We start from the raw sequence: 72089 nt of genomic DNA, 5'->3' as shown, positions 1-72089 counted from the left end.
GCAATATAACAATCAAAGGTAATTACTAAACCCTTATTTCAGTTCTTATATGATAAATCTAGGGTTTATAGCTTTGGATATCCAATTGCATGTTCATTAGACAAACTAGATCCAAAAGCTATTAGGGTTTGCATGTAGACCACAAGATTGATGTTTTGCTCTAATCCCATCAGATTTTTCGTTCAAGCATTCTCTGATGCTGATCTTGGAGGATGCGGTTTGGACCGAAAGAGCATTACAGGTGGATGTCAATTCCTCGATGGTAAACTCGTCAGCTGGCAGTCTAAGAAACAAACATATGTTTCACTCTCTACAGCCGAAGTTGAATATATTGCTGCAACATCTTGCACTTCCTAGGTCATTTGGATCCAAAGCCAATTAAGAGATTATGGCCTGAATATGAAGAAGATTTCTCTTTATTGCGATTCTTAAAGCGCCATCAGGATTTGTCATAATCCAGTGCAGAATTCCAAGACAAAACACATAGCACTCATATATCACTTCATCAAGGATTACGTAGAAGATGGGAATGTTGAAATTCACTTCGTTCGGTCCTCTGATCAATTGGCTGACATCTTTGCTAAAGGCTTACCTGAAGCATTGTTTAATAAAATACTACAAGGCTTAGGAATGATGGAAGCTGAGTCAGTTCCAAAACCACACTCATTTCGTTAAGTATAACTTTCGCTTTTGCTTTCTTAAAAATTTCTAACAACCGAAATGACCCGAATGCTCGGTCTATTTCGGCTCCTGTTTTTTCGGGTACCGAAATGAACCGTAGGCTCGGTCTATTTCGCCTCTTATAATTTTTCAGAGCGAGCGATTATTTTATCTTATGGTTTGGAACTTACATATCGTTTGTATACTGTGTATATCTTTTGCTTACTCTACTTTATGTCTTCAATTAATTTCCAAAATCCAAAAATATTTTTCTTTTCTGTTTTTCTTTTTTTAGAATTACTAAAATCAACAAAAATATTTTCTTTTTACTTCGTTTTTTTTTTAATTTTCTCGAATAATTCGAAAATTCCAAAATATTATACTTCAGTATCATAGATGCACTTACGAGATGGAGCTGGGGCAGGTATAACACTATTTATCTATGTGCTAGCTAAGTGTCCCTAGAAGCATGCTGCTGCATGTCGACCGAAGCCTCCAAGACTTTGAGTGAAGCCTTACTGATTCAATATATACAAATCGTTTCTTCCTAATTTGGTTGATAAAATCACTCAAGTCACGAGCTACTTTACTCTTCTCACATTGAGTTAAGAGTTATCTGCTTGGTCCTTCTTTAATAGCAGAGGTACTTTTGGTTCTTTAACCATATATTCTTATTTCCCCATCTCATTTCGATTCATCATCGTAACCCTTAAGACTTTCAACATTTACCACTGAGGTTTATGGTTACACAACATCTGTGTTGATGATCTTAGTTTCATTTCACCACGTGCTAAGTGAGATCCAAAATCTAATGCCTTAAACGAATTGACGGTGAACACTCCAAAGTTCTAGTTTTTCACCCATGAATTAACGAAACCACTTTGATGGTTTGTACCTTTAATCTTTTTATTCTTGTGTGATCTTTATGAATTTGTCTAACACCAATACTTTTCTTCCCAAAAGATCCAATTTTTTTTCCAACATATATATCACCAAGTCACTGAATATATTATGGAACCTACTTGTTTAAAAGGCTACACTGGTCTCACAAGTACTTCATCCAACTTTCGGTCTTATGTCAAGTACTGAAGTTCGGTTGAAGCTAAGCCACTCCTTATAGCTTACATTTGAAAAGATGTCTTTCAATGTTTCTTAATAAATATTTGATCGTATTTTAACAGGAAACCACACATACACTTCTAATTCTCTCTTGACTTTAAAGGAAGCGATTCGTGCCCGGGATCCATAGTTTCATGTCTAAACAGACATCACTTAAATCCCAAAAATACTTTGCTTTATTTCTTTTCTATTGGCACACTCTTGCACGAAGATCTTTATGATTTTCCCAATTCTTGTTCGTGGTATTAATGGCAATTTTTCAGATTTGAAGCTTCGGTTGTAAAGGCTATGGTGGTACAATATGTTAAGGCACGAACATTGCCATCCTTATATGAAGCGAAAGGGTTTGTCACAGTTTGAAAAGGAATTTAAAACGTTTTCGAAGTTGGAAAGGAGGTAACAAGATAAGATTTCAAACTGAGTCATTGGATAAGATTTGCAACGGGCGCGTGAATTTGAAACGGTTCCTAACATCACGCCTGATGACGTCTTCCTAGGGAAACACAACTGTCAAATCGTGCTTTTTCAGGCGCCGATTCAGAAGATCGTAGCATCATTACTACATATTCTTTCTCTCTCCTGGGAATGGTATATAAGGTCTTCTCACACTCCTTGCACCACTTTACCACTTCCAAACTATCTCAAGAACACACCAGCGCACTTCTACTATTCATCTTCTTCTTCACACCTGCAACAATGGTTGGATCTTCATCCGTTCATGAACAAACTGCCTCCTCCTCTCTGTTGACCATCAAGCCCAACCAGAACCTGATTATCGATCTGGATCCTTTTCTTTATGATTCATATATGCTCCAAGTGGTTGAATGCCTCAAATATTCACCACTCGTGATCGCTATGACCCAGGTGGAATCAGTTATGATGTCTTTTCTCTCTCAAGTCTATACAATGGCCTCTTATGACAAAAGTAAGGAACGCATTTTCTTTGAGATTTTCAGTCACAAAACTTCCGTCTCCAGAGTACGATTTTGCTCCCTGTTAAAGCTAGCTTCTGATGATTCCTTGGTTAATCCTGACTCTATCTCTACTACTCAGCTTTTCACAACGTTTTATGATATGGGGTATATTGATCTTCTTACAAAGGTGACCAAGTTCAAGAAATCTTGCCTCCCATCACATTGGAACGAATTATTTACCCTTCTTTTCAAGGCATTTGCTGAAAGGGTTGTTGGGTTAGATGGAGCTACTAGGGCGTTCATGACCTTACTCTATGGTCTTTATCACGGCATCAACTTGGACTATGGATCCATTTTATGGTCCCAACTAGTATAAAGCCTCAATTCCTCTTCAGGACACACTGAAATCTCCTGTGGCAGGTTTTGGACACTTGTCACTCATCGGGCCATTGAGAAGTTTAATGTTCCTATCACGGCTGATGCACTGTGATCGTCAATTGGCACCTTCCAAACCACCAAGATCATTGTATCAGATCCAACCAAGTTCTTGTTTGTTGGTTCTATTCCTGAATCAATGTATCGGTGTGTCTTTTCCGAAAGCAAGATCATCAGGGAATACAAAAAGCTTCCTTTTTTAGGACCGAGACAACTTACTTCCGAAATGCAGAAATCCCTTGATGAAGCTGACAGGCCAGCAAAACGTGGGAGGAAGCCTGATCACAAGAAGCAGGAGAAGGAAGGTCAATCCTCCAAAGCCTCTACACCCAAAAAGTGTAAGACCAAACAAGCAGCTCCTTCTGCACCAAAGAAGTGAAAGGTGAAGAAGATGGCAAGGAAACCTAAGGAAGCTTCGCCTAGTGATTCGGATCAGGTTCCTTCCGATCACGATCAAGAAAAATCAGCCGAAGGTGAAGATGATCACATTGAAGGATCACCGAGAGGAGATACGCCTCCTCGTTTTCGGTTCTTGAGGTAGGTGCCCCCGTATCAGATATGTTGACATGAACCAGAGGTCCGGATGTTTTGGTTGTTGTTGAAGTTGCTTGAGTGAAGATGATCACATTGAAGGATCACTTAATGACTCAATTCAAACACCTCCTCTTTCTCCATCTCATACTACAATACCTATTTCTATTGCACCACTTCCATCACCTACTTCTTCTCAACCTACCTCCACTGCACCTCTCCCTCCACCAATCTTCACTCAAGCAACTTCAACAACAACCAAAACATCCGGACCTCTGGTTCGTGTCAACATATCTGATACGGGGGCACCTACCTCAGGAACCGAAACCCCTGTCACTTCCTAACCCATTTCCCCATCTCCATCCACAAACTCTTTCCCAGTTCTTGGTGGAGAAGAACTTGAATATGAATCTTATTACTACAACCCTTATAGAGTCCAAAGTGAGGATGATGATGATGCTCCCCTTACAAAGCGACACTTAAAAGATCTAAATAAAAAACTTGACAAGCTGCTCGCTTCATCTTCCCCTTCCTCCACATCAGCTTAGTCGGATACTGTTGTTCGAGCCCTAATTGAAACATCCCTCAAACAGCATGATGATTCTATCCAGAAGGCAACCAAGGCTATGGATGCCTCCACTTTCTCATGTAAGAAAGCATCAGAAGACATAGCCACATTAATTTCCGATGCCAAGCTTCTTCTGGATTCTCTTAAAGAAGCTGTAGAGACCAACGCCAACAAGGTTAACACTGCCATTGAATCACTTTCCAAATCTATTCAGGCTGAGAAAGACAATTTTGATTTGGTGTGAACTAGTCTTCAAGCTGATCAAATCACTCTTCTGGCCTCTATCACCACTTGCCTTGACAAACTTCAATCCGACCTTGCCATGGAGAACAAAATTATGGATGAAGTTGCTCGCAAAACTACTTTGCTTGAGGTCCAGTCCGTTCAGCTAACTCAGGCGAATAAGGAGATTGATTTACTATAGATGGAGCGAGTTGTCATCAAAAGTTGTGTTTCTGATGTCTTCTCTATTCTTTCCAATCTGGGCAATGCCCATGATTCGGTTCTAACTCTCTTATTTTGAAACCACTTAACCGAGAAGTTACTTCCTGCTCTCAAAATTTTGAGCCGAATTAAGGGTGTTACGGAGCCGATTGTTACTCCGCAATAAAGGGGAGAAGATCCGCAAAACCCTCCCAAACAACCTTCTACAATTATGAAAGTCACCACTAAACCGAAGGATAATGAAGCTTCAGGTTCTAGTGTGAAGGACAAAGCAAAGGGTATTATGGGTCAGAGTACTCAAGAAGAGGAAACTGAAGAAGAAAGGGTGAAAAGAGAGAAATATGCTCATGAAACCTTGGTTTGTAGACCAACTCTCTTTCCACTGTAGTTATTGGAGAAATTGATCAAGGAAGTGATTGAGTCCCCTAGCACTCATTGGCTTGAACCAGTCATTTCTTTTGACTTTGAGAATACAAAGGATTCTTAATTTGACATGCCTATCACCCGAAAAGCCTTTGTATTTCACTGTGTCGATTCAACTGTTAACGTTCCTTCTCCTGATTCGAAGGCTGATCGAGATCTAATCAATTTATATCTTGAATTCTCTCAACCACAATACCTGACATGGAGTGCTAAAAAGATTACATCAGTTAAGGTATTAAAACTGACTCCTACAGGTTCGTTTATAAATGTCAAATTCAAAGTGACCCGAGGTTCAAACAGTTCGGTCCATATGATCTCATTGGCCGATCTACCGAATCTGAATCCACTTGATTGGATCCTTCTCAACAACATTTTGCTGACTGATCAAAAGTAGTATCAGCCGATTATTGATCACATTAGGAGAATGTTAGTCTCTTACATCATTGAGGTTGCAAAGATGGATCAGGAGATCGCAAGCGTTTTAAGGAAGAAGCCAACTATCAAACCGATTTGGAAGACTGCCAATGTGAACAGTATGCGGATGGGCAAAATTGATTCAAAATATCACACTATCATGTTCACTAGAGGCAAAGGTCAAAAGTTTGTGTTCACTCTTGACGATAAACACCTGTTCTCCACTACATGTTTGGAGCACATTCTTGACATTATACACAGGTGTAAACAGAATAGTCAGAATGATAAGAAGAAATTTACGGATATGCTTCGGTGGTACATTTCTTTTCACCAAACTCTTCTTGCCATCATACCGATATTATTCAAGACGGTGAAGAAAACCACTCTTTCTAAACCAACTTGATCTATCGCCCCAATTGACGCAAAGGGGGAGATTGTTGAATCTAAGAGGGTGCGTCTTTGGGCTTAGCTCTTTAGTCCCTTTGTATACTCGGTTTGGGCCTGTCCAACTGTGTTTTTTTAGGGTTTAGTATATATATAGTGCATGCATGCATTATATTATTCATGCTTCTTGATTATTATTTTACAGATCTTGTGTTGTAACCCTAGTATACCTCTACAATAGCAATTCTCATTGAATTCTTCTGATGTGAAGCATATTAATCATTCGACATTTGTTTGACTCATTGTGGTGTTTGTCGTTTTTTATTACTTGTTATTATCTTATTGATATGTGTTTGAATCTATCGATCTTAGAGAATATTATTCTCATCAGAAGATAAACTTGATCATGGGGAATATGAAGGTTTCACCTGTCACCAAGATTGGACTTTACTCTTTATTGCTTAGTAGTGGGTTAGAAATAGGTTTGAATAATTGTTTCTACTCGTCTGATATGGCAAGAAATATTATTTGCTTTCATGGTTTGTACAAACAAGGTTTCACATTTTCGTTTGATAATGAAATTGGTGCAATAAATGTTTATTATAATGGTGTTTTATATTTTAGAGCATTACTTTGTAATGGTGTATATGAAACTGTGATGGTTGTAGAAAACTTAGGAAATAATGTATTGCATATCGATTCTTCTAATGATTTGGATAAGGCATCCTTGTGGCATTGTCGTCTTGGACATGTCAACAAGAAGCACATAGGCCAGCTCTAGTAGGATGGAGTTTTGGAGTCATTCGACTTAAGGTTAGATGACACTTGCGAGTCTTGTTTGCTTGGAAAAATGACTAAGTCACCCTTCACTGGTTCTTGTGAAAGGGGTGAGGGTTGTTGGATCTCATACACACCGATGTGTGTGGGCCCTTCAGAACCGCCACAAGGGATGCTAACCGCTTCTATGTGACTTTTACTGATGATTACAACAGATATGGCTATATCTACTTAATCAATCATAAATCAGAAAACTTTGAGAAATTCAAAGAGTTTAAACAGGAAGTGGAGAATCAGCTGGGCAGGAAGATAAAGATGCTCCGATCCGATCGGAGTGGAGAGTATCTTAGTATCGAATTCCTGGACTATCTTAAGGAGTGTGACAACCTGTTGAATGACAACCTGTTGGGCAGTGACCTTTCATTTTCCTCTACTCTTCCCATATTGATTCTTCTTCATATGACTTGACCAATTAGTAGCACTGTAAGGGGACTTTGGAATGTTCTTCCCAACAATCTTGATATTCAGACATAACTCTAAGATGGACTTCTTCTATCCTTGTATATTATAGTTCATAATGAATTGGTTATATGATTTTGATAGAGAATTCATGATAATCATTTCTTCTAAGCTTTTGCCTATGGGAAAACCATACCTCTCAATTTGGCCAATGCAATTCTTCATCCTTAATATGTGAGTGTCAACCGATTTACCTTTCTGAATTTCTCATGGTTAAAGAACATTGAAGTCCCTAAAAGACTCCTACTTGGGCTACTATTGAACATATTGTTTAGATTCTCAAGAATTTCTTATACTTAAAAATTTCTTGAAGTCCTTATGGATATCACTGATCATAGTTGTAAGCATAAGGCATGCAACTTCACCATACTCGTCAATTTTTTAATATTAGACGTTACGAGTGAAATTAGTCGAGTCTATGGGAGGTGTTTCTCGAAAAGGGAATTCAAGAATCTGCTACTTTTTTCGTGCTTAAAGACAATCATAAGTTAGAGTACAGTCGATGAAGTTTATGCTATTCATTTTGTGCTTATCCAATAGAGAATAAAGTGACATGTTGTTTACATATGTGGTAGAATTCTACAAATTAAAATACAAAAAGTTTATTTTAGTATTTTTCAGTATCAATCCTTTTTAAATTAAGGGATATATACACTAAAGTTCCAGTATTTTCAATGATTTGACAAGAAAGTCCTAAGCTTTTTTACAGTAAATTCCTAATTACCGACAATTTATGACATGCTTACTCTTTTTTGTATAACAATAGTTACTACGCCAACATAGACCGACCTCCATTCAAGATGCCCTACGAAAGGAAGTTTAGGACCCCAATATGTTGGGGTGAGGTCGGTCAGAGTGTCATGGAGAGTACTGAGGTAGTACTCAAGACCACTGAGCGGATCCAGCAGGTCCGGAGCAGGCTCCAGACTGCTCAGATTCAGTAGAAAAACTATGCCGACAAGCGCCGTTCAGACTTAGAGTTTCAAGCTGGGCCCCAGGTACATCGATCCTTTCAGGGTTATCGCCCGGGTGGGCAAGGTGGCGTATCGATTGGATCTTCCAGCAAAGCTCATCCATATCCATAGCACTTTTCATGTTTCCCAGCTGCGGAAGTGCCTAGTGGATGGCTCTGCAATTGTGCCTCTATAGGATATACAAGTTGATGACAGCCTGAACTACATCGAGAGACCAGTAGCTATTCTCGACAAGAAGAAGAAGAAGTTGAGGAATAAGAGGGTTGAGCTGGTGAAGGTGCAGTGGCAGCACTGTAGGGGCTCAAATTGGAATTGGGAGTCAGAGGAGGAGATGAGGGAGCACTACCCCAAGTTATTCGAGGTAGCAGACTTCAAGGACGAAGTCTAAGACAAGCAGGGGAGAATTGTAACACCGGGTTCTGAGTTTGTTTTGAAATTATAATTTTATTCATTGTTAGTTAGGAACTCGACAAGTTGGAGGCCCAAACTCGTCGAGTAGGAAATGGATTTGGACGTGAGTTTTGAAGTCTACTCGACGAGTTTGTAGTGACAAAGAACATGGTTTGGCATGCGGAATTAAAGCTTGCACAATTGAACATGGTGATTTGGGTGTTTAAGAGATATATTGAATGTATATGATGTTATACAAAAAGGATCTAGATCTAGACTACATAAATAACACACACTTACACACTCACTTTTACATCTCTCAAGCACACCTCTACAAGTGGACAAACCCACCTTATATAGAGGTGTTTACATGTCTCTCTCTCACTCTCTAACAAATGGGTCTAAAGGCTAAAGCACCACATGCAAGTGGGTTTTACAAAAGTCAAACATTTACAAAGTCATGAATGAATAACTTTGCACCCCAACATTCTCCCCCTCAAAGTTAGGAATGAATGACCCACTTCAAATCTTCCAAAATCAAGCACTACTCGGTTCGAGCCTCAAAGGTGACACATGTCGAAACGAACTTCAATCTTCAATTCTTCCATGACTCTTCAATTTGGGCTCTAGGATGTGAGACCATACAATCCGAGCAGCAACGAATGATCAAGAGTATTCCAAACTCCAAATAATCACCCAAAAATTGCGCATAAAAACACACCCCAAAAATCTTCAATAATTCCAAACCCATTTCGAATACATCACTTCCGAACTTCCAATTGCATCATCTCGTAATCTTCAAAACTTCAAGATCACTTCGGTCTTCAAATCCACGTAATATGAAAAATTCAAGTTCGAATTTCCATATTAAACTTCTCCCTCTTTTTATAATTGAAATTTGATTATAAAACTCCAAAGGAAAAAGAACGTGGTCTATTCAGAATTTTTCGTATCAAAACTCCCCCTTAACATGTGGCATAAACATTGTGCTTCAATCCGGAAAATCCAAAAAATATTGAATTTTTAGCTTCGTTCACGAATCGCCTTTGACAAAATATCTCAAAAATGGGTAGAAATTGTCAATTTCATAATTTTGCAGTGACCCGTTGTGCCAAAAACAACTTAATATGCGAAACTCTAGCCCATTTGCGAAACCGGGCATAAAGCATAAATTCGCACAAACTGCAGGGACCTGTTTTGAAAATTCTGCAATTTCGTCATTTTATGACCCCATTTGCGAAGTTGGACCAATTGTGTCATTTCGTGAAAAGATCAGGGACCAATTTTGAAACTATTTTTTTTCTTCTTCCCCAATTCACTGATCAGTGAAAAGCTTCGCATCTTAATACTTCGCATGTGACTGAAACAAGAATGCGAACCAAGTATAAGAAAACTTCGCATCTTTATCCCAAGTAACCAAATGCGAACCTTTTTGCTTTTATATGCGAAAATCTTTTGAACCCCAGATGCGAACTCCATATCAAATCTTTATATGTGAACCCAGTTTTGATTCACACAAATGTGAATCCAGTTTGACCATCAACCACAAAATTGTATCACAAAATGCGAACTGAATATCACCATTAATCACCTTCACATTCTCCTTCAATTTCCAAAATCAAATTTTCGTTCTTTTGCGAACATTGATTTCCCAGTTCGTTCTTTAGCTTTATACATCATAAATCAACAATCAAACTTGCGAACTCACACAACCAACCAAATCATCAACAGCTAACAACATTATCAACATCGATTCACAAATCTTTGAAGAAATCGACCCATCTAATCTTCTAAAGCCAAACCCAGGGACCCTTCGATTCCAAATCAATACCCTTCGAAATCAAATACAGGCTTCAAATCACTCTTCCCATTCTTTATCAAGCTTTAAAGGCTTTCGATAGTTAATCAAAAAATCGATACTCCAATACATGAACTTATATCGAAATCACAATGAAATTCTTAACCTTCGAAATCAATTTCATCAAATAAACTTGTCTTTAAGAAGAAACCGAATTTTGACTTTCAAATCTCAATTTTGACTTTTGATCGACTACTAGTGCTTTAGTCGACAAACAACAAATCGACTACTTTCAAATCAATCCTTAAGATTTCCATTCTTCATCAATTAACGAAATCATCAATAGAAAAACTTGTAATGGAATCAAATCAATATCCGTATTTTGACCAATAAATTGAATCAATTTGTAAAAAATTGAGATTCAAACAGATAAGGAAATATGATGATAAAAAAAATCGAGATCAATCAGCAATTGTGATCAACGATATAAGCGAGACGTAATAAGATGAAAAAAAATCGTGAGCCAGAGATAATAGAGAAAAGGAAACATCAATGTCATATTCTCGATCCCAACTTTCAGATCAAAAAATCTGATGAAAAGAGACTATAGAAGATAACAGAGCGGTGATAATCCAAATATGAATTAGGTAATGAACAGTGATTGATCCAATTTGGATTTGGACTAAAAGCATAGGAACAGTAAACCGATTTATTATTTGCCTCAAGATTTTGGATCGAATAAAAAAAACATTTGAAATGTTGAGCTTCCAAACATGGACCAGATAAACAAAGAATGAAAATGATTTTGGGCTTCAAATCGGATTAATGAACAGTAAATAGATAACGAAAAAAAAAAATTGAGAGTTTGATTTTTGTTTGATCAAAAAAATTTTGTTGAATCACCAATGGGGTAAAAACGGATTAGATTCAACGAAACAAATTGATCAAAATTCAAAAACGCAACGCACGATTTCAATGAAATTAAGAGAGATCATAGAGAGAGACTCACCAAAATTGATCAAATTGCGACAAAAATTGCCAAACCGAGAATCGTTATTCAAATATCACCTTGATCTTGAAGACCCGCTCTGATACCAATTGTAGTGACAAAGAACATGGTTTGGCATGCGGAATTAAAGCTTGCACAATTGAACATGGTGATTTGGGTGTTTAAGAGATATATTGAATGTATATGGTGTTACACAAAAAGGATCTAGATCTAGACTACATAAATAACACACACTTACACACTCACTTTTACATCTCTCAAGCACACCTCTACAAGTGGACAAACCCACCTTATATAGAGGTGTTTACATGTCTCTCTCTCACTCTCCAACGAATGGGTATAAAGGCTAAAGCACAACATGCAAGTGGGTTTTACAAAAGTCAAACATTTACAAAGTCATGAATGAATAACTTTGCACCCCAACAGAGTTGGAAGCCCCAACTCGACGAGTAGGACTGCCAGAGTGAAACCCTAATTTCGGGGTTTCGCACCCTATTTAAGCATCTTAATCCCTTTATGCTAGCCTCATTTACAGCCTCTAACTCCCAAAACCCTAGAGCCTTGTGTGAGCTTGTGAGCAATTTTTGAGTGAAACCTTGTGTGTTTTGAAGCTTGTGAAGAAAAGGGAAGCTTGAGGACTCAAGAAGGAGATACTAGATCCAACAACTTCGTTTCTTCCTCATCATTTTCTGGTAAACAAGTCTCAAACTTTCTTAATAGCTTCTTAGATCTCTTTATCATCTTTTTATTGAGTTTTTGGTCCAAGAAGCTTGATCTTTGGGATATGGACATCCTAAGTGAGTGAGCCATTAGATCTGGAATCGTTAAGGGCTTTCATGGCATAAAGGTGCAAGCTTTATGGCCATTGAAGCCCATGCGAGCCATAGGATGTTAATTTTGGCATTTTAAGCTCCAAAAGGCCATACATGGAGTGAAAGGTTGAAGCTTTGCGTGTTCACGAAATGTTTAAGGCCTAGATCTCTGTTTGTATGCTATAGTCTGGTGTAAGGATGACTTGTTGACCAAAATCTAAGTCCTAAAGAGTTAGGGTTTCAAGCAGCTTAGATATGAAGTGTAGGGGCTTAATCCGTTAAGATAGCCCAAACAGACAAAGGAGTCTGAGGATGACTCGACGAGTTGACTCGTCTAATTACGACTATGAGTAGCCAGGGAACTCGGCGAGTCAGGAGGGTGACTAGATGAGTTGGATCGCGATTTCAAGGTTTTTGATTTATGGAACTCGATGAGTAGATGGGTCGACTCAGCGAGTTGAGTCAATCGAGAATGTTGACTTTGACCAGACTGTTGACTTTGACCACGAGTAAAATGGTCATTTTACCCTAAGAAGGATTATTGAATTTTGACTAAGTGTTATTGTGATAATGATAGTCGAGGAGTCGTTAGAGCAACAATTAGAGATTCCTCACTGCGAGATTTCACAGTCAGCTTTGCGAGGTGAGTTTTTCTCCAGTAGGAACGGGTCAAAGGCACCAATGTCGGCTCGTTTATGTATGTTAGTATATGCAGGACTTAGGTATGATGTCGGGGTTAGCCCGATGTAGGTTATATGTTTCCGGACTTCGGTCCGACGCCCGGGGAAAACCCGAGGAACGTTTTTATGCTTGATGTCTTCGTGATTCTTGCATGTGTTTGTTTATATGTTCCGGGCTCCGGCCCGATGCCGGGGCAAGCCCGATGAATGTTTAGCTTATATGTTTTGGGCTTCGGTCCGATGCTAGGGCAAGCCTAAGGAATGTTTATATGCTTAAGTTAAGTGTTTATGTTATATGCTTTGTTGATATGTTATATGTATACCAGACTTTGGTCCGATGCCGGGCGGGGCCCGATGTAGCAGGCAAGGCCCAATGTATGTTATTATGTGATTATGTGTATGGTATGTGGTAGTTTGAGGAGACTCACTAAGATTCGTGCTTACAGTTTTCAGTTTTGGTTTCAGATACTTCCAATGGAAAGGGGAAGGGCTCGAGATGATTGTAGTGCACACACCATATGTTTAGCCTGAGATTTTTATACTTTAATATTGTTGACAGATGTTATGATGTTTTGAGATATACTACTTATGTTTTATGAGAAGATTTGGATGATTATGGTTTTATTTATAATTTAAAAAATAAAATTTTTGGACTCTATTTTTGAGATGTTTAAGAAATCACAATTAAAAGTTCTTGGGTTACGAATTGGGTCTCACGAGACTGATAAAATTATTTTTTCTAGGGAAGACTATACACTAAAGTCCCAATATTTTCAACGATTTGACAAGAAAATACTAAAGTTTTTTTTTTTTTTTTTTTTTTTACAGTAAAGTCCTAATTACCAGCTAACTGGAAAATAAGGATAAGTGTGTCAAAAAATGCCGGTAGTTAAGAGTTTACTGTAAAAAAAAATAAAGTTTATGACATTCTTGTCAAATCGTTGAAAATATTGAGACTTTAATGTATATATCCCATAAATTAATCACTGTTGTGTTTATAAAAAATGAATTTATTAAAGCTTAGGATCCTCATTAAAGCTTGTTATCATGTAAAGTTATTATACATACAATAATATCGTAATTAATAGATAGCGGTACCAATTACATAAGCGGAAATAGACTTATTAAGGTAAATAAAGTTTGTTTACATCTGTGTAACTATCTTTTTTTGTACATATTTAGGTAACGAACTTTTTGGAAATGTTCACATATGACCATTATGACCGGCTGTAGCAGATTACATCCGGTCATAACCAATCATAATGGTCATATGTGAACACTTCAAAAAAGTCCGTTGCCTAGGTGTGTAGTAAAAAAGATAGTTACCCATATGTGAACAAACCGAAAAGGTAAGAGTAAATTACACGAATGGTCCTTATGGTTTGGGTATTTTGTGCGTTTGCTTCCTAACTTATTTTTTAACCAGGACGATCCATACTGTTTATTTTTGTCGTGTGTTTGGTCCATGTCTTACCTCAAAAGACTATTGTGTCATTTTTAATTTATTTTCTTATTTATGTATTCATTTTTTTATATATTAAAAAAAAATAGACCTCATATATTTGTATCTCTTCACTCTAAATCTAAAACCATATTTAAGAAATTTAAACTGGGTCCCACTAGTCACCATCCCATCTCTCATCCTCCTCAACTTCAATTTCCTTTCCATCTTTAGGAGATACATATATGTGAGATCTATTAACTTTTTTTTTTTTAATTTATAAAAAATAAATACATAAATAAGAAAATTAATTAAAAATTAAATTAAAAAGGGCACAATAGTCTTTTGTGGTAAGACGGGGACCAAACACACAACAAAAACATACAATAAGGATCATTCGAGTTAAAACATAAGTCAGGGACCAGACGCATAAATTACCCAAGCCACTGGACCATTCTTGTAATTTACTCTTACGTTGTCAGTTTGTTCACATCTGGGTAACTATTTTTTTTTTTGTTACACATCTAGGTAACAAATTTTTTGAAAGTATTCATATATGATCATTATGACCGGATGTAACATGCTACAGTCGGTCATAATGATCATATGTCAACACTTCCAAAAAAATTTGTTACTTAGATGTATACAAAAAAAATATAATTACCCAGATCTAAACAAACTAAAAAGTTAATTACCTTAATAAGTCTATTTTCCATTGCATAAGTGTCTGCCCTTTTTTTACCCCTTTGGGCTTTGGTAATCTCTCTACCTAGTTTTTATTAATAGTCTATGTTTTTTTTTTATTTGTTTCAAAATAATAGTTTATTTCTAAAAGTAAATTTCACTTTTACTAAAATACTATTCATTATTAGTTTCACTTACCATGAAATTAAATACAAAAAGGGGTAAAATTGGCAATTCATTTAATAAAATTAATGGTAATTTTTTTATAATCTGTATGCTTATAGTCTATGAATAATAATTTTTTGATGGAAAAATTATCTTAAAAACCAACGCCATGTGGACCCATCATCCACTCTTCTACTAAGACCTATATATAGAGTGCATTCTTGCAACACCTTAAATTTTTTAGGTCTTATAAAGCCAAACCTAAATCCTAAAGATTTTTTTTTACTCCTTGCAACCAAAATGATGAGTGTTGCTTTTCTGATAAAAAAAATCAAAATTTTCAAAGCAAAACAAAAGGGGTCTGTTCAAACTTGTTAAAACAATTGCTAGGAACCCATTTTATAATTTGGTTTTGCTAAATAGACGCACAGACGACTTGGAAGCTGTTCCCTAGCTCGCAAACAAAACGTCCTTTGCATATTAATTAAGTTAAGCACCGAATTTAGCTCCGATATTTATTTTGATCTTACAAAAGAGATCATATTTCATGCAATGGTTTAATCTGCTAACTGTAAAGTAGTTGAACTAATTAAGTCTTTTACATAACTATGGATTGACAAAAGATAACATACTTTTAAATAACGGCCAACCCTTATTACCATACTAAATAGTAAATACTAAATACAAACTTTTTCTTGGGTAAAGCGTTAGATATCCATTGGTAAACCGTCTGAATATATATGTAGAGATTTAGCGACATCCATCGCCATATCCTTTCGTTTGACTCAACTTTCTAGTAGCCTAATCAATACTTTATTCGACTTTAAAAAGTTACTTGGAAACATTTTTGTTGCAATTTCAAACAAGTATGGAGCATGTACACAGAGAAAACCAAAAGTTCCGTTAATTAGCACAGTGGTATAATTTTAAGGTGGACTGTTAACAAAAACTAATCAAATCTTTTGTTATACTTATGTCCAAAGACATGGTAGATGACGAATTAGAAGTTCCAAGCAAGAAAACTCCAAAATTTACAAGCCCTATAATTGTAGGAGGATATTTAATTTCTCTAGTATAAGTATTGCAAGTTCTATCATATATACACGAATTGAAGCTGGCTATTCAAGCTGGTGTCATCAAAGTCACTTAATAACTTGTTGCTAAAGATGGAAAGTGATGCAACACCACTCCCTAACCCCACGCCCAGTATATATGTATATATGCACCAATAATTAAACCATACCTAAGTGCAGATGAATCTTGTGGGAAATGACCAAAAGTACACAGTGGGAATATAAAAAAAAATGGTAAACCACAGTGGGAATAATCAGTGAGTTACATCGTAGATGGCATTTGAAAGAATGAAGAGTTATAATTAAGCAATAGAGGAGGAGCATCAAATTCTTTTGGCACTACAGTACAAATCAAAGGGCATGCTAAAGTAAAAATTGAAATGAAAGCACTTAATAATTAGGATTGTATGATCAATGGTCTTATTGTCATCTCCACCCTTGAATTGAATGGCATAGTACACATTCGTAAGGAGCTGGAGCCTCCATGTAGTCATACTTATCTCAATCGTTGAAAGCAACCCTAGAACCAATCCCATGTGGTCCTGGTAATGGTCATCATGCCAGTCTAAAAGGAAACGACAACGTAAATTAGGGCTTTTTTTTTCTTTCTTTCTTTCTTTGAAGAGAGAGAAAGCAAGGACAAATAAATAGAGGCATACAGATTTAGGCGGCATGTAAATATGGAAAGTATATATGGTCTATACTACAATTTTCAATAAAATGTACTAGTGATGCAAAAGAGAATTAGTACACGGCAATTCTTTCACTATACGTATTTCTTTTGACATATTTCACCAAAAAGATAACAAATTAATGTAAAAGGATTTGGTTGTTGATATATATCCAAGATTTATCCACAAAGAGAACTCATTCTCACCCATAAAGAACAGATTTTTCAAAAGATTAATCTTGGAGATGATTAATTAAAGATTTAGTTCTTGGTGGGCCAAATTCAAGAGAGTAACCTTTAGTCTGTAATTTTATTTCAAAAAATTGCGGACCAATCATGTTTGCCATTGAAGGCAACATAGAACAATTTTATGAATTATATGGAAATTATTTTTTGCACAAGCATCAAGTACTCACATGTAAAGTAGCATCATTAAAGTATACAATCTTACGTGAAAGAATATGTCGTAAGAGCTCTATGTACAATTTGATAGATATTGGAAAAAAAAAAAATCGCAACAGTATCTATGCACCGTTCACCATTTCTGTATACCAGTTTGGCACAAACTACGGTACGCCGTAGGGTTTCTACGGAAAAAAAAAAAAGTTGATTTCAAAATCACATTTTAAAAAAAAAAGTTTGAGTTTTATTAATATCAAATAAGTTGATCATATTTTACATATCTTGACTTCAAAATTAACGTAAAATATGTTATCTTTTGGTCTACCTTATGACCTAGTTATTAAATCAAACTTGGCTTTTCAGTAAAAAAACAAAATAGAACATGTACTACAGGAAAACAAATAAGCTACAAATGCACATACATACACGTCTGACACTAACATTTTGAAAGCCTTATACTCACGGCGATTATATATAGTACTAGCTGAATGCCCGTGCGTTGCGCAGAAGCATCTATATAGCTGAAATCTTTATAATTATATGTTTTTTTTTTTTTTTTTTTAAATATAACTATAATGTTGTTAAATTTGATATAATAATTCGTATACTAAGTTGATATAATATATTGATTATTTTGAATTATATGATAATATATATACATCTACTAAAACTACATAATCTTAATTTTTTGAATGACCTCTACTTGCGAGTTACTCATGAATAAAATTAAATATAATATATGGTTTAATGTTATTTATAGTTGTTCTTATTGTTAATTAATTTTTTAAAATTTATTTTCTTAACGTTTTAATTTCTATCATTGTAATTATTTAAAACATCATTTTTTTTATTTTAAAGGTAACAATATAATCATTTATATAGAGTTATTTTTAATTGTTGTTATTGTAAGTTATTTTAAGTTACTTATTTGAAAACGTTTAACGATTATAAAAATAACTTTAGAAATATTTTAGTTAAATTTATATTACAATTTAGTTTTTACATTTAACACAATAATTTATCACTTTTAATTATTTACAAAATATTCTTTAGGTTTTTTAAGTGGTACATAAATTTATATTGAAGTTGACCTTGTAGTGTTATATGTAAATTAACAATTGAAGTATTTTGTCCAAACTATTCAAAAGTTGTAGTTTTAAACTAATAATGGTTTAGATACAACAACATATTAAATCTAATAAATTAAGTATAATATGTTAAAAGTTAAAGATATAAATTTAAAAATAGAAGTAAAAATATTATTTTAATATTGAAATTTCGTTTATTTATGATTACACTTTATGTTTGATATTTATTTAACCTTATTAACCAACTTATAATCATTATTAGAAAGACACTACAACTTATCACTTTTAACTATTTACAAAATATTCTTTGGGTTGTTTAAGTTGAACTAAAATTTATATTTAAGTTGATCTAGTAAAGTTATATTTAAATTAACAACTTAAGTATTTTATATAAATTTTTCAAAAGTTGTAGCTTTAAAATGATAATGGTTTACATACAACAACATATAGACCTAATAAATTAAGTATAATATGTTAAGAGTTAAAACATAACTTTATAAGTTGAAGAAAATATAATCTTTAATATTGAAATTTAGTTTATATATGATTACACTTTAGGTTTGATATTTATTTAACCTTATTAACCAACTTATTAGAAATAAATTGAAAAGTCATGAGAGTTTCAAATGAATGTGGTGAAAGGAAAAATAAATGTGAGTTTCAAATGAATGTGGTGAAAGAAAAAATGCTTCCTTTATAAGTATATAATGATAATGATATTGAGACTCTATAAAAAAATATTTTAAAATATTATTAAGCAAATTCGTTACTATTCAATTTAAAACTAAAATTCATAACAACCACATAAGCATAAAATAAAAATTAACGGGTTACATTTAAATTATAGGAAAAATGACACAAATGCCCTACAAAGTTTCTAGGGTTGGTCGATTCAGTCCCCTAAAGTTTTTATTGGACTTTATGGGTCCATAAACTAAGATACGACATGCTCTTTTAGTCCCTATCAACCTGTAATAGTCGGTTCACCATGCGACAATGACCATTTAGACCAAAAAAACTTACCGTGTCCCAATAAAGCCAAAAGAATAAGTTCAGTGATCAAATACAATTTCACCTTCATCTCCACCCAATAACAACCTTATTCCACCTTCCTCACATAAACAATACACCATCCATCCCTATGTCACAGCTTCCCGATACTCCATCATCACCGACCCAACCATCATCATCGTCTTCCATGTCGAACAATATTTCCATGTCCGCTTCATCAATTCCATCGATCCCATGGTCATCATCATCGTCATCCCTGCAGATATCATCACCGATCTCACCCCTTTTGCGGTGAAATCTGCTTCTCTACTTCTTCAATTCATGTCGCCCAAAGTTGCATTGTGTTAGAGCTTGGTGATGGTTGTAGGTTTGCTCTCCTTTTTCTATTACACACATAAATCATACATCACACATCGATTCCACGATTCCATTGTCTACTAAATTCTCTGTAAAATTTTAGCTTGTTTTAGTCAATAGTTGCAGACTTTGATATTCTTTTGGAGGCTCGAAACTTGCAGTTTTTTTTTTGCTTACTTTGGTTAATACACTATGAATCATATCGATCATAATAATGACATGAACTTTGGTTCATTGTGGTTATTACTCGGCTAATACTTGTATCTCGTGATAGGATGAAACATCTGATGTTCCATTACACTATTCATAGTTGTGTGAATACTTGATTTATGCATGATCATTATGCCATTAGAAAATGGAATGAGGAAAGAAAAACAATGGTACTTTATGGAAGACGCATCATTGGAATTGGCGAGATAATTGTGGTTGTAAAAGAAAAACTACATTAGTTTCAATATGGTATTTGTTGATGCAATTGGCAAGATAATCCCCGAACTTATTTTTTTTTATTTTTTTTGCTTTATTGGGGCACAATGTGAGTTTTTTTTGTGTCTAAATAGTCACTGTCACATGGTGAACCGGCTATTACAGGTTGATAGGGACTAAAAGAGCAGGTCGTATCCTAGTTTAAGGACCCCTAAAGCCCGACAAAAAACTTTAGGGACTGAATCGACCAACCCTAGAAACTTTGTAGGGCATTTGTGTCATTTTCCCTAAATTATTATAAGTTGCTCTTCATAATATTAAAATTATATACTTTAGATCTCTAATGATTAATAACCTTTTGATAAGAATAATAATAAAAAAATCATGATTATTAAAAAATTTTTAAACACAAAGACTACTAATAAACAGTAAGTAGCTGAAATTGCAAGTTACAGTAGATTAAGTTATCAAACCATTAATCCCATAACAAAAACCTCCCCCTACCTAGCTCTATTTTTAAGCTAAAAAAATACCAAAGCTTTGACATTAAAAGCAAAAAGAGATGAGTTTTTCATTTTGTTATTATAGATCAAACAGTTCATATATGTCCATATGACCCATAAGAAGACCCTAGAGATCACATCAATGATATCTTTTTTTTTTTTTTTTGTGGATTGAGTTTACTCGTATGATCTTTTCCAAATAGTTGTTGTTAATGGGAACATACTTCCACTAAAATCGCAGAAGTGCTCCTAACTCTTTAATGATTGAACAAACTTTAAAGATGTTGTTTTCATTCTCATCAAAAGCGTTACACATCAGACATAACATGTTTAGAATACACACCCCCTCTGAGAAAGGTTAGCTCCTATTGGTAGTCTACCAAGTCTCGAACATCATATGAAAATGTTGATTTTCCCAGGAACAATATTAGTGTAGACTGTAGGTGTATTGGTTGACTCCAAAAAACTTTTTTCAATTTCTTTTCTAAAGGAAGAAACAATGAAATCGCCACTCGCATCAAGACTCCGGTACCACTTACCACCTTTAGAATTGCCCCAAATATCGTTGCTTCCGTAGAAAAGTGTATTAAGGTCAATATTGAATGCTCGAGATCCTTACTCATGTTGCTTGTTCTACCCCAAACCATATTCCTTTTACCCAATGGTACCGTCTCTCCTAACCCCCCCCCCCCCCCCGTGATCTCCATAAATGCAAGTAACAACCTTTTTCCAAATTCCTTCCGTATAATCTTTATAGCACCATCACTACTTTGTGGTAAGAGCAAGGCTAAACGTTCTTAAACTTCCGATCTCTAAGTCCCCTAGATATTTGGAATTCATTTTTTTGCCACGCAATCCAAGTGATATTTTTTATCTGAGGAAGTACCCCATAAGAACATGTTACATATACTTTCAAGCTTTTGAAATTACTTTTTTAGGAACTTTCAAGCTTCTGATCCGCTGCATTCATTCACTAAACTAGGATATAAAATCCCCAATCCACAGCTGAGACTACCAGTCTCACACCTGGTCCAGTCACCAGGTTCCTAAGAGTCCAACAGATAAGGCTACCCTAGCCTATGCACCACACTATTTCATTCCCTGGCCACAAAATCATCCTACTAAAGCTATAATCCAATTCATTGGCCCAACCGGTCTCTAATAGGTCTCACCTGCATTGCCATAATTATACGGGCCTCGCCTACGGGTCTCACCCAGTCTACACCAACGAATGGGCCACGCCCACGGGTCTTACCCCTATCGAGAGCTACATAGGCCCAACCTTGCCTCGGACCTCGATGACCCTCTTCCCATAAAGGAAACATGCTCCCTGATCCCACAGTTTGCCTTGCCCAAGGCATGAGTTGATCCTCCTTTATACTCATGACCACCCCAAAGACGGTCTACCTTAATTTGGTGAATGGTACGATCTCATCGCATACTTACAACACTTCCATACTATCTGTCAATCCAGTGAATGATACGACCACCCTGCAGTCTTACGACACATCTATCCCGTCATGGTCAGCTCCCATGGTCTTACCACACCTCTACCATATCAACCATAATCATCCTGAGTCAATCCTGCATCCGACTGAATCCCAATCAAGTGTTTAGGTCATGCTTCGAACCCTAAAGCCTTAATCAGACAAGAACAGGCAGAGAGGCTCTAACAACACCCTCGACCTGAGTCCATCCACATACCTGCCGTGCACTACTACTGATGTGCAACAAAACACAAATATCCTTTCTTGTGAAATCCCTTAGACCAAAATATTCTTACCCACTTGGATTGAACTGTGCTCTTCCAATCCTTAAGATTTGATGGATTTCCAATCCATCTCACAACCTTATGCCTCAAACTTTCGACAACCTGAGCTTACAAATGCCAGCGTTCCATTAATAGCCAATCTTGATGATCGCACAACTCTTAAAATTTAGATGAATACTCCTCGAAGTCTCACAAGCCTAATAATCCCAATCACTTCCCACTGTACCACACCAAAACCTTAAGTCCTTTATGTTGGTGAAAAAAACCATAAACCATGCTCCGAACTAGCGAATCTTCACTCCAATTTCCCATCCTCAAAAGGATATCTAAATTCTAACCATCATCAACCCTTGCGATTATAAAATTCCCCTGGCACTTCCACTGACCAAACAAAATCATGCAACCACCACCACCATCTACTTGCTACCGCTCTTTCCATAGTAATGGTAGTGATTAAACCCAAAGGTTCTTCCATAGACGTCTCTCGATCCTACCGGAACAAATGCTAACACTTCTGAACTCTGACTCTACTGATGAACTACTCCTCCGCAATAACATCAGCTGAAACTCTGGCCTCCCCTGACTGACACTGTAAAGCTTGACTCATCGCTGCTAAGGCTCCTGCCTTACCATGACGACCATCGGTGATCCTCAAAGTAATCGGAGCAGGTGCAATCACTGCTCCACCCCTCAATATCGGACAGTCGGGCTTCTTGTGGCCCACCTGATTGCAGCGAAAACACACCGAATCCGACCCATAGGGCAATCCCGACTAAAATGACCCATCCGACCATAACTGAAACATCCTCGTCCTGACTCCATATATCCTCCCTCACGAGTCCTCCCACACATGGAAATGGCTTCCCAAATGCAAATCCTGAGTCTTGGGCCTCTTCACCTAGCCCATTGAAATCTAAGTCTGCTCTGGCTTCCTCTTCACGAGGTGCTCTAAATCAATCTTACGCTCCTCAAGCTCTAGCAATCATATGATTCAGGGTCTCACACCCTAACATACTCATGAACTCCCTAATTTCATCCCTTAACATGTCATGATACCTTACCTTCTTCATCTCCTCGTCCGCTGCATACTGCAGAACCAACAAAACCCTCTCCCGGAACTTGGCAGTGATCTCTGTCACAATCTTAGTCATCTAGAGAAGGTCCTGAAACTCCCTCGCCAACTGTTGCACCTCAATAGTTGGCTCAAACTCGGCCCTAAACTGGGTCATAAACTCATACCAAGTCATCGTTTTCAGGGCTTCGCCTCCCATAGCGAAGTCTACCTCCTCCCACAAACATCAAATTCTATCCTTCAGAAGACAGGATGAAAAGCTGATCTTCGATCCCTTGGGGCAGAAACTCATCCTGAAAGTGTTAGCCATATCCGCTAACCAACTCCTACTGGAAATGGGGTCCTTCTCCCTAAAGAACTCGGGAGCTCCAAAAGCACGAAACTCACGGAAAGAAAGAGTGCGAGCTCCAACAATAGCTATAACCTCAGTACGGAATGCGACCAAACGCTCATCCAAAATCTCCAAAATGCCCTCCTTGACCGTACCAAAGATCATAGGAGTCTGATCCCAAAATATCGCGGGTAATCTCCTACGAGATGAACTCCTGCATCCGCTCATTAATTGGCTAAGTACCTACACTTGAGCCTAAACTAGAATCTGAACCCCCTCCTAGTGTGGTCATCGCCATACTGAGACAAAACAATCATACCAATAATCAGAACATACTCAAGAATCCAAATCCCACAGGCTTCCTAGATTCTCTAAGAGTCTCCCCAATTCGAGTATGGATCCTGTGCTTTCAATAGTACGAGCCCAATACTACCTTCTACACCTATCCATACTTTCCTCAAGAATCATCCCAGATCCTCTAAGTCACCTTCCCAGACTGATACTCCAAATGATTGCTAAACTGCGCAACTAAACCCATTGAAGCGCTTCCTAGGCACTCATAGGTTTTCGACCTCACCCTGCCATCAGCTGCTGAAGAACTCCCCATAATGTCATTTCACCACCTCATTAATACAATCACATGCAACAAAGCTTAGATAATGCTTCGAGTAAAAGACTTATCCCTACAACGGTTCGACTCAGACAAGAGCTGCACAATAGGGTCAAATCCTCACTCTGAGATTATTTAACCTATGAAACATGTGACTTGAAATATTCACTTAGTAGCTAATCCAAATCACTAGGAGTCCCACAATTCACAAAGCAAGCAACATCCAGGCACATAAAATCTAATCAACGTACTAACTAATCATGCCATTTTATCCGATTATGTGAAAACTATACTAGCATGTAACTCTAAGAACTCAAACAATCAGGCATATAAAGGCATCTAACCTAGCATGAAATCCTGAGCAGATCCTTAGCACTAATCTAGCATGCAATTCTCATAACATATAATCATAACAAATATCTATGGGTATTCTGGGAATCATTTACTTGAGCTTGGCTGATTGCACGAACTACATCCTTTTTTCTTTATAAAATCCTTCTTGTAGTTTATTCCTTTTTAAAAATCTTTTTAGAAACTTATTTTCTTTAAAAAGAATATCAATTCCTTAGCTTGATTTCAGAAATACCCGAGAGTGTGCCTGAATCCCTCAAACGAAGGCTCTAATACCAACTTGTAACAACCCAAAATTATAAGGTAAAAATTTCATTTTTAATTCAACCAAAACATTAGTTATCTTTAAGTCAAAATTCAATATTATTTTTCTAAATATTCAAATGTACTTTATAAGAAAATAGTTATCAGAGTACAATCCCAAAATCATCATAATGCGGAAACATGGGTGGATGCGTTGCGATCAAGTCAAGCCCTTCCCATTCAAACCGGAAGTACCTGAAACCATAACCATAAAAACCGTAAGCACAAAGCTTAGTGAGTTCCCTAAAATACCACATACCATACATAATAATCACATACTAGGCCCCCACCCTTCATTGGGCCTCACCCGACATTGGGTCCCACCCGCCATCGAGCTCCTCTTGGTATACAAATTTGTCAGCCATCAGGCCTTGCTTGGAATCGGGCCTCACTCGGTACATATATAATCATATAAACATATAATCATAAAAACCCATGTGATAGTCACAAAGACAATAGCATACCATACAGTTATCGAGACGCACCCGATATCGGGTCTTGCTCGGTAAGCATAAAAACATATACTAATAGCTAACATATAATATAGTCATCAGGCCCCGCTTGGCATCATGCCTTGCCCGGTAAGCATACCATCACATAACACATGCAAGAGTCACGCAGACATCTAGCATTCTAATATGTAAACCATGGGTCGGCATTGGTGCCTTCGACTCACTAAACTCAATGAGGAGACTCACCTGAATCTGCTGATAATCGAATGACTGCTCGGACTGCTGAACCGGATAACCTAGCACCAACTAAGAATAAATACAATCTTAATCAATAATTAACCCGATAACCCAAAATCCGGGGCCCACTCCATAAACCAACTTCCTAAAGGGTAAAAGACAATTTTACCCTTTTCTTACTTGTCCCAAAACCAAGGCCCAGTTCAAAATGCACAAAAAGCCTAAAAACTATCTTGGGCCCAATACCAAGAAAGCCCACAGTCTAACCATGGCCCAAAGCCAGAAGACCAATGGCCCAACAAGGCCCAAACCTCAAATAGCCCAAAACTATGAGCTGGGGAGTACACCCCGCGTACTCATTCTCAAAGCACAGAGTATAAGCGGCTGATGTACAAACCATGCATTACGCCGAGCATACTCCTACGCACACCCATCCTACTCATCAAAGAGCCAAAATCCATATTAAGCTCTTAATGGTTATGACAATGACTTCCAAACTCAAATATGACCCTAATGAGATGTCTTAAAAAGTAAATTTGACAACTTTACTCCTTTGCATGGCTTAATGGGAACAAATCCTTAATAACAATCATAATAAACATCCAAACTCATGCGTGGTCCAAAATAAATCATCAAGATGACTTTTTTTTTGAACAAATGACCTCCCAAAGACCAAGATCCAACAATCTAAGATCTTGGAGTAGCTCATACTTGCAAGGATGACTCGAAGGACCAAAATGAACCCAAAAATACACCTTAAACTAGATGTAACACCTAGAGTCATCATGATAGAAACTTTATACCTCAAAAATGTAGATCAAGATGCAACAAGCCTAAAACCAAAAGCTTCAAGCAATCCCACACTTTTCCAAGAAGTTCCTGCTTCTTCTATGAACACCAAAAAGCATGAAATACCACCAAAAGCTCAAAAAACCTCTCAAATGGGGGATAGGGTTTCGCTTATAGATTTTAGAGGGATGGAGGTTGAAGATAATAGGGTTTGGTGGTGAGTTAAGGAGCTTAAATAGGGTCCAAGACCCTAAATTAGGCTTTGGGTCTGATTGGAGTACGTCTTGTGTACTTATGGTACGCCCAGTGTACTCCCTAAATCACATGCGATCATTTTGCTTTGTATGCCCATCGTACACCAATGTACGCCCTGGGTACTGGCCTTATCACTGGTACGCCATGCATAGACTTTTGTACGCCTCGCTTACTCGGTTTAACCCTAAAACCATCAAACTTCCGAAGGCCATATTTTATTCATTATAAGTCCATTTTTGACGATCCTTATATCCACGAAAAAGTAACAAGAAGCTTTATGATTCTATAAACTCATCCTTTTCTTAAAACTTCCTGCCCAAAAATCCAATTTCCATAAAACCCCAAATTGACACTTTACCGAAATACCTTGGCTCCAAAACACAAACCGAATTCCCAGATCATATAAATCACCTTACCTACACCCAAATGGGTTTAAATCTTTCTTTCCCCAAAGTCCCTAAGCCTGATGATACCCGGTGTTCGAGTCACCGCCCCGCATTAGGAAACGATTCAGAACAGGGCGTTACACACACCATTTTTTTACAACAAAAAAACAAATTCAATAAAACCCTATTCATGAGTTTTTTTTCGTGAAGGGAGATAAATGATATAAGTAGAAACTATGTTCTTGAGTTTTTATTAAAGAACGAAAGGAAAGGAAAGTGAATGAAGTGTGTTCTCGAGTTTCATTTTAGGGAAGAAAATAAAGAAAATGAAATAAAAGTGAAGCCCCCCCTCCCTTAAAATCTATCCTTCCAAATATGAGATGATTAAGAAGGAAAAGAAAGGAAAGAACGAGAAGGGAACCGCTCCATTTCATTTCTTTCCCCTCAATTTTAAACTTGAAAACATGATGTAAAAAAGACCTACTAGGGGAGGGGTTACATGATAACCAACCAAGGGTTATTACACAAAGTCTCCCAAACTAATCTAGCCCTTATTTTAGTTATATATAGACCAAGTGAAAGCATAATATTTATTATCAATAATAATATAGTGAATACACGACCTGCATACACCAGGGTCGTCAATGTTTGTTTGTATGTGTATACACATACATACACACACACACACACACATATATATATATATATATATATATATATATATATATATATATATATAAGTATTTTTATTATCGTACATATCTAGGTTAATACCAAATGGAATATGTTTATAGTGAACAATTAAAACTATATTAAGAACAAGAAACCAACATAAAGCTATATAATCAAAACACAACATAACAATTTACAATTTATAGTTGAGAATGAGCTAAACATGAGGTCCATAACGATATATCTAGTAGATTGTACAACCTTTACAATGAATAGCAACCCAACTATAGGGGTAATGGAGCATAGTAGATGCACCTCAGTTTAAGATATATACATTCCATTAGATGATCTACACCATGTTGTCTTTTCAGTTCATGATATATACATTCCATAAGATGATCCACACCATGTTGTTTTTTGAACGGAAAAAGCAAACACACCAGATGTTAGGGGTTACACGATAGTTAACTAGAGGTTTTTACACAAAGTCTCCCAAACTAATATAGCCAATGTTTTAGTTCTATATTTGCACAAGTGAATGCACAACATTTAATATCCATAACAATAGAGTGAATGCATGGCATTTTGTTTTCAAGAATTACTCTACTTCTCCAAATGGTCCACATATAAGGCATTGAGAAAATCTAAATCATGCTACCAACCAATCCATAGATAGCACTGATTGTGGAACCATACAACCACTCACCCAATATCAATAATTTAGCTGGTAAAATCTGATGGGTTTTGAGGATTCTAATACATCCTAAGTGTACATGCAACCCTAATAACCTTGAATCTATGTTTTCTCTATATACATGCAAATTTCTTTTTCAAGGTTATTTTCTTAACTAGCATGGCATGGGGATTACATAAAACATAAAGAACTAATAGAAATACATACCTTGTTGTTGCTTGGATTCCTTCAAGACTTTGTGAGCCTAGCACCCCAAATGTTGTGCCTCAAATGCTTCACACAACACTACAACCTTGGAATAACTAGAGAGAATACTTCTACACTTCAAAATCGGCTATGCCCTCACAAGAATAGTCTAGTCCGATTTTCCTAGCCACGGGGTCCTTTTATAGTGGTGTCACAATTAGGGTTTCATCATGAAGACTCATAATTGTCATGACTCTTCCATTCTCATGACCCATGGGTTTGTAACTCCCATGGACTATCCATGGAGCTCCAAATGGTTATATCCATAACCCATAAACCATGGATCATTTAATCCACTATAAAAGTTTAGATGATTGTAATAATCAACCCCATATATTTAATTAGTTTCAACTTGAACACCAAATTAATACTTAAATTAATATTTCATCAAGACTAATTAAATAATACTATTATTAATATATTAGAACTTATAATATATTAATAATCATAAGTGCCTTATTCTCTCATTTTGTCTATCCAAGTATTGCAATGCCATGCAACCCAAATTGACCATGCCGGGTCGGATCAAGTACATACCAAATAAAGTTATGGACTTAGACACTATATCCAACAAAATCCTCCACCAGTTTTGTAGTCTAGGCCAAATTCCTTACTTAACAAAAATACAATGAACTTATGCTCCCTCGTCTCATCAAAAGCATTACATGAGGGACATAGCGCCGAGTCCATAACCACACCTCTCCTAAGGAGACTAGTTCTTGTTAAAAATCTTCCTAACCTCCTATGACATATAAAAAGGTTCCCCTTAGATAGGATAGATTTGTCCCACTTTGTTACCAACATGGCCTGCTCTAAAATCACATCATTAACTAACCTTCTAAGTGATGACACATTATACCCATTAACATCATTACTTTCCATCTGCACTCCATCTTACCAACGTCATGGTAAAAAGGACTATTGAGATCAATTTGAAATCTTACGAATTCATTAGAAACATTGGCGATTCCCGCTTAAGTGGATCCTTAGTGATAAGCCTACTTTAAACGCTTCAACGATGCAACATTAGACATACCATGATGTTATATATATATATATATATATATATATATATATATATATATATATATATATATATATATATATATATATATATAAATCAGGTTTTAAATTTATAAATCCTAATTTAACTTAACTACACAATAGCACACTATTGGGCAATGGAAATGATCGTGTAGCCGTATATTTTTGATAAGTAAGGGTGTCGAATTCTCGTGGAATGTGTATGATTTAATTTAGATATAAAAGCAATTAATTATCCTAGAAACAAAAAAGTAAATAGTAGATTTTGTTTAATTCAATTAAACTTGACTTTAATACCACGCTAAAATTAAAACAATCGAAAAGAACTTGATTTAAAACAACCGATTTAAAGTACTTCCACTTAGATTTTGAATCATACTATTTTCCTATGGTTGATTTATTAGAGTGCAATAGATTGATAAATTGATTATCGAATATTATAATGAGTAGTTATCTTGATATGATGAACTAATACAAGTAACTATAAAACAATTAACACAATGATCATGTAATTAGCTAACTAAATAACCAATTAAATACTCGAATTATGAATGAATTGATCTAACGTTTTCTTATCAACGATCATGACAATTAATTTTGCATAACAAGGATATCTACTACTTATATTTTCAACTTAACATTTATATTCTCTAACCCTTAGATTTTGTCAATCACTATCCCTAATATTTTATGGTAAAAAACAATTAAGATACAAGTTCATATAGATTGATGGGTCCTCTAAACTACAATAAACTCATATTTACATAATAAAAATTGAAACTTTATTACATAAGTAAAATGATCAATTATACATTAATAATCAAACTTTACAAATCCCTCTAACAAATCAAACAAGAGTTACATCTAAGCATAAGTAAAAGGGTTTTAGCCAATAATCTTTACTGAAAAACAGAAAACAATCATTGATTTACTGCTAAACATGATATCTAAGACAAACAGAATGATTAATTAATGTTTGTAAAATAGATACTTATAGAATCATAGACATAGCGACGCTAAGCCTTTCATTTCGCAGCGCTGAGCCTAATCTGCATTTAAGTTCGTCCCGATCTTCTCGATATCGTAATCCAAATTTTACATGTAATCAGGAAGCCTAATGTTTTTCTTTTGTTCCAAGCCACGATTTTACACGTAATTTTGAACTTACACAATGCCTTCATAAGCCACAGTTAGTGTTTCCATCATCTGTTGAGCAAACTCACAGTTCTAAACCAACGGATACACATGATAAAGAAGAGAATTTTCTATGGATGCCCTTGCTTTAACGTCAACATTGATAAGTCTTTTGTCATCATCCTCATAGCTAGTCTTTGACTTTTTTTTTTTCAAGGGACCAACAGGAGCATTATTAACCATAGGTTGATATATGGGGACATGTGGACCTTTGTCTATGATGTTAAGAATATCGAAATCCATTGTTTCGAGAACACTCATGGCCTTTGATTTCCACATTGTAAAGTTGTTTTCATCGAAAATGAGGGATTTTGTTAAGAGCAGACGACTTTGGATTATAGGAAGTAGACATGATAACTTGAATATATTGTAAACCCGCTCTGATACCAATTGAAGGTTTATATCGATCAGATACACTAAAGTATGAATGACGAAGAACAAACAAGGAACAACGAATAAGATGGTAATAAAAATATTTTCATTAAGAAAGAGGGTTCTCACAAAGCGAGTATCTCAAAAAGATGACACCAAGCTCTATTAGTGTTTAACCCTAACAGTACAATATTTACTATTACATAAAAGGATATCCCACTATTTAGGGTATGTATACTAATCTATGTACATGTCAGATCCTAATTATTGAGATTACGAATCAACCATATATTCTTTATATACAACGTATAACTACCTAATATACATATGATCACTAAGATCATTGGGTTCACGTTGACACTGATCAAACTGATGATGGCGTTGGCGATGGTGGTTAGCGTATAATGTGTTTGACTCATCAAATCATAAGGTGTGACCTTACATCTTCCATTGCTAGGGTTTGGGTACAAAACATTATAGACATCAAGCTTTTGGTGCTAGCTTTCCAAGAGACTTCAAGAAAGGAATTGTTTGGTTATTTACAATAATAGTCAAAAGGTATATAAACCCTAATCTTTGTTATTTTTAATAATAATAGGATCAGCTATGATTCTTTGATGTTCATAGATTATAGCTATCAATAGAGAAAAAATAGATCCAAAATAAGTTACATATGAGCTTAAGGGTTAAGTTATTTCGTCTCATGTTTTAATTTATAACCTACAAAATCTATGAATGGTATTAGAGTCATAGTTTTCTAGTCGATTGTGTATAATAGTGAATAGATTAAAATTAGAGTTTATAGAAATTAATCCCTAATGAGCTTGAATTTTTGCAAATGGCTAGGGTCTTTGAAACCCTAGCCTCTACCCTAAATTTTGTAAATCCTAGAGTTTCCTAGTTTCCTTAATTATTATTTTAATAGCCATGAAATTTGAATAATTAAAATTGGATAACCCTAAAACCCTACTTTTAAAAAACTTAGAAGGGTTTTGGATTAGGATTAAATTTGAATTATTTTATTAATTGTTAAATAGAAAATAATTATTTAATCCCTAATGATTTAAATTAATCTAATTAAAGGTTATATACAAGATAAAGACTAAATCATTATTGGTTTGAATTTAATTTAGATAATTAAAAGTTTAAACCTTGTATTTTGAAATGTTTTAAAATAGAACTTATATATATATATATATATATATATATATATATATATATATATATATATATATATTATTAAAAGTTAATTATTATATGTTTAAAAGTAAGTCACTTGAATCGTTAGTATGTCTCATTCACGAAGCCATACTAGAAGGGGTTATAAGGAAAAAACTTATAAAATGGTCGTTGAATGGGTGTCCACTCTCACCCACCGCTCCCTTATTTGGTGGAGGGTCATTAGTAGAACGGGTTCGATAGGACATAAGCTTATTAAAAGTATAATGATACAAAAGTACTAGAACCTTCTTTAAAAATCCCACTCTAGTTACTTTAGGAAAAATATAAAAAGTATGATAATCCTTGAAAACGCAGGTCATGCCTTATATGTCGTTAGTGGAGCATGTGTGTTTAATCGACACATTAATAGGGACTATAAGGAGATATGATGGGTATATCAGAAATTATCAATGTTAATGGAGTGTGTGTGGTTAACCGACACATCAACTTGACATGATAAAAGACTTCGAGTTTGCCAAGCGTGTTTGCATGGTTATTCACATCTTATTTATGATCCTTGGTATTCCAGTCAAAAATAGAACAACATAATATGAGATTAAACATGTCATTGATAGAATTCAATGAGTCTCAAAAGATCTAGGAATTTCATAGATTGATATTAGTGAATTGTTTTACCTACCTTTATAAATTAACAATTAGATTACGACATCCCTCCTTTAGATTTTGAATTGTATAGGTGGATCCTAGCCTTGAATATTTATTATGGGTTAAAATATTAAGGAATTCATATCGACTAACTAAACCTATTCTTCTTTTATAGATGTCAACTTCTACTGGTGATGCTACTGCTACTCAAACCTCCACAAACAACAACTCAACCTTCACTCTTCTATCGATCTTATCGAAAGATAAATTAGCTAGTCCAAACTACATTGATTGGATGCGAAATCTCAAAATGGGTATTTGATGTGAGAGCAAAGAATATGTTGTCCATAAACCCCTACTCAAAATCAATGAGTTAATTGCTACCCCAGAGGAGCTTGCCACCTACAAGAAACCATATGATGACACAACAAAGGTCGCTTGCATAATGCTTACAAACATGGTACCTGAGTTATAAATGTTTAATGAGGGCAGTTGGCCATATGAGATGTGCTTGGATCTTATGGAAAAGTTTCACAATAAATCACTTCAAGAGAGGTACGAAGTCGTCAATGTATTAATGGCTTGCAAATTGAAGGATGGAGAATCTGTATGCAATCATGTGCAGAGAATACAGAGATATGTGGAGAGACTGGCAAAGCTAAAAGTGTCTTTTGATAAAGAGTTTTCCACATATAAGGTCCTTGACTCTTTGCCTCCAAGTTATGATCAGTTTATTTTAACTTATCATTTGAAAAACACGAAGACCACGTTGACCCAACTTCACAACTTGTTGCATACAGTTGAATCAAGGATGAAAAAGAAGTAATTCCCTTTTGTAAAAAGTGCTCCAGTCCTAGCCATTGGATAGATAAGGGGAAAGAAGAGGAAGGAAAATACTCAGTCAATCAGGAAGGGAAAGGGCCATGTTGGATCATTAAGCAGTGAGTCCAAGCCCAAGCCTATTCTAATATTTAAGCTGTTAGTGATCCAGAAGAGGCCATTTGCTACTATTGCAACGAAAATTGCCACTAGAAATGAAGCTATGCTAAGTACCTTCAAGAAATAAAGGATGTAAAAGTCAAGCCATCGTTGGTAGGTATATACACCTTATTTAAGTCAATAACTCACAACTTACTCGTTCTTGGGTCCTTGATACAGGATGTAGTTTTCGCATTTGTTCTGATTTGCAGGGACTAAAAGAAAGTGAGGAAGTGGAGCTTCGAAGAATAAATATGATCATGGGGAATAGGCAATCTTCACCTGTTACCAAGATTGGAACTTATAATCTAGTGCTTAGTAGTGATGTTGGGACTGATTTGTTAAATTGTTGTTATTCATCAGAAATAACACAAAACATTATTTCTTTTCATGTGTTGTTCAAACAAGGTTTTCAATATTCTTTTGATGATATTAGTAGGTCAATTTTAGCTTATAAAAATGTTGTTTTATGTTTAAAGCTTTACCTTGTAACGGTATGTATGAACCAGTGAATTGTGTTGATAGCTTGGGTAGTAGTGTAGTTCATATTAATTCGTCTAATGGTGTAGACAAAGCATCCTTGTGGCATTATTGTCTTAGGCACACTAACAAGAAATGCATTGCTCAACTCCAAAAGAATGGAGTGTTGGAATCATCTGACCTAAGGTTATATGATGAATGTGAGTCTTGTCTTTTGGGCAAGATGAAAAAAATCACCTTTCAGTAGGTCTTGTGAAAGAGGTGAAGGTTTGTTGGATCTCATACACACAGATGTGTATGGATCCTTCAGATCTACCACAAGGGATACTAATCGATTCTACGTGACATTTACAGATTATTATAACATATATGGGTATATCTACTTAATCAACCATAAATCAGAAACCTTTAAAAAGTTCAAAGAGTTGAAACACGAGGTAGAGAATCAATTGGGCAGGAAGATAAAGATGATCTGATATGACAGAGGTGGTGAGTATCTTACTATCAAGTTCCACGACTATCTTAAGGAATGTGGAATAGTTTCACAATTAACACTTCTTAGGACATTGCAACATAATAGTGTGTGTTACACCCATAAAATTCAAGCAAATTTAAAACTTTTTAAAAACATTTAAAATACCAATAGTTATTACAAAAGGTTTCCAAACAGTTTCATATCAAAGTTCCCATAAATCATGAACGTAAACCAAGGAAAGTGTATGGTCACGTCTTCGCCTTCCCGTGGTCATCCGCCAAACCTAAAACAATAATCGATAAATGTAAGCTTGAAGGCATAGTGAGTTACCCCCAAAATACTAACTTCGTAATACCAAATCCATATCATATATAAAATACAAAACAACCATGCATCTCGAGTCTATAATGTGGCTGGTCCGCCCACACCGGGCCTTCAGCCCACCTGGCCCACTCCCTGAGTCTACAGTACGATTGGACCTCCTGCACTGGGCCTTCAGTCTGTCTGGTCCACTCTCCGAGCCTTGGCACATATGGACCGCCCTCTCGGGTCTGCAGCCTATCCGGACCGCTCGTTGGGCCTTCGGCCTAACAATGTACCCTTCTGGGTCTGCAGTCTATCTGGTTCGCCCTGGGTATGTTGGCCTACAGCACAAAGCAAGACCCGCCTCAACCCAACCCTAAACAAACTAGCCATGTGCACACATAACTTATAATCACATAACAGTACAAAGACAAAACAACCGATCTAACAGATAATATAGCATATCAACGTCCTAACCAGGATACCGACCTAAACCAGGTCACAATCAACATACCTTCCTATACACCGGATACCGACCTAAACCAGGTCACTAACAATCTACCATCCTCTATACCAGGATATCGACCTAAACCAGGTTACTAACAATATACCATCCTCTATACCAAGATATCGACCTAAACCAGGTCACTAACAAGATGCGATCATCTATACCGGGATATCGACCTAAACTAGGTCACTAACAATATGTCATCTTCTATACCAGGATATCGACCTAAACCAGGTCACTAATAATATGCCAACCTCTATACCAGGATATCGACCTAAACCGGGTCACTAACAATATGCCATCCTCTATACCAGGATATCGACCTAAACCGGGTCACTAACAATATGTCATCCTCTATACCAGGATATCGACCTAAACCAGGTCACTAACAATATGCCATCCTCTATACCATGATATCGACCTAAACCAGGTCAGTAACAGTAGACCATCCTCTATACCAGGATATCGACCTAAACCAGGTCACTAACAATATACCATCTTATATACCAGGACGCCGATCTAACAGATCAATAAGCATATTAAACCAATACAAGTGTACAATCTGAGAAAGGGCCGACCTTGGTGCTGTAGACCTTGTTAATATAGTGAGGATAACTCACCTTGTAATGTCGAACTGAACCACAAAAATCATGCTCCTGAAACACTGCCCCAAACTCTAACACCTATAACCATCAATGATTCAATTCATAAATATTCGTGTACCAATTATACTCAAAAGTCAAAACGGTCAACCCTTGGTCAAAGTTAAAGTCAACTATCAAGGTCAACAGTCCATGTTGACCTCAACTCTTCGAGTGCCCTTGGCAACTCGCCGAGTTCCTCATAATACTTATTTGCTTGCCGAGTCACCAAAGTGACTCGTCGAGTTCCCACGGTTCGCGACTGAAACTTAATGGCCACTCGTCGAGCTTCTCTCTGGCAACTCGACAAGTCCATGCGCATCTAATGACGGGGAAAACTCTAACGGACTCGCCGAGCCATCCTATTGACTCGTCGAGTTTTAGGCAATCTTCATGGGACTCGCCGAATTTTTCTTCCAACTCGTTGAGTTCATGCCTATGTTCATGTGACTCGCCGAGTCTACCAAGCGACTTGTCGAGTTCCTACAGTCCTTCATCCATACATAGGCTTTTTTAAGCCATGCAATGACTCCAGTTTACAGATCCATCCTCCTAAGGCCTGATTGTCATGTAAAGTTGCAAACTTTACGTGAATACAAAGTGCTAATGGCCCAAATCAAGCTAGGGCTAGGGTTTAAGACAAGAATGCTTCATAACCAATCTAAAGGCTGATACTTTATTACTTCTTGGACCAAGACAAGTCTAGATCTGGAGCTGCAACCATAGATCTGGACTCAATACCCGAAATGGATCCTAAACATGCTAAAATGGCCCCCAAATCTTATTCATGAATAGTTCTAAATGCAATAGAGTCAAGGTACCAACTTGTTACCTTCAAACTGATGCCCACAGTAAAGAGTCGAATCCTCCAGCTCTTCTATGATCAAATCCTCTTAGCCTTCTTCTTACAATTGCTTCAAAAGACACTTTCTGCCTTCTTTCACTCACAAATGGGGCTTGGGTCGTTTAGGGTTGCTGCTGGCCGTCAAGAGGTAGTTAGGGGGCTGAGGTGAGGACATAAGATCCTTTAAATTGGGTGCAAACCCTAAATTTTAGGGTTTTCTCTTTCCAGCACCAACTCGCCGAGTCCAGCCGCCGACTCATCGAGTTGGTCACTTAATACGTGCCCAACACCCGCTCTGAATCGATGAGTTAAGACACCTACTCATCGAGTCTGCTCCTTTATTTATATCTAGAACCCCAGAACTCCTCCTTATGAACTTGGGATGTTACAATTCTCCCCCAGTTGAATTCGATTTCGTCCTCGAAATCATTCCTTACCGTCCTCGACAACCCGACATCCTGATTGGTACCTCCACCACTTAATCTCATAATGGTTACCAAGGAGAGCAACCCAACCTAATTCCCTACCTTGAAGATAATCAATTCATAACCTCGTGAAACATTCGAAACCGATCTATCTTCCTGACAGACCTTATCTACTGATCCGTTGCTACTTCCATTCCCCTTATCCCTTAGACTGATTAACCATCTCCTGATAATTCAAGGCTTCCCACCAAAATTAGAACCACAGGTTACTCGCTGCTATGACAATTAATGCTTCCATAGACTACCAAACTAGGGTACACCGAGCCTTCGGCATGACTAGACCGCCTCTCAGGGCCTACAGCCTCCCCGGACCACTCGTCGAGCGGTGAACTAACTAGACTGCCTTACCAGACCTTCAGTCTAACCGGACCATCCTGGTCCACCCAACCCTCTGCCCAAACTCTACTTTTCTCCTGAACCATTCGTTCCTACAACTCACCGTCGGTTCGCACCGGGTATCTTGGCCTACTGCATAGAGTAGGACCGCCTCATCCCTACCCACATATAATGTGCCGTCATAGACGATTACAGAAAGATCTAACCTGCACGCACCCTTCGCATGTGACAAAATCAAAAGAATCTATATGCCCACGTCTTATGACTGTGATGCTCCTAGTACTTACCGACGCTGCCGCCGACATTCTTGATGTCTAACTCGCCATTCTGGAGGTACTCACCTCCTTCCTTGCTTAAGAAGGCCTAATCAAGGTCCTTCACAACACCAACAAGCATCACAGTACTGAACCACACTCCACAATATCCACTTGTAGGGCAAACTCTTACACCATATCATATATCCTCTTGGAACCTGATAATATAACTATCTAACCCACACAATGATCTACCATGCATATAGAGTCTTCAGTATGACAGGACCACCTTATCAGGCCTTCCGTCTATCTGGACCACTCTCAGAACCTTCAGCGTGTCTGGACTGCCTCTCCGGCCTTCAGCTTGTCTGGACCGTTCCCCGAGCCTTCGGCCTGACTGGTACACCCCACTGGCCTTCAGTCTACCCGGACCGCTTTGAATAATTGAGCATTGCCCTAGGCCATCCTCTCTCGGTGACCCTTCTCATGCAAATGGTTCTCACCTACTTGGTGTTTCGAACTTTGGATCCATTCCTCAGACCATAATCTCGGCCTAACGCTAGACCTCATGACGATTCTCCACCTATTCGAGCAGTCGCGACCCAAACATTCACCCGCGCTCCTACCACATGGGCTAAGTAGCCCGCAATGACTATTACTCAATCGAGAATTTCCAATTCTTCCCCACTTGGGACACTAGCTATTACCTGCTGATGGTGCAGTCAACACAACTTATCCGTCCATACTGGTTTTATCATCCTTATCTATGGATCGCTATCCTGGAGCGAACAACCTCCACAAGACAACCTTTCTCTCATGGTGCAACCGAACTTCAAAAGTACCCAAATCTCATCTAAACACTTTTGTATCTCCGATTTACAACTACTATTCCTGGAACAAAGATCCTAGCCTTTGATCACCAACACCCTTGGATACTAACTGACTATAACCCCTTGCTACTAAATCCCTCAAACTATACTATGTTGCCATGACATATGCATAAAAGTATGGAATAGAATTCACAGTATCATCATAATTAATAGGATACAAGATAGAAACATACCAGTAGCCGCATCTGGTGCTGTCCTGGTCTCCACGGCTGTAAGCTGGAAGGCACGCCCCTGAGCCCTCGGAGGCTCTGCAACACCCTGACCCCCGCCAGTAATCCTCAATGTAGCCGATACTAGAGCCTGCACCGGCCTTGCGACAAGCTGAGAACAGTTGGTCTTCACGTGAACAGCCTACTGACAATGATAACAAATCTTCATGTCCTGATTCGGGGTCAATTGACAACAGACCCTCGCATAATGCCCCTCTTTCCCGCACTTGCGGCACGCACCACCAGACCTACAAACTCTGGAATGACCCTTTCCACTTCTCACAAGTGCGGCCGCTCTGACCTCCAACCCTAGAATCAACGGTCTTGGACCGCTTTGGCACCGGCTGCGACTGCACCGAGGCCTGCCTTTGCTCTCGCAACTGCAACTCAATCTCAAGCTCATGCAACCTAGCGGCCTCCAACAACTCCAACAAGGTATCACATCTCTGTGTGGACACCAACTGTTCGATATCTGTCTTGAGCATACTCAGATATCGGTTCATCTGAGCCTACTCCAAAGCAAACTCGGGGAAAAACATCGCCCTCTCAGTAAACATGCGAGTGATCTCCATGAACGACTTTGAATCCTGACGCAGATCCAAGAACTCCTGCACTAGCCTCTCCCGCTCAACTTGCGGGACGTAACGGGTATGGAACATATCTCGAAATCGATCCCAAGTAACCGCAGCACGCTGCTCATCTGAATACCATCCCATAATCAACCTCCACAAATCCTTTGCTCCGGACCTCAGCAGGTTCAGAGCACACCTGACCTTCTGGTCAGCAGGACAAGAACATGTGAAGAAACATCCCTCCACGTCTGAAAACCACCTCATAGCCACGATTTGATCCTGGGTACCATCAAACGTCGGGGGCTTCGTGTTATCGAAATCCCCGTACTAAAAAACTCGACCAACTCCCACCCCTGTCGCTGATATAGCTGCTGTGGCTGCCGCGACAACTGCCTCAGTAAGGGCTGCATAACGATCATCGAAATACTCCACCATAGAGGTCTTGATTGACCCAAACATCTCTAGCAACTGTGCCCGGAAAATAGCTGTAACCTCATCATGCAGGATATCCCGGATCATGTCATCCATCTCATCTGGCCTCATCTGGCCGATAGTCTCGAGCACTATCGGTGCCTCCTGTCCACCCTTTCCTGATCCTGACCCGGATCCAATCACGAATCGCCGTGTAACGACCATGAAGAAAAAATACTGAAAAACATCAGATGCTCCTCATAACAATCAGGGAACCAACTCCCTACCAAAAACCCCAGGGATTGTGATTTCCTTGCTACGCGTATGGGTCTTGTGCTTTCAGTAGTACGGGCCCATACTACCTTCCACACCTACCCATATTTGTCGCAAGTATCACCACAACACCCTAACCATATACAAGACACTGCAAGCGCTCATTCCTCACTCCTAGAGGATTACTAAATATCACATATCTGGCCTCACGGCCTCTCACTACCCACCCATTCATGAAACTTCCACCAACCCCTATAGCACTAGTGTATGCTAACCATACATAACGCTGGACCCTATATACTTTCGAATATCCAATCCTACCCTAAGCCCTAATCAATAAGAACAGAACATAAGGTCAGATCAAACATTCTCAGACTATACAATCTTAATTATATACAACTGTTATGCATACACAAGTAACTTCAATAATGATGTCAATTTCATATAAAGGAAGCCTAGACTAGCAGGCATCATGTAATCAGGAAATTCTATCATGCAATTCCTGAGGATCCCTAGCCTAGTACTAGCATGTTGTTCTAACATATCACATAATCAAATAACTTGTATGGTATTTTGGGGTCTACTTACTGGCTCTGGCTGACCGTACACTCTGCATCCTCCTTTACTTACTTTGAAAACCATTTTGAAATCATTTTAAAAATTTTTTTCCTTGATTTGAGACTGGATTCACACGAGTGTTCCTCCAATTCACTCAAACCAAGGCTTTGATACCAACTTGTAACACCCATAAAATTCAAGCCAATTTAAAACTTTTCAAAAACATTTAAAATACCAATAGTTATTACAAAAGGTTTCCAAACAGTTTCATATCAGAGTTCCCAGAAATCATAAACATAAACCGAGGAAACTGTACTGGCACGCCTTCGCCTTCACGTGGTCATCCGCCAAACCTGAAACAATAATCGATAAATGTAAGCTCGAAGGCTTAGTGAGTTACCCCCAAAATACCAACTTCATAATACCAAATCCATATCATATATCAAATACAAAACAGGCATGCATCTCGAGTCTATAGTGTGGCTGGTCCGCCCACACTGGGGCTTCAGCCCACCTGGTCCACTCCCTGAGTCTACAGTACGACTGGACCACCCGCACCGGACCTTCAGTCTATCTGGTCCACTCTCTGAGCCTCGGCATGTCTGGACCGCCCTCTTGAGCCTACAGCCTATCTGGACTGCTCACTGGGCCTTTGGCCTGACAATGTACCCTTCTGGGTCTGTAGTCTATCCGGTCCGCCCTAGGTATGTTGGCCTACAGCACAAAGCAGGACCCGACTCAACCCAACCCCAAACAACAGCCATGTGCAAAAATAACAGATAATCACATAACTAAACATAGACAAAACAACCGATCTAACAGATCATATAACATAGCAACATCCTAACCAAGATACCGACCTAAAGCAGGTAACAATCAACATACTTCCTATACACCGGATACCAACCTAAACCAGGCCACTAACAATATACCATTCTCTATACCAGGATATCGACCTAAACCAGGTCACTAACAATATGCCATCCTCTAAACCAGGATATCGACCTAAACTAGGTCACTAACAATATGCCATCCTCTATACCAGGATATCGACCTAAACCAGGTCACTAACAATATGCCATCCTCTATATCAGGATATCGACCTAAACCAGGTCACTAACAATATGCCATCCTCTATACCAGGATATCGACCTAAACCAGGTCACTAACAATATGCCATCCTCTATACCAGGATATCGACCTAAACCAGGTCACTAACAATATGCCATCCTCTAAACCAGGATATCGACCTAAATCAGGTCACTAGCAGTATACCATCCACTATACCAGGATATCGACCTAAACCAGGTCACTAACAATATACCATCCTAGATACCAGGACGCCGATCTAACAGATCAGTAAGCATATTAAACCAATACAAGTGTACGATCCGAGAAAGGGCTGTCCTTGGTGCCCTTAGACTCTGTTAATATAGTGAGGATAACTCACCTTGAAATGTCGAACTGAACCATAAAAATCACGCTCCTGAAACACGGCCCCAAACTCCAACACCTATAACCATCAATGATCCAATTCATAAATATCCGCGTACCAATCATACTTAAAAGTGAAAACGATCAACCCTTGGTCAAAGTCAAAGTCAACTATCAAGTTCAACAGTCCATGTTGACCTCAACTCCTTGAGTGCTCTTGGCAACTCGCCAAGTTCCTCATAATACTTGTCTGCTCGCCGAATCACCAAAGTGACTCATTGAGTTCCCACGGTTCGCGACTGAAACTCAATGGCCACTCGTCGAGCTTCTCTCTTGCAACTCGACAAGTCCACGCGCATCTTATGACGGGGAAAACTCTAACGGAATAGTTGGGCCATCCTACTGACTCGTTGAGTTTTAGGCAATCTTCATGGGACTCGCCGAGTTGTTCTTCCAACTCGTCGAGTTCATGGCTATGTTCATGTGACTCGCCGAGTCTACCAAGCGACTCGTCGAGTTCCTACAGTCCTTCATCCATACAGAGGCTTTTTTAAGCCATGCAATGACTCCAGTTTATAGATCCATCCTCCCAAGGCCTGATTCTCACGTAAAGTTGCAAACTTTACGTGAATACAAAGTGCTAATGGCTCAAATCAAGCTAGGGCTAGGGTTTAAGACAAGAATGCTTCACAACCAATCCGAAGGCTGATACTTTATTATTTCTTGGACCAAGACAAGTCTAGATCTGGAGCTGCAACCACAAATCTGGACTCAATACCCGAAATGGATCCTAAACATGCTAAAATGGCCCCCAAATCTCGTTCATGAATAGTTCTAAATGCAATAGAGTCAAGGTACCAACTTGTTACCTTCAAACTAATGCCCACAACAAAAGAGTCGAATCTTCCAGCTCTTCTATGATCAAATCCTCCTAGCCTTCTTCTTACAATTTCTTCAAAACACACTTTCACCCTACTTTCACTCACAAACGGGGCTTGGGTCATTTAGGGTTGCTTCTGGCCGTCAAGAGGTATTTAGGGGGCTGAGGTGAGGACATAAGATTCTTTAAATAGGGTGCAAACCCTAAATTTTAGGGTTTTCTCTTTCCAGCACCAACTCGTCGAGTCCAGCCGCCGACTCGTCGAGTTAGTCACTTAATACGTGCCCAACACCCGCTCCGACTCGACGATTTAAGACACCTACTCGTCGAGTCGGCTCCTTTACTTACACCTAGCACCCCATAACTCCTGCTTCTGAACTTGGGATGTTACAGTGTGGATGAGAGGTGTAATCAGACCTTATTAGACATGGTTCATTCCATGATGAGTTGATCTTCTATTCCTATTTCTTCCTTAGGGTATGCCTTAGAGACAGCCGTCCATATCCTTAATCTTGTCCCTACCAAAAAGTGTGCCAAAACACCTCACGAGATGTGGACAGGGAAAGTTCCCTTGCTTACCAATATCATGTTTTGGGGTTGTGAAGCTTTTGTTAAATGAGAGACTAATGACAAGCTAGAACCTAGAAGTGAGATGTGTATTTTCATTATTTACCTACAAAATTATTTTGGAAACTTGATCTACAAACCTAGTTACAATGTGGTCTTTTGTTTCTCGAAGGGGAGTCTTTCATGAGAGAGGGATCATATTCAAATAGGGAAGGGGGAGTGCAATTGATTACCTCTTTGTTGATCCAACTAGGGTGAGAGACTCTTCTTGACCTCGTTAACAATTCATTACCTCTTTCTTGATCCAGTAGGGTTAGCATTCCACCTTTGTTCTATGGTTTTCATATAAATTCGGGTGGTCAAATGTTTATCAGTGATGGTACACTGGTAAATTGGAATGAGCCAATTAACTACAAGGATATGATGGTGATCCCTAAAACTGCCAAGTGGAAAGAGGCAATAAATAGCAAGATCTAGTCTCTGTATGATAACCAAGTTTGGAATTTGGTTGATCACATACCAGGTCGAAAGACAGGTGGGTGCAAATGGATCTTCAAGAAAAAAACCAACATGTATGGAAAGGTACACACTTTCAAGGCACGACTGGTTGCGAAGGGCTTTACTTAAACTCATGGGATTGACTATGATGAGACCTTCTCACCAGTGGCCAAGATAAATTCTATCATGATAATGCTTTCTATAGTTGCCTTTCATGATTATGAAGTATGGCAGATGGATGTTAAAACTACTTTCCTAAACGGGAAGTTGGCTGAGGATGTTTACATGAGCCAGCCAGAGGGTTTTGTACAAGTAAAGTTTCATAATAGAATGTGTAGGCTTAAGTAATCCATTTATGGATTGAAGAAAGCGTCTCACAGCTAGAATCTTTGGTTCCACGAAAAAGTTAGAGTTTACTTTCTCTAGGAGTGAGGATGAGCCATATGTGTATGTCAAAGATAGTTAGTATTGTATGATGATGACATACTCCTTATGGGAAACAACATTCCAACCTTGAAAAAAGTGAAATCTTGGCTTGGAAAGTGTTTCACCATGATGGATCTTGGAGGAAGCTGCTTATATTCTTGGGATAAGGATTTTAAGGGATAGAAAGAAAAGACTTATTGGTCTTAGTCAAAGTACATAGTTGGACAAGGTACTAAAATGGTTTAGTATGAAAAATTCCAAGAAAGGGGAATTGCCCATTCATAGTACTATTAAGTTGAGTATGGCTCAAAGCCCCAGTATAGATAAAGATATAGTTGACATGAGTCGAGTCCCATATGCTTCGACTTAAGGCTCGATCATGTATGTTATGATATGTACTCGCCCTGATGTATTTGTGCATGGTTAGTCGATGTCAAGGCAATATTGGCAGAGCTTATTGGATTGTAGTGAAGAACATTCTTCAGTATTTGAAAAGGAGAAAGGAAATGTTTCTAGTCTTTGGTGGCAGTAGTACATTGAAAGTGAGTGGATATAGTGACACCAACTTTTAGATAGATCGAGACAACTTTTGTTCTCAATCGGGTTGGGTGTTTTTCTTAAACGGTGGAATGGTTACTTGGAAGAGTTGCAAACAGGAAACGATGGTTGATTTTACTTGTGAATTAGAGTACATTACATGGAGTGAGGCGTCAAAGGAAGCGTCTTAGCTGAAGAACTTTATTGCTGATCTCGGAGTTGTCCCGACCATTCAAGAGCCAATGGAGCTTTTCTGTGATATTGGCGGTGCGGTTGCTTTGACCAAAGAACCCAAGGATCATGGTAGATCCAAGCATATCAATAAAAGGTACCATTACATCATACATAGGGTTGAAGAAGGTCATCTTATGGTGAAAAGAGTATATTCAGAAGACAATCATGCATATCCTTTCACAAAGGCGCTGGGAAGGGTTAAACATAACCAACATGTGAAGAGCATATGCTTGAGAGATGATATTAGTTTTAGTAGTTAGCTGATAGTTTGAAACTTGTAATAAAATAAATGTAATTCATTTTGGTGATTAAATGACAAACATTATTTATGAGTATGGTTACTGCCTTTTTCAATTGTTTATTCTTGTGTTTCGCTTTGCATGTTTTACCTCCAAAATAATTTGATTATTCATATTCCACAGTCGATCATACTTCTGGAAGTAAGTAGTGAATTAAGAATGTCATGAATTGAATTGTAGATTGTATACGGGGATTAGACATTGTAATAAGATTGTTATAATGTTCATGAGTACTTCGAAATTGGGTATTATGAGTATTGGATAAACCCATGCTCAGAGAATTACTTCATGGATTATATCATGAGTAATTTAGAGACGATAATATCTTTTATTCTTCAGAGGGAGATATATAAGTTGTAATTTACACGTTGGTTATACATTGGTATTGTGAAAACACATCAGGAACGTGATGTCATAAAACGTAGTGTCATGTATGATTTGGTGAGTAAAAGATACAAGTATATAAGTCAAAGTTTATTTGTTCCTTTTGCCCTAACCGGAAAAGCGATATCTTTGGGTCCTTCAGTAATTTGGTGTTGACATTATATTGTTGGGCCCAACTAGGACTGAATTGATGTGTTCAATTAGTAGTCTAATGACGTCATCACAAATCAGGAAATTGGGAAACATAATTTTGGACAAGAGATTATTTGTAATCCACGTCTCATGTCCAAAAGATATCTTGAAGAATGAAGGAATATTTGATCACTTATCTTATGGTTGATGTCTGATTAAATCAAAGTCTGGTAGTTGCTTTCGAAAGCACACTTTGTTGTTTAACTTAGAAGTTATACTTGCAATTGTAGTTATAGACTTATCCAAGTAGGAGACTGTTGGATTAGGTGCCTAAGCCAATAACTAAATTGATAAATATTTGAATTAAAAGCAAATTCCTTTTTGGGTTTCCCTCAAAACTAGTAATTTATTGAAAAGACTTTTAGAAATAGAGGTTGATTTATTGATTTATTATATGATTAATAGATAGCAATAAATAATTTATTAATATATTATGATATTAGAATATTAATTAGAAATAGTATTATTTAGTTAATAATTAATCAGAAATTAATTGGGATGGTCAAAAGTTGAACAAGAGAGAGATTCGAGAATATTCATGTGGTGGTCGAATTTTAGGAGCCTTTTAGGGTTTCTAGAATTATCCATGTGGAAAATAAGGAAACTAGATAAAGTCTGATTTGAAATAATATTACTTTATTTCAAATTAGGGTTATCTAGGGTTTTTCTATCAGCTATAAATAGGACCCTCTGGGTTCCCTATTTTCGTCAATAGCATAGGTAAATCAAGAAGAGTCAAAATTTTTCTCCTCTCTCCTCTATCCTATGATGTCTTCCATTGCTAGGGTTTGGGTACAAACCATTAGAGATATCAATCTTTTGGTGTTAGCATTCCAAGATACTTCTAGAAGGGAATTGTTTGTTTATTTACAATAATAATCAAAAGGTATGTAAACCCTAATCCTTGTTATTTTCGATAATAGTAGGATAGGATAGGGTTCTTTGATGTTCATAGATTATAGCTATCAACAAAGAAAACTAAGATCCAAAGTAGGTTGCATATGAACTTAAGGGTTAAGTTATTTTGCCTCATGCTTTAATTTATAACCAATAACTAGTGCTTTCAAAAGCTATTGCCAAACTCTTATTAAATCAGATTCTATCCCTAAGAAAAGTTATTAGCTATTCCCTTGTTATTGATGATATCATATGGACACGAGACATCAATACGAATCAATCTCATGGTCCAAGATTCCATTTCCAGATTTCCAATTTATGATGACGTCATTAGACTATGAATTGAACACATCAAGTTAGTCTAGGCTGGGCCCAACACTATAATGTCAACATCAAGTCACCAAGGGGCACAAAGATATCGATTTTACTTAATAGGCAAAAAAAACGAATAAAGTTTGATTGCATAATCATAGCCTTTACTCATCATGCCATACATGGAATTAAATTTTATAACATCCAGTTACGAATGTGTTGATGCAATACCAATGCACAATAGACTTGCAAACTATAACTTATATATCTCTATTTCAAAACTAGAAGACATTATCATCTTAGAATTACTCGTGGTAGAAGCCATGAAGTAATCTCTAAGAACAAGTTTTCTAATAATCAAAATTCCTATTTTTGGTACTCATGTATATTGCAACAATCCCTATGCAATGTCCAATCACCAATACAAATTTTCCATGACAATCTTAAATCAAAAACTACTCCCAGAAGTATGATAGACTGTGACATTTTGGATAAATTAATATCCATGAAGTAAACATGCACAGTGAAACACAAGAATAAAACAATTAAAGATGGTAGTCAAAATCCATAAATAATTCTCTATTATTTAATCACCAAAAGCAAAACCAATTTACATTTTTTCAAAACTATCAACTCATTACTAAAACTTAATATCATCTTTTAATCCAATGCTCCTAGCATGTTCAAAGTGATTGATTTTGCTTAACCCCTTTGTGAAAGGATCAACACAATTATCCTTTGATTATAAAGGATTCACCACGAGCTTTCCCTCTTCAACTTGATGTCAGATGTAATGGTTTATATATTCTTTCAGTGTGCCTTGATCTCCCATGATCATTTGGTTCTTTTGTCAAAAAAACCGAACATTCGTTGTCCCAGAAAATCACCATGGGCTCTTTAGTTGATGGAACAACTCCAAGGTATCCAATGAAATTCTTTAACCAAGCTGCTTCCTTTTCCACATCACTAGCTGCAACGTTCTCTGACTCACAAGTAGAATCAACCATCGTTTGCTACTTGGAACTTTTCCAAGTTATCGTTCCACCATTCAACATGAATACATCTCCCGATTGCAAAAAAACTATCATCCCGGTCCGTTTAAAAGTTGGAATCACTATAACCATTCATTTTATGTTCACATTTTCCACCAAAAACTAAGATCATATATGTGGTATTCCGCAAATACTTAAGTATATTTTTCACTACCGTCAAATGAGTTGCGTCAAGATTTCCCTGATATCGGCTAACCATGCTCAAATCATAAGCCACATCAGGGCGAGTACATGTCATAGTATACATGATCGATCCTATAGTTGAAGCATATGGGACTCAACTCATTGCATCAATTTCTTTATCACTATTGGGACATTGAGCCTTGCTCAACTTGACAATATGATGTATGGGCAAATCCCTTTTCTTTGAATTTTCCATATCGAACCATTTCAATATTTTATCCAAGTAAGTACTCTAGCTAGGCACTAATAAACATCTCTGCCTATCCCTATTAATCCTTATTCAAAGAATGTCCATTGCCTCACCTAGATCCATAGCGAAACATTTTCCAGTGCATGAATTCACTACTTGAAAAGTTGGAGCATTGTTTACTATAAGGAGTATATCATCAACAGATAAAACTAGAAAGGATACATCTCTCGCACTAGCTTTGAAATACACACAAGACTCGTCCTCAATTCTAGAAAATCCAAACTCCTTGACGTTTTCATGAAAGCAAAGATTCTAGCTACGAGATTCTTGTTTAAGTCCATAAATAGACTTCTCAAGCTTTCCCACCTTATTAGGGTAGTTGGCACGTTCAAAACCTTATGGATGAGCCATGTAAACATCCTTAATCAGCCTCCCGCTAAGGAAGGAGATTTTAAATTCCATACTTCATAATCATGAAAGGTAGCTATGGAAAGCATTACCCGAATCGACTTGAGCTTGACAACTGGTGAAAAGGTCTCATCATAGTCAACCCTTTGGGTTTGAGTAAATCCCTTCACAACCAGTCTGGACTTGAACTTATGTACATTTCCATCCATGTTGTTCTTCTTCTCAAGGATCCATTTACAACCTACTATATTCCGACCAGGTGTATGATCAACCAAAGTCCACACTTGGTTATCATACTTAGATTAGATCTCCCTATCCATTGCCTTTTTCCACTTAGCAACCTTAGGGCATACCATCGCTTCCTTGTAGTTAGTTGGCTCTTCCAAATTTACCAGTCTATTATCACTAATAAACGTGTCCCCATCTTTAGCTATATGGAAACGATAAAATGTTGGTGACATACTAACTCTACTATATCGATGAAGAGGTAACAAATTTTCAATGGGTCAACATGCATTTCATCCTCGGTTTGAGTGATAGTGTCTACTAAGGTTTATTTATTGGATGACTCTTGAATTTCTTCAAGATCAATCGTACTCCCATTGTCCTCTTTGAATATGAACTCCTTCTCACAAAAGACTCCTCTTTGAGCTACAAAAACCATGCTATCAACAGGTATGTAAAACAAGTATCCAAATGACTTTTTTGAGTAGAAAATGAAAATACACCTCTCGACTCTGGGTTCCAATTTTTCATGGGTATTGCGTCTAACGTGAGGCTCACAACCCCAAATACTGATATGTGCGAGTGAGGGAGTACATTTCATGAGGTGTTTTGACAACCTTCTTGGTACGAACAAGATTGAGGACATGGGTAACAGTCTCCAAAGCATACCCCTATAAAGATACAGGGAGTAAAACTCAACTCATCATGGAACGAACAATGTTAAGCAATGTTCGATTTCGCCTCTCAGCTACACCATTAAGTTTTGGTGTCCTAGGAAGGGTTAATTGCGAAACTATTCCACATTTCATAAGATAGTCGTTAAACTCGATACTAAGATATTCTCCACCTTAATCAGATCAGAGCATGTTTATCTTCTAACCCGGTTGATTCTCTACTTCATGCTTTAACTCTTTGAACTTTTCAAAGCTTCCAATTTATGCTTGATTAAATAGATATAACCATATCTACTATAATCATCAGTAAATGTTACGTAGTCGCAATTACCATCCCTTGTGGTGGACTTGAAAAGGACCACATACATCAGTATGAATGAGGTCTAACAGTCCTTCACCTCTTTCACAAGTTCATGTGAAAAGTGACTTAGTCATCTTGCCTAATAGACAAGACTTGCATTTATCATCTGAATTTTAGTCAAATAATTCCAAAACTCCATCCTTTTGGAGTTGGGCGATGCGTTTCTTGTTTATATGCCAAGACGACAATGCGATAAGTCTGCCTTGTTTAAACCACTAGGAGAATCAATACTAAATACACTATTGTAGAGACCATTCACATACATAACAATTTCATACATGCAATTACAAGGATAAATTTTGAAAATAAAACAAAAAATCATTTTTATAAACCAAAATATCACCATCATTATTGTCAAACACATAATGACAACCTTGTCTAAATAAAGTGTCAAAAGAAATTATGTCTCTTATATTTCTTACGAATAACCATAATTATGTAAATCAACCTAACACTACTATCAAACATAAACTTATAAGTCCTAATCCTGGTAACAGCCGAAATACATTTATTCCCCATAATAAGGTTCAATTTTCCATGCTCAAGCCTTTCACTTTCCCTTAGTCCATGCATATCAAAACAAATATGGAAACCACATCGTGTATCAAGGATCCAAGAATTTGAAATTTGAGTTATTGCTTTCTATACAGTAAATACCAGATGTAGAGCCAGATACCTTGCCCTTTGCATCTCTCACTTCTTGTAAGTACTTAGGGTAGCTTTTCTTCCAATGTCCCTTCTGGCCAAAGTGAAAGATGACTCTTTCGGATCACCAAAAGAGAGGAGCATCAAAGTTGACTTTTTCCCTTTGACCCACCACTAGACTCTCCAGTGTAAGCTTTCCCTTTCCATTTGGGTTGGGAAACAACCTTCTGTTTCTTTCCTTTTCCTTGATGAATGGCCATGATAGGGACAGTTGCAATATTGTTGGGATGAGACTTCTTCATTCCAACTTTAGCAGTTAGCAACAAACTATGTAGCTCAATCAATGTCGTTTCCGAGTTGTTAAAATGATAAGTTAGGATAAACTGATCATAACTATTTAGAAAGGAGTTGAGTACCGTATAAATGACCAACTATTTGTCGAAATTCACATTGAGCTTTTCCAGTCTTTCCACGTGGCTCTTCATCTTTTGCACATTGGCATACACCGATTCCTCTTCATTAAGCTTGCACGCCATTAGGACCTTAAGGACTTCATAACGCTCTTGTCTTGTTTTATTGTGGAACATTTGAACAAGAGCCACATTCATTTAATGGGGCCAATAGTTCTCATATGACTTTTGCAGATCAGGTGCCATGGTTGCAATCATTAACATGTTGTTTTCATTCAACAATTTCGCCAGGAGTATCAGTCATAGTGTCAATTTCGGGAACAAGGCTATCGAGAACATACTCTTTGTTCTCATAGCGAAGTGTCATCTTCAAATTGCGCATCTAGTCCATATAGTCTGGACTAGTAAGCCTTTCTTTTGACAAAATCGATAGAAGAGTGAAATTTCAGTTTTGAGTGTGTGGAGGAGGAGGAAGATCACACTTTCCAAACGTCTATAATAAGAGAAAAAGTTTTAGTTAGTTGATTCAATCCTTAATATTTTAACCCAAATTAATATATAAGCTATGACCTATATTTTTAATTCGTAATAAGAAGAGGGATATTATAATTAAATTGCGAAATTATTTTAGGTAGATGGTGTATTTTTCTAATTTCAGTCACTATGAAATTCTTAAATCTTTTAAAATTCATTAGTTGAACCATACCCTCTTTTTGGTAAGGAAGGACTAGATGGTTCCGAGGATGAAATTAGCTATGCAGCCATGATGTAGACAAGAAAAAGCTTAACTTAAATGCTCAATTCATCATTTCCCAGCAGAAATCAAAAGCACGAGCTCACTTAAAAATACATCAACTTTAGGATGCATTAAGAATTTAAACTGATGATGCTTAATCATGTGATGGTTACAGTGACCAAGTAACTTCCCTGTAGTGTATATAGGTCATTGTGTGTCCTGTGGGGGAGAGAGATTGATACTGGATCTTTTTGGTGAAAGTGACATGAGGGCAGACAAGTCAAAAGAAGAGTTTTCTTGCATAGGAGAGCTACAGATGAATAGAACATGGCCTCTAACTAGAATTTTACCTTTTTTTCAAGAATAATGGAAATTCATACACCAATGGTAAAAGTTTTGCTTTATACTTTTTAAATTCAAATAAAAAACAGTCATGATAACTAAACTTAATATCCTCTGCTTATCAAACACACAAAATCAAATTTTAGTTGGAAAATTATAGCTTATATTTCTAACTATCAGTTTGAATAATAAAAGACACAAAAACAAGTACATCTACATTTAAAATGATTTAAACATCTACACACACATTATGTAATCCTTTTTTGGGTTTTGTCTACCCTTAGCTTCTTGCTAGGTAGTTGTTTTTAATTTTTTTAATTGTTGTTGTTCAAAATATATATATATATATATATATATATATATATATATATATATATATATATATATATATATATATATATATATATATATATATATATATATATGCTAACCAAAGGGCTTTTAGCCCAGCAGTATCAAGTGGTGTCTTTTCTTTTTGAAATCGAGGGTTCAAATTTTATGGTAGAGATACATGAAATTAGGTGTTAGTTTAGGGATTATAATATTTGTACATGCAGGTTTAAAAAAAAAAAAAAAAAAAAAAAAAAAAAAAAAAAAAAAAAAAAAAAAAAAAAAAATTATGGTAAAAAAACACATATCTCAAAACATGTATGTAAGTAGTTAATTTTTCATAAAGTTTTTTTTGGAATAGTAATTTTCTTTTGTCTTCTTCGTGTCACGCACTCAGGCTAGTTTCCACAAAACAGCTGAGATTGACTAAGAAAAGCAACCCTAACTCCCTAAGCTTCCTTCCATCTCACCACCCCTAACCACCGGACCACCACCAGCCCTGCAGTCTATCTCGCTTCGTCCGGACCCCCCTTCCCCTTCCTTACAAACAATACTCATGGTGAAAGAAGACTGGCCTGGAAAGCATGCAAGTTTTAATTGGTCAAGGCACCTAGGGTTGCTTTCCGAGTAAAAGTTCTTTTGGATTACTCTCTCTCTCTCTCTCTCTCTCTCTCTCTCTCTCTCTCTCTCTCTCTCTCTCTCTCTCTCTCTCTCTCTCTCTCTCTCTCTCTCTCTCTCTCTCTCTCTCTCTCTCTCTCTCTCTCTCTCTCTCTCTCTCTCTCTCACACACACACACACACACAGGCACCTGCTGCTATCAACCACGTGAAGTGGCACAACAAGAAGTGGTTCCTATCCACTAGCTTAACAAGAAACTACTAACTCTTTTCCCTTCTCTTCATCTTCACCAAATATTGCTCAACTTTACCCCCAAAAGTAGAGAGAGAAAGACGAAGATAGCTCCTTGTCTCCATTATTAATAAATGGCCTCTTGAGCGTTCTTGACCAATGAGATAACTAAGACATTATAGGAAAAATGGGCCTAGCTCCCTTTCTCTCACCATCAGTATATATGTCTACAGCTCTATGATGACTATTATAGCATGCTTGCCAGTCTCTCTCTCTCTCTCTCTCTCTCTCTCTCTCTCTCTCTCTCTCTCTCTCTCTCTCTCTCTCTCTCTCTCTATGTACCTTCTTCTTCATGCTTTCTTATGCTTAATTTTGTACTCCTCAAAGTTACAGTTATGTTGAGCTGTCTTAATTTCTAACAATATTGCTTCTTGTAAAGAGCAAGCTCTTTTATTATCAAGCTCCCCTTTAGATCTAGTATTGATTTGGTCTAGATTCACATAACTATACGTAGCTTTCTGGAGGCTAAAGATAAGAGATGCATCCCTCTTCCAACAACAATGGGTGCAAACCACCAAAGACTTCTTTTTTTGGTAATTACTACAATGATACCAACTATTCAAGAGCCCTTCAAGAATATTATTATCCTCCATCTTTCCTCCTCCCATCCCCTAATTACATTCCTTTAGAAGATGAAGCCGTCTTCTGCGAGTCCTTCCAACAACAACAATATTTCTCCAACGATCATCATAACCACCTAGCTCATGAGATGACTACTAATGTTGAATCTATCATGGGAGAGTGTGGTAGTAACAATGGACAGGTTGCTAGGAATGACGGAGATGATGAACCCTACGACTTTAGTACTCACGCGGAGCCTGAAAGTAGCAGCCCAAGGAAGAGACATTCTAAAGGAGATCGGCATAGCAAGATTGACACCGCTCGAGGCCCCAGAGATCGAAGGATGAGATTGTCCCTCGATGTTGCTAAAAAGTTGTTTGGTTTGCAAGACTTGCTTGGATTTGATAAGGCCAGCAAGACAGTCGATTGGCTGCTCACAAAATCAAGAACTGCCATTCTTGAACTTCTTCCTGACCGGAGCTGCAGCTTTATGGGTGTATCTAATTACAGTGCATCTTCTACTTCAGAATGTGAGGTTCTATCTGGAACAGCAGCTGATCAGTCTATGCTAAAGACTGGAGATGATCAAGCACCTACTACAAATAATAATAATAAGGAAAAGTCTACTTCTGGATGCAGCATCAAAAAACACAAGGAAAAGATTGCTAGAGGAGTACTTAGAAGAAGTGCAGGTCTTCATCACCCTATTGCTAAAGCAACAAGGGAAAGGGCAAGAGTAAGGGCAAGGGAGAGGACAATCGAAAAGAGAAGTATTAATAATAAGATCGGTGTTGCTCAAGATTCAAAATGTAGACCATGTCTAGATCAGGTATTAATGAATCAACATGAAAGCCAATTAGGTTCTTGGAGCATCTTCGAAGAAAACCAATGTCAAACCACTGGTCAACCCGATCAAATGAGCTCTCACTTCCAGTTTAAGCAAGGATTTGTTGGTCATAATTCTTCACCGATGATGACAGGCAATTGGAGCCCGTCCTACATGCTCAATTATCAGCATAATATTGCCGGTCTAGCACATGAGGTAATACTTATATATATATATATATATATATATATATATATATATATATATATATATATATATATATATATATATATATATATATATATATATATATATATATATATATATATTTTCAGTTAACAAATATACTCCATATTAATAGCTAGGTGACTGGAAATGCCACATGTTCAATGACCAGTTATATATATATATACTCCCTTCGATTGATAACTGATATAAACTAATCCAAGAACATCCATGCATATAATTGGTTTTGCAGCATCATTCTAATGACTTTCAAGCAATTGGTAAATCATGGGAAGGCAATTAACAGCACTTAGGTCAGTGCTACTTGTTCATATTGATTTGATCTTCTCACTCATCACATGGTGCCAACTGTATCATAATAATATTAGACCATGGGCAGTGCTCTCTTTGAAGTTCTCTGAATGTAATCTTTATATGTCCTGGTTTTGATTCTTGTTTACAATAATTAACGAATGAGTTCTAGGGCTGAACTGTATCATTGACCAATAATTAACATTGTGTTATCATTAATCCATTTCTTCTCTCTCTTTTTGTTCATAATCTCTTACGTCCTTGTGTTCAACTTAGCTATCTAGCTTATTAATGTTTGAAATCCGGATGACGAAGAAGATATCCATTAATTAATCTTTAACTAATAGTACTAGTTTTGTTCTCTCTCTCTCTCTCTCTCTCTATATATATATATATATATATATATATATATATATATATATATATATATATATATATATATATATATATATATATATATATATATATATATATATATATATATATATATATATATATTCAAGACTTCTCCTTATAGTATCCCCAACATGACACCTCAAGGAATAACTAGTAGGGTATCCCCAACATCCATCTTTAAAGTATAGGCCTAGGAATACTCAAAAAGGCCAGACCGCTTTTAACTCACGCTATAGAAGCAAGCAGATATATATTGCACTTCCCGTACAAGCAAATTGTTAGAGAAGTTATAAAATACACAAAGATATAGCTTATAGGTAAATGATATAAGATGGAGTCTTGAACCCAAATTAACTAGCTAAAAAACAAGGTGTGATGCATACATGAGCTTAGACATTAAGGTCTTGTATCCATAACATCATATCATTAGATGCATACACATTTGTATCATAGATAAGTACTATCAAGAGCATCTATTTCAATATCTATCCAACGCATCAAATCCATTCAACATGTCATTATTGAAGGCAGTTTCTTGTAGTGATCCTTAATTAGCTGCCCCCTTGTGACTTGTGAGACAACTATGACCCTAGTAGATAGCAAAGAAAAGTTGATTAATACGATATCACAAAATGTTTAGTCCAACACTCCAACTATAGTGTGAGTAGTATAATGCTACAATTGAAAGAAATGTAAGTCTAATTGTCATTTAATAGATGAAACTCTATTATTGTGAAATGTCGTCTTGGCATGGAATTGACATGGAATGGACTTGGAGTTGGGCCATTGAACTTTTCAATTGGAAAAAAGAAATGTTTCTAATGCTTAAATAAATGTTTAAATATGCTTAATTGAAATCTATAGAGTGTATTTTTTGTTATCAAAAATTAGCTAGTTATATAACAAATCTAAAGTAGTTGAGCCAATTAGAGAGATCATAGAAAACTACCTAATTAACCTAGAAATGGGATTATATATGAACGCTAATTAACTGGATATTGTTTTTTTCATTCTTTCTATTTAAGGAGCAAGTATATAGTTGCATACATAGTTCCTTCTGTTACTACGTTGTTTTCGCCAGGGCATAGATATACAGATTTCTTGCAATGGCATTGTGTTGAACCAAAGATTCATATATGTTATAGAGGGATTGTTACTTTTTTATATGTTTGATTTGAACTCAAACACTTCATTTATAATTACATGTGCTAAAATCGTTGTATCCAGTATATAGCTAGGATATATTAAAAATGTAAAAAGATTGTACATAAACATCAATTATACATTTGGCTAATTATTATATAATTTTGAACTGCATTCAATCATATAGAAAATATAAGATTGAGTTGTTGGGTGCACTCACACACTCACAGTAGGTGAACATTACTGTCTTGACAGAGGTACAAAAAGTTTTTTCCTTGAATGGGACTGATACACGTGGTTCATTCAATTTACAAATTTATGGCGTACGTCGTACTATTTGAAAACTTTTACTCATCTACGTACCTTTTATTCTTGGCCTATACTTGTTATATGTAAGGAAAATTTTGTGCTTAAACTTAAATATGTGGATCCATTTAAAACAAAATGTATTGATTTTATGTATATTAATCAATCCAACAAGTTACATGCTACTTTCTACTAATATTTTTCCAGTGCAAAATATTTCTATGGCAATAAAGTAGAAAAAGTTAAAGAAGAAGCTACAAATTCTTTTTGCCAACTAACACGTCAACTCTATCAAACCAAACTCATAGTCATTTGATTCATGACTTAAATCAAAACTATTAATTTTAGAACATTTCTGATCGAATCTTTATCTTCAATCTTTACGCAGTGCACTAACATATTAAGCTACGAGGTCTGGTTCTTCTCTTTGTGGATTTTATCAAAGGAAGATTCTACAAGACATCGTAATATATGGTGGAGAAAGTAAAGAGAATGTCATGCATGTGGGCGATACCTTTTAGATAAAATCCGGCAGCCGCATGCCGATAGTCGGCCATGTCCGTCGATCAATTTACGAAACGTCCCCTCCTCGATTCTCATTTCATCGTACGATTTTGTCTTTTCCAAAGTCCCCACCGATCACTTGGTCAAATATATCATGCTCTCTAGAAATCAAATTATTTTTTATTGTATCCTTTGATTTAAAAAAAAAAAAAAAAAAAAAAAGAATATCATAGTTGATAACTGACTTTAGATGAAAATTGTCAAAGTGTCAAGGTTCTATTTGCGTCTTTATCTATGAATGTATAGTTTTCTGGAATTTGGATCATTTTGTTTCATAATTTAACGTTCAAATATAAATTAATGAAGAGAAAAGAGAATTTATAATTGACAACATCATTATAATCGTAAAAACCAGTTTATGGGAGATTAGGAGAACCACACATAAAAGATTGACATGCTTCATCAATCAGATTGAAAGGAATTTTAAACATTAATTGCATGTAACTAGACAAGACTTTGAGAATCTATAAAAACAATCGACAATAGTTGCTTGTTATATTTTTCTCTCTCTTCTGGCGTGTGTGAATGTATATGTAGATCATGTTTGATTTTCGTACTTGAGAACACCAACAAGTTCACTCTTTTTCTTCTTCATCATTGGATTCTTTCTTGTGCAATCCATCAGACACCATGAGAACTTGGAAGAAATAAAATATACACTAATTAATTAATATATCAGCATAGTAAACATATAATATATATATATATATATATATATATATATATATATATATATATATATATATATATATATATATATATATATATATATATATATATATATATATATATATATATATATATATATATATATAAAACGATTGTCAATTTATAAATATCCGAAATATTCATTGAATGATGCAACATAAATACTCTAAACTGATATCATATTATAGGTATTTGTAACGGTAAGGTATTGATGATTGTATAAAAAGTTAGTTTATTTAAAGATATAAAAGTCTCAAGTTTTATATATGTAATTGGAAAAAGTCATAATAATTTTTTTTGGTTGGTTCGGTCACAACTTTTAAGCACATTACTAGAAAACAAGGTATTACCGACACAATATTAGCGATGGAAAAATCCGTTGGTAATAAAGACGGAATACCAACAGCTTTTCAAAAGAAATAGAAAAGAAATAGAAAAATCTAAGTATGACATTCTAGAGACGGTTTCGTGGCGGATTAGCAACAAAATAAATTATCATCGGTAATCTCTTACAAATTACTGACAGTTTACCGATGGAAGTCAACAAATTTATTTACCGTTGGTAAAATTAAGAATTTTTTTCCTTTTTTAAATATTAGGGTAACTTGGTAAATATGCAAGTGATTTAGGTGCACTTAATCGAACGTCATCGTGTGTTGGGGCTGCACCAAAAAAATAGCTCTTTTTCTATCTCTGTGAAACGACAGCCAACAACAGCATCGCCAAGCTGCCACTACTCCGACGCTCTTGCTGCAGCCACCGCCCTCGAAGATGTCGGATTTGAAGGAGTCGCTACTTAGTTGTTAATCCCAACGAAGAACAACCACTACCTGAATCCCACAAATTCACTCTCAGGTAAATCAAATACAATTAATCAACAAATCATCATTTATCACTTCTTTAAGCTAGAAATCGTCAATAACGATGTACGATGATTTCGTGGAACATCATCTTCACGAGGAAAGCTTTTTCCATAAGATTCGGGAAGACCATAATTGTCAGAACTAGACATCTACAAGGGAGAAATTCAAGTTAATTGATTTTAGTCCTTAATATAACACCCAAATGAAGTATTAAGGCTAGGACCCAACACAATATTCTGCAATTCGGAAGAGGAATGTTGTAATCCAATAGCAAAAATATTTAAAGGTAGGTAAATGACGATTTACCAATTTTCACCATGAAAAACGAAATGAATGTTAGGTTTCAAAATGTATTGAAATTCCTAGATTCTTTTGAGATTCATTGAACTTTTCAATGACATGTTTAATCTCGATTATGTCATTAAAGTTTGTGACTGGGATACCGAGGATCACAAACATGGTGAGAATAACCATGCAAATTAGCTTGGTACTCTCGATGTCATTAATCACCTAATCAATATGCCGGTTAACCACACACGCTCCATTTATCACTGATAATTTACGAGAAACCCATCGTCATCCTTCATTAGTCCATATTAGTGTGTCGGTTAACCACACACGCTCCACTAACTGACTAATAAGGTGCAATGTGCAATTTCATGGGTTAGCATCAAATTCACATTTTTCCTAAAGTAACTAAAATTGAAAATTTATAAAGTGTTTAGTTACTTTGTATTTCATTATACTTTTAATAAGGATTTAAGTGTCCTATCAAACTCGTTCGGCTGACGACCCTCTAGTGGTCAAGGGTGCGGTGGATAAGAATGGATACATAATGGTGGTCAATTTACAGGCCGCTTCCTTAAACACCCCTTATAGACCAACTTCATGAATTAGACATACTAATGGTAAGACTGACTTTTTACTTGTACATATATAATATATTAAACTTTTAATTTTATATAGTATAAGGGTGTATTTAAACTTGTAAAATTCTAGGTGGTTTAATCTATTAATTAAACTAGACCTTTAATTTAATTAAACTCATACCATTTAATTATGGATTTATTATTACTCTTTTAATTAATTATCAACAAAGTCATGGTTAAACTTTTAAGTCTAAATTTAAGTTATGAAGCCAAATGTTTAGAATTTAATATTTTACAATTAAAACTTTTAATCAAATTGTAAATTCCAAAACTTAAGGCCAAGTTTTGAAACTCTTCAAAACCTTTTAGATTCCTAAAGTTGATGGCAAGTTTTGTAACCTTTCATGACTCTTGAATTCCATAACTTAAGGAGTTAATTTGTTTCATGAATGAGACTTTTTAAGTTTCATAACTTGAGTACAAGTTATGAAACTCTTCAAGAAACATTTAGATCAAACTTTAAACTAATAAAATAATCATATCATCTTATCTATTACTAAATTGATTTAATTCAACTCTTGTAGCAAAATGATTCAAATTTTACAAATAATTAGTTTTTCACAAAATCAAGTAATTATCTTAAAATTTGGCAATCATCATGTTATTGGATGGGGATAATCATTACCATATCAACAAAATCAAATTTTATGAACCAAAACAGTTTGTGGTAATGATCCTAATCCAAAATAGGCCAAAAAAACCCGAAAAACTGCAAACAGACTATCCGACTCGTCGAGTTAGTTTATGGACTCGTTGAGTTCACTATGAACTCGTCGAGTTCATGTATGGACTTGTCGAGTCCTTCTGTCAGAGTGTTGTTTTCGAATTGCTTCAACTTTGAACAATTATCCATACATCAATATAACAGAAAACAACCCATGGCTCTGATACCACTGTTGGGTTTTATGTACTCTAACATTCCTATGGTGCACATACAACCCTAATGCTTTGGATCTAAGTTTTCTCTAGTTATACATGCAACAAAAATTATCCAAAGCATGAAACCTATAACTAGCATACAACTTGATACTTGAAACATAAAAAACTAGTTAGAAGGATACATCTTAGTTGTAGCATGTAGAATTTGGCCTTTCAAGAGCTTAGCACCTCAAGTATGATGCCTCAAATGGTTCACAAAACACCAAGAGCAAGAGGAGGACAAATGAGAGAGAGGCTATTAACCACCAAAAACGGCTAGCATCTTCTTGGAATGCACAAGTGCCCATTTTAGGGTTTTAGGGGTTACACTTATACCGTAGAATTCCAACAGTTTCAACTTGTAAACCCTAATCCACTTTCTTGGACCTTTAATCCAATAATCCATATGATAAGCCCTTTGGACTAAATCTTCATGGACTCCACAAAGATTTAGTCTACATAATCAGCAAGGATCATTAGCTCAAACTATAAGTATCACTGATTTACTTAATCAGTCCCCGTTAATTTAGTTAGTCTCTTTTGATCACTAAATTAATTCCAAATTAATTCTTGATCAATACTAATTAAATAATATGATTTATCAACTAATATATTATACTTATAATATATTAATAAATCACAAATAACCTATTTCTCAAATATCCATCCTATCAAATTGCTTTGGTAGTATTGCAAAATGACAATACTATTCGTAGGGAACAAAGTTTTCAATTTGCAAGTTGCAAAGTTTGGAAATTGTTTCGCTATAGTAAGGCTTAATGGAGAGGGCACTCATACTTCGTTTCAATTCTAAAAGTTTAGATTGCATAATTTAATAGAAACTTAGTCATAAACATATATGAATATCTTGTTGAAATGATTCAACATGGGAAATTCAATATATGAAAATATTATAGAAAGAGACATAACATATATCATGTCCTTGTGTAAGACATAATGAATTAAGTCTCATATGCTTTCGATATAGGATCGAATACATATTCTATAATATTCACTTATTCTGATTTTTCCAAATGCCTTGGACATTGAGAGGGAAAATGACTAGAACTTTGTGTGACTAAAGTGTTTAAACAACTATGAAGAACATTCTGAGGTTATATCAAAGATTGGTTGCTTGTATACAGTTGGAAGTATGGTATTGGTTAAAAGGATCATAGTGACATATTTTAGATTGGGATGATTCTTGATTAGAATTGATGGTTATATAGGTATATGGAAATGTTTCCATAGTAGAAGTTGATTATTAAAATCTACATGTGAGTTGGAAACTTTAATGCAAAAAAGGTACTTAAGGAGTGTACCTTGAATTTGAGACTTCATTTCCATGGAATTGTTTTTTAGTAACAAAGTTCTAATGGAACATTTTGTACCATCGTTGGCTGAGCTCTGTGACTTTGAAGCCTCGACATCACAGAATGACAATGCATGTAAAGTTGGAATTCCAATACATTTAAAATAGTAACAAAATTTTGGAATTGTGAAATGAGCATCATTGGAATAGTTTTCAGTCGATCTGCTCACAAAGGAAGGACCATAAAGAAACATAGTGTGACATCCCCATTTTCCACGGCCAGAAAAGACCGAATTTTGTTTATGCTTTGTAAAAATCAAAGTACTTCTTTTCATAAAAATGTTGCGGAATTTGTTCACAGAAAATACGATAAATATGTTATCAAAACATTTTCGAAGAAATGTATTTTATTCATTTTAAAACGTTTGGGATGTCATCATCAATACAGAAACATAAGCATAAACAGAACTTGCATTCATTTACACTAGTGATCTATATCTCCTTAATCTCTCAGTGTAATGTCACTTCATATCGACACCTGTGATATAAATAAACTGAGTGGGTCAGGTTGGGAAACCTGGTGAGTACATAGGGATTTCAATCCCACAATGTTATATCATATATATAATTTAGAACTCACAAAACATACAATTTCACCATATATGTGTAAGCAACTCTTATCCCACCCCGTCGATCCTCACAACGAGACTATCCATACTCTCAAACCTAAGATTAACCATTTTACCTAATCCATACTCCTGGATTAGAAATGAACGGCTTTACCTAATCCATACTCTCAGACTAGGGATGAATGTCTAATCCATACTCTCGGATTAATGACAAAGAATTATAACTAATCCATACTCTCGGACTAGGGACGAATGACTATGTCTTAATCCATACTCCCGGACTAAGGACGGATGACTATGTCTTAATCCATACTCCCGAACTAAGGACGGATAACTATGTCTAATCCATGCTCCCGGATAAATGACATATACTAAAGTTCTATTCTCTGAGTATAACTCACTTGTACTCGTAAGAAAATGCTACCCAATATTCCTCATAATTAATTTGGGTCTACTCTTTATCCTAAATTATCATATATAATCAGGTATGTTCTTTAACATGTATTTCAGGCAACATCAATTAACTCGCACAGAAACATATAATTAATACTTCAATCAATACTTGTATTAAAATCATGTTCATGAAAGAGACTATGCACTCACCTGGGAAGGTGGTGACTCAGCACTCGGACAACACTTCGTTACTCTTAAAACAACTTCCTCGACAAAACCTAGTATCAATATCACTAGGGTTTAGTCTAATATTCGCCGAGACTAATTAATAGTTTGGCTATTATTACTATTATATAAGCGTTAAACAATACTTATATAACCCATAATAATAGCCCAACTACTCCTTATAAGGTCCTAATAACATTACTATATTGAAACATAAGCTATATTAAAGATAGGGTAGGCATAGCTCACTTACAACGGGTTTTCTCGAAAGCCGGGCTTCGCTGGAGCAGCGTTTCTGAGCCGAAAGGCTCTTTTCTCGAGGCTTCGGGAGCCTCGGGGCTTCCTTCGGGTGCTAGGGGGTTTACCTAGACTTTAGGGGGGTTTGGGGCTTTAGAGAGAGAAACTAGAGAGAGAAAGAAGGGTTTGAAGGTGTGAGGAAGTGAGGGAACCCGGCACCTCTATTTATAGGGGTGCTGACTGATGGACTCGCCGAGTAGGAGGACCTACTCGCCGAGTTGGGGCATGTGGCAGCCTTCTGGTGGTGCCACGTGTCCAATTCTGGTGGTGCCACGTCACCCTTATCGCGTATCAGCCTTCAAACTTAAAAAAATCATAACTTTCGCATACGAGCTCCATTTTTGACGTTAATTTTTTCAACGCGTAGGTAAAATCAAGATCTAAAACTTTCATTTAGACTTCGTCGGCTAATTCTTGACCGATCTCAAATTTATCAATAGGAGGCGTTTAGACTGTTAAATGACAGCGAAGAATTCGTAACTCCTTCATACGGACTCCTTTTTTGTCTATCTTTTTTCTATTGGGTTCCTATTAATGAGATATTCAACTCTCATTTAGGTTGCGTAAGCCAAAAACTGCTCGAACTAAAACTCGAGTTTCGGGTCGTGCTCTGCTAAGCCGAATCTTAGAAAAATCATAACTTTCTTCATACGAAGTCAAATTTGGGCGTTCTTTTTATGGATTTTCTCAGTTTAACATATTCTATGACTTTCGTTTAGATCACTAAGGCTAAAAAGTCTTCTATCGTAAATTCACTTTTTACGCTTCCCGGTACCGTGCCGGTTTTGCTGTAAAACTTCGACGAGCCATAACTTCTTCGTTATAACTCGGATTTCGGCATTCTTTATATGTACGGAACCCTTGATACATATTATACAACTTAGTTAAGATTATTTATTCTAAATATGCTTCCATTAAAAACTCATTTTTGATGCTCATTGTCTCTAAATTGGCTAGCCTAAATCTGCGGGCGTTACAATTATCTCCCCCTTAGGATGATTACGTCCGGAATCATCAACGAAACATGATTGTATAATGACTCCATGCGTTATCTCTTCATCCTAGGTAATAACTGTAACTTCTATGTTGCTTCGAATGAGTATCTAGCTCTTGGACTCCTTAACTGCAGGCGGTGCTCGGTCTTGCACCTGCTCGTTAGACTTTCAATCATGACCTTCGTGTCACAACCTCATTCTTTATCAGAGACTCCTTCTTCTTCTTAACAAACTTAGGATAAGTTAATTTGATTACTACAATTGACCGATGTGTCATATTCTAATGACCTATCATCGTATGTAGCAACGCTTAGACTCAGGTCTCTTAGAGTCAAATTCTGGAATGGAATATGCCTTCCTTCATGGTCTAATGTGATATAATCACATTTTAACATGTAGCATTTCTAGCTACCAACATCTTTAACAACGAGTGCGATACTTCTATTAATCGCTTTGATTTCAATCGTTTGGTTTAAGTCGGACGCTACATCAAACTTGGTTCTCTGAACCACGTAACCTACTCATCGTAGTCGGACTCAATGTGATATGACCACTAGGGTCAGGATAACAACAATCTTCTTAGTCATTACCGAAACAATGGTAACGACATGCTTGAATAAAATGAAATCAATTACTAGCTTCTTGGTAACCTTGTGACTTTCCCTGATCCAGGTGTGAGTCCTGTGCTTCCGGTAGTATAGGACTCTACTACCATTCACAGCTACTCATACTTGTCCCAGGTATTGTCCCGCAGTTTTTCCAAGTCACCATACAAGAAAACCACACAACAACTTAACATATCAGATAACAAAGCAAAAGCTTTATATTATTTCTTGAAACGATTACATAGGTGTTCAAGTTCACCCTAGACTATGCCTCTAATAGGCTACATCATATGATATTATGGCTACTGCATAACTCGATCTTCGGATATGAAGTCCTCATCCTTAATTCCTCATGTTGTCATCTGCTTCATCAAGGATCATCTGAAATGCTCTTGCCTTTGGCTTTGGCGGCACATTTGGCTTTGTATCCCCCTCTTTCCTTGGGCAGTCTTGCTTGAAGTGTCCCTCTTCACCACACTTAAAGCAGATTTCTCTCTTGGTTGTGCATTCGCTAGCGTAATGACCAGTCTTCCCGCATTTAAAGCAGGTCATCTCTTTAGAGCATTTCCCAACGTGCTTCTTTCTGCACTTGTCACACCATTGCGTTCTTTCTTCGAACTTTTTTGAACCAGACTTCGAGAATTTTCTCTTCTCGTCGGACCTTGAAGATCCTTCAAACTTTCTCTTCTCGGCAACCTCAACCTTGCTGGCAGCTCTTCCCTTAATCGTATCCTCCACAGACTTGGCAGCCCAGATAGCTGCCTCCAGAGTATGTGCCTGACACACCAGCACTGCGTACTCCCATGGAAGTCCCTTTACGTACTTATCAATTTTTCGCCAGCTCATCCGGAACAAGACGCAAGGCAAAATCCATCTTTTCTATGAAGTTGTTCGTGTATTCATCGAGTGACATGCTTCCTTTCTTTAGGGTCAGGAACTGGTACTCTAGCTTGAGTAAGTTTTGAGTTGAGCAGTACTTTCGTTTGAATTGCACCAGAAGCTCAGCCCATGTCAGTTGCAGGGGCTTATTGAGGCTCAAAGTCTTTCCTAAGGTATTCCACCAACGAACAGTGCCTCCTCTGAATTGAAGTACTGCAAACGTGGTTTGTAGCTTGCCTTTGCAACCACATGTCATGAAGGCCAATTCCATCTCTAAGATCCAATCCATGACTCCGATCGGATCTTCCTTCCCAGTGAAACTTGATGGCTTGCAAGTTAGAAAATCTTTGTACTTGCATCCATTCCTCTCGACTCCTTCATCTTGATTGTTCCTCCTAATCACCGGTGGATCAGCTTGACCAACGGTCCTGCTGTCATTCCCTTCCCCAGACTGCCCGTCATTCAGCTCGGGCTGTTCAATAGGAATTGTAAGTTCCTCTCGAGTTTGTTGAAGTAAACGCCTTTTTCCTCCATTTGATGATCCAACATCATCTGGATCAATGCTTGCACTCCGGCCATCGTGATTGGCTCGGGTGCAACTTCTACTACGACTGGTATTTGCTGTATTACTGGGGGCTGATCTCGGTTCCCATTTGCATTCACGTTTCCGCTACGGGTCCTTGCCATCTTGATCTATACACCGAATAAGGTGAATCTAGATCTTTATTTAGGATTGACGTTTAAATCATCCTTATTACTCCGAAACGTTTATATGCTAGTTCTAATATCTTAGTTAAACGCTTAGAATCCTAAACACATAAGGTTTCCAGATCCGGTCGGCAATAGACCATAGATCCGAATAAATAACAGCATATCAGGCACAAGCATTTACCACATAAAAGCATTTTAGCATTTTCCCTAAATAAGCTAGTGCTTGTGTCTATTCAGGTGTATTACCTAAGACACTCCTCACAATCATTGCTTAACATTCTAAGTTTAATTCTAGAAATAAATCCATATTCCTAGCTCGCTTAAACTAATGCTCTGATACCAACTGTGACATCCCCATTTCCCACGGCCAGAAAAGACCGATTTTTGTTTATGCATTGTAAAAATCAAAGTACTTCTTTTCATAAAAATGTTGCGGAATTTGTTCACAGAAAACACAATAAATATGTTACCAAAACATTTTCGAAGAAACATATTTTATTCATTTTAAAACGTTTGGGATGTCATCGTCAATACATAAACATAAGCATAAACAGAAATTACATTCATTTACACTAGTGATCTATATCTCCTTAATCTCTCAGTGCAATGTCACTTCATATTGACACCTGTGATATAAATAAACTGAGTGGGTCAGGTTGGAAAACCTGGTGAGTACATAGGGATTTCAATCCCACAATGTTATATCATATATATAATTTAGAACTCACAAAACATACAATTTCACCATATATGTGTAAGCAACTCTTATCCCACCCCGTCGATCCTCACAACGAGACTATCCATACTCTCAAACCTAAGATTAACCGTTTTACCTAATCCATACTCCCAGATTAGAAATGAACGACTTTACCTAATCCATACTCTCGGACTAGGGATGAGTGTCTAATCCATACTCTCGGATTAATGACAAAGAATTATAACTAATCCATACTCTTGGACTAGGGACGAATGACTATGTCTTAATCCATACTCCTGGACTAAGGATGGATGACTATGTCTTAATCCATACTCCCGGACTAAGGACGGATAACTATGTCTAATCCATGCTCCCGGATAAATGACGTATACTAAAGTTCTATTCTCTGAGTATAACTCACTTGTACTCGTAAGAAAATGCTACCCAATATTCCCCATAATTAATTTAGGTCTACTCTTTATCCTAAATTATCATATATAATCATGTATGTTCTTTAACACGTATTTCAGGCAACATCAATTAACTCGCACATAAACATATAATTAATACTTCAATCAATACTTGTATTAAAATTATGTTCATGAAAGGGACTATGCACTCACCTGGGAAGGTGGTGACTCGACACTCGGGCAGCACTTCATTACTCTTCAAACAACTTCCTCGACAAAACCTAGTATCAATATCACTAGGGTTTAGTCTAATATTTGCCGAGACTAATTAATAGTCTAGCTACTATTACTATTATATAAGCGTTAAACAATACTTATATAACCCATAATAATAGCCCAACTACTCCTTATAAGGTCCTAATAACATTACTATATTGAAACATAAGCTATACTAAAGATAGGGTAGGCATAGCTCACTTACAACGGGTTTTCTCGAAAGTCGGGCTTACCTGGAGCAGCGTTTTTGAGCCGAAAGGCTCTTTTCTCGAGGCTTCGGGAGCCTCGGGGCTTCCTTCGGGTGCTAGGGGGTTTACCTAGACTTTAGGGGGGGGGGGGGGCTTTAAAGAGAGAAACTAGAGAGAGAAAGAAGGGTTTGAAATTTGAGGAAGTGATGGAACCTGACACCTCTATTTATTGGGGTGCTGACTGATGGAATCGCCGAGTAGGAGTACCTACTCACCATGTTGGGGCATGTGGCAGCCTTCTGGTGGTGCCACGTGTCTAGTTCTGGTGGTGCCACGTCACCCCCTATCGCGTATTAGCCTTCAAAATTAGAAAAATCATAACTTCCGCATACGAGCTCCGTTTTTGACGTTCTTCTTTTCAACACGTAGGTAAAATCAAGATCTACAACTTTCATTTAGACTCCATCGGCTAATTCTTGACCGATCTCAAATTTAACAGTAGGAGGCGTTTAGACTGTTAAATGACCGCGAAGAATTCGTAACTCCTTCATACGGACTCCGTTTTCGTCTATCTTTTTAGCGTTGAGTTCCTATTAATGAGATATTCAACTCTCATTTAGGTCTCGTAAGCCAAAAACCGTTCGAACTAAAATTTGAGTTTTGGATCGTGCTCTGCTAAGCCGAATCTTAGAAAAATCATAACTTCTTCATACGAAGTCAGATTTGGGCGTTCTTTTTTGGATTTTCTCGGTTTAACATATTCTACGACTTTTTTTAGATCACTAAGGCTAAAAAGTCTTCTATCGTAAATTCACTTTTTACGCTTCCCATTGCCGTGTCAGTTTTGCTGTAAAACTTCGACGGGCCATAACTTCTTCGTTATAACTCGGAATTCGGCATTCTTTATATGTACGGAAGCCTTGAGACATATTATACAACTTAGTTAAGATTATTTATTCTAAATAATCTTCCATTAAAAACTCATTTTTGACACTCATTGTCTCTAAATTAGCTAGCCTAGATCTGCAGGCGTTACACATAGTATGCATCTTCATAACATGGTATGATTGATGTTTAATTCAAGTGTTTAGTTGATTACTCGAAAGATTATATAAAGAATAAATTCTTAATTAATATGGTGATTAAATAATAATATTTTTTTATATTTAATAGTTTTGAGACCATAGTTAATTAGGTTATTATTGTGTTTCATTTTGCATATTTTACTTCCTGAATAATTCAAATATTCAAAATTCGACAGTCGCTCTTACTTTTGGAAGTAGTGAATTAAGGCTATCATGAACTGGATTGTAGTTTGTCTAGAGAATTTTAGACATAGAAATAGTTTTGCAGCAATGTTCATGAGTACTTAGTAATGGGATTTTAAATATTGGATAAACTCATGCTCAGAGAAATAGTTCATGGATTTTATCACGAGTAATTTTAAGATGATAATATCTTATATTCTTGTCTCTTGAAACAGAGATATATGAGTTGTGGTTTACAAGTCAGTTGTGAGTTGATAATATAGGCATATAAGTCAAAGTTTATTCGTTCCTTTTTCCCTAACGGGAAAAATGATATCTTTGGGCCCCTCGGCGATTTGTTGTTAACTTATAAGTGCTAGGCGTAGCCAAGATTAAATTGATGTGTTCGATTAGAAGTCTTATGTCGCTATCAAAAATTAGAAATCATGAAACAAAACTTGGACAATGAGATTGATTATAATCCATGTCTCATGTCTGAATGATATCTTGTAGAACGGAGGAATATTTTATCACTTATCCTAGGACACGTAACTGACTGGGTCAGAGTTCGACAACGACTTTTGGAAGCTACAATTTGCTGACCAGTTTGGAAGTTGTACTGGAAATTATTATTACAGACTTATCCAAGCGGGAGACTGTTACATTGGGTGTCTAAGCCCATAACCAGGGGCAGATCTTATATGGGGCTAGGGGGGCTGTGGCCCCCCTGATTTTTTTTGGCAGAAATAGTCCTTATACTTTAGTTTTAAACATATTTTCCCAAAAATATAAAATTTTGACTATCCCCCATGTTCACAATTTTTATACAAATTATATTTTTGCCCCCCCCCCCCC

The 72089-nt window shown here is 36.7% G+C and overlaps 1 protein-coding gene across 2 annotated transcripts; it reads left to right on the top strand.

The window, feature by feature from the left end:
• Positions 1-54593: 54593 nt before the first annotated feature.
• LOC111915730 (transcription factor TCP18) lies at positions 54594-59149 on the top strand. Of its 2 annotated transcripts, XM_023911369.3 has the most exons (3): positions 54594-56222; positions 56485-56545; positions 58777-59149. In XM_023911369.3, exons 1-2 carry the CDS (start codon positions 55098-55100, stop codon positions 56533-56535), a joined length of 1176 nt encoding a protein of 391 aa, XP_023767137.1. In that variant the 5' UTR covers positions 54594-55097; the 3' UTR covers positions 56536-56545; positions 58777-59149. The 2 variants fall into 2 exon arrangements, with proteins under 2 accessions (XP_023767137.1, XP_042755280.1); XM_042899346.2 differs by lacking the exon at positions 58777-59149 and having other exon boundaries at positions 54596-56222; positions 56485-56766.
• The last annotated feature ends 12940 nt before the right edge of the window (positions 59150-72089 follow it).

This window comes from Lactuca sativa, chromosome 1 (assembly GCF_002870075.4).
Source record: "Lactuca sativa cultivar Salinas chromosome 1, Lsat_Salinas_v11, whole genome shotgun sequence".
NCBI classification, from domain to species: Eukaryota; Viridiplantae; Streptophyta; class Magnoliopsida; order Asterales; family Asteraceae; genus Lactuca; species Lactuca sativa.
This window is presented reverse-complemented; position numbering and strand designations above follow the sequence as displayed.

Bases quoted from the DNA above. Each gene is read 5' to 3' on its own strand.
- LOC111915730 (XM_023911369.3), top strand. From the start codon at position 55,098: ATGCATCCCTCTTCCAACAACAATGGGTGCAAACCACCAAAGACTTCT. The intron at 56,223-56,484 runs GTAATACTTATA...TTGGTTTTGCAG, and splicing joins TTGCCGGTCTAGCACATGAG to CATCATTCTAATGACTTTCA.